The following is a 72,089-nucleotide window of genomic DNA, read 5'->3' as shown; positions in this document are numbered from 1 at the left end:
TTCATTAAGCAGCAGAAAAAGGTGCCACATGGACCTCAGGGTAACTTTATTTCTCCTCCAGCAAAATTGATCTAGCTGTCACGATGGAGTGAAACTAATCAAATCCCTAGGCTCTGATGTGAGAAAAGATGGAGGGAAAGAGGTAAAAAGAGCAAGGCCTAAGTAACATACATAATTCTTGGATTAAAGTCTACTGTATCCAGAAAGGAGAAGGAAGTACCAAGAATTACTGTCTGCTTCTCTGCCCATCCATGTTACAACTTTTTAAACACTCCCTTAGATAAAGACATTGAAGACGTGATATTCTGTTTCCATCCAATTTCTTTCCCCAATTCTAGGGGTCTTCAACATGCATATTAATATTTTCTGAACTACTCTAACTTCCTAAGTTTTCAATATTTGCTACCTCCATGACTTACTTTGCCATTACCAATCAAATACAAATAGAGAGGGTCATAGGCTTCATCTTGCCATCATTTAAACATATTCTGTTTGGATGTTAAGATTTCAACACTATGCACCAGACAATATGAAAAGCACTGAGGATCCAAGAGCAAAAAACAAAACAAAACAAACAAAAAAACTCTGCCCTAAAGGAAGTTACATTCTATTGGGAGAGGTAGAATATATAAATCAACATATGAAAGATAAATAAATAGTGGAAAATTTACCTTAGAGATAGAATATTAGCAGATAGATGGGTGGGGCTCCAAAAAGATATGATCAGACTATTAAAAGTATCCAGAGATTCTAAGACTTAAGATCCAAAAAGAAATAATTGCAGGCATGAGCAACTCTGAATTTATTTTAGATATTATAATATTTTATCTTCCATCTCTCCATACTAAATTTTTCCAACTTAATTAGGAGTTAAATCCCATCACCTTTCAGTACCATCCCTGGACATTACCCTTGCTCTACCTACACTCTCATCCCTCCCCAATCATGACCCCTTTGTGAACCAGTTCAACTCATCACTTATCCTCTGCTCTTTAATCCTTTACTCACTTGTTTTATTGACATTTTCTGTTAATCCCCAAACCAGTATTAACTTCCACCATTCCTTTGCTGCTACCGCACATGTTGCAGAATAGAACTGGAGGAAATCACAAATCATTCTGACTATATATGTTATTGTTTTGTACTAGTTAATCTCAGAACATCTAGGTGATGCAGTCAGGAAGACTCATCTTCCTAAATTCAGATAGTTATTAGCTGTGTGACCCTCAGTTTATTTAATCCTATATACCTTCCTTTACTCATCTGTAAAATGAGCTGGAGGAGGAAATGACTAACTACTCCAGTATCTTTGCAAAACAAACAAACAAACAAAAGGGAGGGGGCATGAAAATAAAATAGAACTGAACAAGTTAGTCTCACCTAGACCCTTACTTCAGTAAGGAATTCCTACTGCCATGTTAAAATTTGTTGTCTCTCCTAGAAATAACATCTGCTGCTCTTAATATTTTCATGTCTCCTCAAGCCTCTAATACCAATGCCTCTTTTCATTCACACACTTATGGGAACCTGATCTCATACTGTATCCAGAACAAACAGACCAAAAGGCCATTTATCAAATGTACCTTCTTCTCTACTGTAAGCTCACATCCATTTGTCATCACCCCCCACCCCTCCACTGCCACATCATTTGCTTTAGTATTTACTCATAAGGTGACCCATCTGTTTGCCAAGACCAATTGGTTTACATGTGTTTTTGCTTCCTATATTCTAAGATCTTCTCCAGTATATTGTTTTCACCATCATCTTCACTCTCTCTTATTTTTAATCTCTCACTATCTACAATCTCCTTTCTTGATGCCTATAAATAAACCCATGTCTAACCAATGATGCCCCCCCTCCAAAAAAATCTCATTGGATCCTATCACACCTTCTCACTTCTAAGGTAAACTACTTATTTTTTAAAGCCTTCTACCAATAATACCTGTAGCCTCCTTTTCCTTCTTCTAAGCCCTCTACAATTTGGCTCCTAGCCTCATCATTCAACTTCAATTCTTCTGTCCAAAGTTACCAGTGATCTCTCATCTGCCAAAACTAATGCGATTTCCTCTCTCTTTATCCTTGCAGACCTTGTTGCAGCTCTTGAGGCTGCTAATCTCATCTCCCTCCCAGATACCTTCTCCACTTGAGTTTTCTATGATTCATTTCTCTCTTGATTTTCCTCCTACATGTCTGACTGGTCTCTGTTAGTCTAGTTTGTAGAATTTTCATCTAAATTATGCTCAGGCACTGTGAATGTCCTTCAAAGAGCTGTCTCAGGACCACTTTTTTTTCTATCTCTATACTTTTTTGCTTGCAGATTTCATCAGACCCCATGACTTCAACAATTATCTCCATGAGATAATTTTCAAATGACCTCCAATCACATCACCAGTGCTGTTGAGCATTTCAAATTGGTTGTTACATAGGCATCTCAAAATCAAAATGTCCAAAATAGAACTCATAAACTTTTGTTCTCATCTCTCCTCCTTTCTGATTTTCCTCATTAATTTTGAGACCTTCACTACTTCCCCAGTCATCCAGGCTCCCAACTTCCCTTTCATCATAAATTCTTCACTCTTTTTCACCTTAATGTATCCAACCTCCATTGTCATTTCTATGTTCACATCTCTCCCATATATCTCCTTCTCTGCATGCACACAGACACTAACTTCATATTGTTGTTGCTGTTCAGTTGATTTAGACATGTCCATCTTTTCATGACCCCTTGGGCCATGCCATCAGTGAGGTATTCTTCCCAAAGGTACTGGAGTGGTTTTCCATTTCCTTCTTCAGTGGATTAAGGAAAACAGAGTTTAACTGACTTGCCCAAGGTCACATAAGTAGTAAGTGTTTGAAACTGGGTTTGAATTCAGGTGTTATTAACTCTAAGCCCAGCACTCTATCCAAGACCAATCTAGCTTCCCCAACTTAAAATAAGATCTTATTACTTATCACCTAAATTTTGGTAATAGTCTTCTAATTTGTCTTCCTTCTTCAATTCTCTCTCCACTCTGATTGATTCTTGGGTCATTTGTTGGCCTTTGCTTTCGAAGAGGACCAATAAGGACATCCCTATGCTAGAGTCAAGTTTCAATGTGTCCAACCGTAGCTGATTAAACTAATACAGAATGTTCTACCACAGGTTATACACAAATAGTCCATGTGAACATGTGGGGTGGATTTTTAAAATTTGTGCATCTTGCATTTCTCTTGAGCTGTTTCAATTATGTTTTGCTCATAGAACACAGCACCTTTTCTAATGTGAGCACACCATTCTCAGTGGTTCTCTGCCAGTGTCTCCCATGTCAGTTTCTAAAATGGTTTTCCTGAAGTGTACATCTTATTATGTTACCCCTTGTTCCATAAATTCCAGTGGCTCTGTATTATCTCAAAGATTAAATATATTTTTTTGTTTGACATAATATTGTTTATAGGTATTTTTTCCCTCCTTTTCTCTTCCTATAATCTACTCAACTTCATGTACTCTATGATAAAACAATACTGACCTACTTGACTATATTAGTCCCTTTACCTCCTGTATTTGTGATTTACACAGATTTGCTCCTCTGAGTTGACTGTCCCACCCAATCTATGACACTAAGTATTTTTTTTTGTTTTCCTAAGACTCCTCTGAATTCAGTTATATCTAGGAAGGCTTTAATGGTACTTCTCCTCTTCCACATTCACAAACTACTAGGGCTATCCCAATGAAGATTATGTTCCCTCTATTTTATATATTATTGAACATTCTGATCGATATATGTTATCTCCTCATATATTTTTTTTTTCTTTATTTATTTTTAGTTTACCACACACGGTTCTACATAGTTTTGAGTTCCAGTTTTTCTCCCCTCCCTCCCCCCTCCCTCCCCAAGATGGCATGAAGTCTCATATAACTGTCATGTATAACTTCGCATTGAATTAATTTATGTTCTAGTCAAGTCGTGGAGAAGAATTTTGACCAATGGAATGAATCATGAGAAAGAAGAAACAGAACCAAAAAACAAAACAAAAAAAAAAAAAACCCCAAAAACAAAAACAAAAGAGAAGCAGAAAAGGCGAGCATGTAGTGTGCCTCAGTCTGTATTCAAACTTCGCAGTTCTTTCTCTGAATGAAGATAGCATTCTCCATCGTGAGTCCCCTGGAGTTGTCCTTGCCCCTTTAGGTTGCTGAGAGAAGCGCAGTATGTCAGGGTTGATCCTCACGGAATCCACATATCTGTGGCTGTGCACAACGTTCTCCTGGCTCTGCTCCGCTCGCACAGCATTATGTCGTGTAGGTTTTTCCAGGTTGTTATGAAGTCTGCATCATCCCCATTTCTTATGGCACAATAGTATTCCATCACCTTCATATACCACAGCTTGTTCAGCCATTCCCCAATTGATGGGCATCCCTTTGCTTTCCAATTCTTGACTACCACAAAGAGAGCTGCTATAAATATTCTTGTACATATGGGTCCTTTTCCCGCTTGCGTGATTTCTTTGGGATACAACCCTAGAAGTGGTATTACTGGGTCAAAGGGTATGAACATTTCTATAGCCCTTTGGGCATAGTTCCACACCGCCCTCGAAAATGGCTGGATCAGCTCACAACTCCACCAGCAATGCAACAATGTTCCAATTTCCCCACATCCTTTCCAGCATTTATCATTCTCCTGATTTGTTATTTTAGCCAATCTGACAGGAGAGATGTGGTATCTAAGAGTTGTTTTGATTTGCATTTCTCTAATCAGCAGCGATCCAGAGCATTTTTCCATATGCCTGTAGATAGCTTTAATTTCTTCCTCTGAAAACTGCCTGTTCATATCCTTTGACCATTTCTCAATTGGGGAATGGCTTGTATTCCTATATATTTGGCTTAGCTCCCTGTATATTTTAGAGATGAGGCCTTTATCAGAGATACTAGTTGCAAAGATTTTCTCCCAATTTTCTGCTTCCCTCCTAATTCTTGTTGCATTGGCTTTTTTTGTACAAAAACATTTCAATTTGACATAATCAAAATTATCCATTTTGCATTTTGTAATGCTCTCTATCTCTTGTTGGGTCATGAATTCTTTACTTTTCCACAAATCTGATAAGTAAACCATTCCTTGCTTTCCCAAATTACTTAGAGTATCAACTTTTACTCCTAAATCATGAACCCATTTTGACTTTATTTTGGTATATGGTGTAAGATATTGGTCTATGCTCAGTTTTTGCCCTACCATTTTCCAATTTTCCCAACAGTTTTTGTGAAATAGTGAATTATTAGCCCAGAAACTGGCTTCTTTGGGTTTATCAAAGAGTAGATTGCTAAACTTGTTGATTTCACCTACTTGTGTACCTATCCTATTCCACTGATCCACACCCCTGTTTCTTAACCAGTACCAGGCAGTTTTGATGACTGCTGCTGTGTAGTACAGTTTAATATCTGGTGTGGCTAAACCGCCATCTCTAGCATGTCTTTTCATTGATATCCTAGATACTCTAGACCGCTTGTTTTTCCAAATGAATTTTGTTATTATTTTGTCCAGCTCAGTAAAAAAATTTTTTGGTAGTTCGATTGGTATGGCACTGAATAGATAGATTAATTTAGGTAGAATTGTCATTTTCATTATATTAGCTCGGCCTAACCATGAGCAACTGATATTTCTCCATTTATTTAGATCTGATTTTATTCGCGTGAAAAGTGTTTCATAGTTATGTTCATATAGGCCCTGGGTTTGTCTTGGCAAATAGACTCCCAAATATTTTATAGTGCCTTCAGTAACTTTGAATGGAATTTCTCTTTCTATCTCTTGCTGTTGGGCTTTGTCAGTAATGTATAGGAATGCTGAGGATTTATGTGGGTTTATTTTATATCCTGCAACTTTGCTAAAGTTGTTTATTATTTCAAGTAGTTTTTTACTTGATTCTCTAGGATTCTCTAGATAAATCATCATATCATCTGCAAACAGTGATAATTTAGTTTCTTCTTTTCCTATTCTAATTCCTTCAATTTCTTTTTCTTCTCTTATTGCTACAGCTAATGTTTCTAGAACCAAATTGAATAATAGGGGTGATAATGGACATCCTTGTTTCACCCCTGATCTTATTGGGAATGCATCTAGTTTATCCCCATTACAAATAATGCTTGTTGATGGTTTTAGGTAGATGCTATTTACAATTTTGAGGAAGGTTCCCCTTATTCCTATGCTTTCTAGTGTTTTTAATAGGAATGGGTGTTGTACTTTGTCAAAGGCTTTTTCTGCTTCTATTGAGATGATCATATGGTTTTTGCTAGTTTTGTTGTTGATATGGTCAATTATGCTAATAGTTTTCCTAATATTGAACCAGCCTTGCATACCTGGAACAAATCCTACCTGGTCATGGTGTATTATTCTCGTAATGAGTTGCTGCAATCTTTTTGCTAATATTTTATTTAAAATTTTTGCATCAATATTCATTAGAGAAATTGGTCTATAATTTTCTTTCTCTGCTTTAACTCTACCTGGTTTGGGTATTAGTACCATATTTGTGTCATAAAAAGAATTTGGTAGGACTCCTTCTTCAGCTATTTTCCCAAATAGTCTACAAAGTATTGGAATTAGTTGTTCTTTAAATGTTTGATAGAATTCATATGTAAAACCATCTGGCCCTGGAGATTTCTTCCTAGGGAGTTCGTTGATGGTCTGCTCAATTTCTTTTTCTGATATGGGGCTATTAAGAAATTTCACTTCCTTCTCTGTTAGTCTGGGCAATTTATGTTTTTGTAGATATTCATCCATATCTCTAAGGTTGTCAAATTTATGGGCATACAGTTGGGCAAAATAATTCCTAATTATTGTTTTGATTTCCTCTTCATTAGAGGTGACCTCACCCTTTTCATTTTTTATACTGGTAATTTGATTTTCTTCTTTCTTTTTTTTAATCAAATTGGCCAAAGGTTTGTCAATTTTATTGGTTTTTTCATAAAACCAGCTCTTTGTTTTATTTATTAATTCAATAGTTTTCTTGGTTTCAATTTTATTAATCTCTCCTTTGATTTTCAGTATTTCTAATTTGGTATTTAATTGGGGGTTTTCAATTTGCTCTTTTTCTAGCTTTTTCAGCTGTATGCCCAGATCATTGATCTCCTCTTTCACTATTTTATTCATGTAGGCATTTAGAGATATAAAACTTCCCCTAAGAACTGCTTTTGCTGCATCCCATAAGTTTTGGTATGTTGTTTCATTATTGTCATTCTCTTGAATGAAATTATTAATTGTTTCTCTGATTTGATCTTTGGCCCACTCACTCTTTAGAATTAAATTATTTAGTTTCCAATTAGTTTTTAGCTTATTTTTCAAAGGTACTTTATTAAAAATGATTCTTATTGCATCATGATCTGAAAAGGATGCATTGACTACTTCTGCTTTTCTGCACTGGATTGTGAGGTTTTTATGCCCTAGTACATGGTCAATTTTTGAGTATGTGCCATGTACTTTTGAGAAGAAAGTATATTCCTTTTTATCCCCGTTCAGTTTTCTCCAGAGGTCTATCATATGTGCCTTTTCTAAAATTCTGTTTACCTCCTTAACTTTTTTCTTATTTATTTTGAGGTTAGATTTATCAAGTTCAGAAAGGGGGAGGTTGAGGTCTCCCAATATTATAGTTTTGCTGTCTATTTCTTCCTGTAACTCCCTTAACCTCTCCTCTAAGAATTTGTATGCCTTACCACTTGGTGCATATATGTTAAGCAATGATATTGCTTCATTGTTTATGGTGCCTTTTAGCAGGATATAATGTCCTTCCTTATCTCTTTTAATTAGATCTATCTTTACTTTTGCTTTGTCTGAGATTAGGATTGCTACACCTGCTTTTTTTACTTTAGCTGAGGCACAATATATTTTACTCCAGCCTTTTACCTTAACCCTATGTGTATCCCCCTGTTTCAGATGCGTTTCTTGTAAACAGCATATTGTAGGATTATGGTTTTTAATCCATTCTGCTGTCTGCTTCTGTTTTGTGAGAATGTTCATCCCCTGCATGTTCAGGGTTATGATTTCTATCTGTGTCTTTTTCTCCATCCTAATTCCCCCTGTTTATGCTTTTATTTCTCCCTTTCCCCTTCTCCTCCCCAACAAAGTTTTGCTTTTGACCGCCGCTTTCCTCAGTTAACCCTCCCTCTTTATTCCCCTCCCTTATCTTACCGTTACCCACTTGCTACTTCTCCTCTTCCTTCTGCCCTCCCCCCTCCCTTTTTCCCCCCTTTCCCTCCCACTTCCCATAGGACAAGTTAGATTTCTAAACTTATCAGAGTATGTTATTCCCTTCTTGAACTAGATCAGATGACAGTAAAGCTCAAATACTGCTCTTCTCCCTCCCTTCTTTCCCTCTACTATAATATGTTTTTTTGCCACTTCCTTTGGTGTAATTTACCCTTTTCTACAACCTCCTTACCACTTCCCTCATAGCCCTCCCTTTATATCTCTTATTTATATTTTATATCTTTACATCAGTTAATTTATACAGGCATTCACAACCTATGTATATCCCTTTCATTTGTCACAATAGTTGTACCATTCACAAGAATGACTTAATATGTATGTATATATATATATATATATATATATATATATATATATATATATATATACATAAAAAAACATACATAAGATGATATAATCCCACATAAAGATGTAAACAACCTAAGCTTATTGGTTAATGAAGTTTGTGGGGTTTTTCCCCCTGGTTACCTTTTTATGTCTCTCTTGAGGTTTGTGTTTGGAGATCAAATTTTCCATTGAGTTCTGGCCTTTTCATCAGGAAGGTCTGGAATTCCCTTATTTCATTGAATGTCCATTGCCTTGCCTGGAAAATTATGCTTAGTTTTGCTGGGTAGTTGATCCTTGGTTGTAGTCCCAGCTCCTTTGCCCTTCGGAATATCATATTCCAATTTCTCCTGTCTTTTAATGTGGAAGCTGAGAGATCCTGCGTGATCCTGACTGTAGTTCCACGATATTTGAATTGCTTCCTTTTGGCTGCTTGCAGTATTTTCTCCTTGAGTTTATAGCTCTGAAATTTGGCTATAATATTTCTTGGTGTTTTCAGTTTGGGATCTCTTTCAGGGGGTGATCGGTGAATTCTTTCAATGACTATTTTGCCCTCTGGTTCTAGGACCTCTGGGCAGCTGTCTTTGATAATTTCTTCGAAGATACTGTCAAGGCTCCTTTTTTCATCGTGGATTTCCGGTAGACCAATAACTCTCAAATTGTCTCTCCTGGATCTATTTTCCAGGTCAGTTGTTTTGCCAATCAGATATTTCACATTTTTTTCTTTTTTTTCATTCTTTACCTTTTGTTTTATTACTTCTTGATGCCTCATAGATTCATTAGCTTCCACTTGCTCAAGTCTAATTTTAAATGAGTTAGTGTTTACATTTTGCTTTTGAGCCTCCATTTTCAATTGGTTGATTTCACCTCTCAGGGTGTCCTTTTCTCTCTCTAGATTCTGAATCTCCGTAGCCATTTCGCCAATCTTATTCTTTAGGGACTTGATTTCGTCAGTGGATTTTTTCTCCCTTTTTTCCATATTTTCTTTTAGCTCCCTAATTTGGTTTTTAAAATCCTCTTTTAGCTCTTCCAGCAGTGCTTTTTGGGCTGGAGACCAGATCATATTAGCTTTTGAGGTATCTCATGTATCTACCGTGTCATTGCTATCTTCTTCTATGTCGATATTTTGATCCTGCCTGTCTCCATAAAAAGAATCTATTGTCCTCGGTTTTTTTGTGTTCTTCTTCATGTTGGTTTGCCTTTTGCTGGCTTTACAATGAATTTCTATCTGTCAGTCTCAGGGCTTTCTGTCCCAGCTTTCTTATTCTGGGGGTTGTGAGTCTAGAATTATAACCTTCAGTTTCCTGAGGTGTGGGGGAGGGGTCTGGCTCCCTGGCGTCTCACTCCCTGTGGGTGCTCTCCAGCACTTGCTTTTCAGCAATGGTCTCAGCTGTTTGTTGTTTGAGCTGATGACTGGTGCTTCCCTTGGGGGAGCAAGGTTAAGTCTGTGCTCCTGGCTTGGCCCCCTGCCGACTCTTCCCCTCTGGGTCTAATGAGCTTCTAGTATTTGTCCTGTGAAGCCCCGCTACTCTCTCCTCTGTTTCAGTTCTCTTTTTTTTTTCCCCCGAGGAAATCTCTGGGTGACGGGGGGAGGGGTTAGAGCCGTTTACCTGGCCATTGAGTCTTCCGGAAGTTCAAGAGGCCGAGTTCCTGGGTTTGCAAGCGTCAGGACTGGGTGTTTTCGCGGCTGGTGGCGGTGCGCTGCCTCTTGTCGCTCCCAGAGGCTGCCGTCCTGTGTTGGGAGGCCTGGGGATCTCTGCCGGTTTCGGGCACCCAGCTTTCTCCCAGCCCGTCTCCCATGTGGATTTCCCGGCTGGCCGCTTCCGCCTTGGTCTGGAGCAGCTCTCCACCGAGCACTCTCTGAGCCTGCAGGTTCGTTCCTCCGGCCTTTCAGACTCTCCGGGCTCGGAAATTTGCCCCACGCAGACTGCTCGCGGTTTCTGACTCTCTCAAATCTGCTCAAATTCACTTTTTTATGGGAATCTGACAGACCTTGTGAGAGAGCTCTGGTAAGAGGCTGCCTTCATGCGGCCATCTTGGCTCCGCCCCCCTCCTCATATAGTTTAATCTCCTTAAAGATAGGCACTGGTTTTGCTTTTCTTCGTAGCCCCCAGATTTAACATAATGCTTCTCATTATTAACTACTTTATACATCTTTCTTCATTAATTGTTTGATTATCTAATGCATGGATGAGGCAAAGCTATAAGGGACAGTTAATAATTAACAGAAAAAAAATTAATGTAAATTAATAGAATTTTGCTTCAAATCTAGTACTATAGAATTAAATATGAAAATAAAGGTTTATACTTCAGTTCAAAAATTTATTTTCTGAGTATGTGATGGTGGAGGTCAGCATTAATAAGTATTCCATTGGAAGTGACAAAGAAAAAAGAACTGGGAGTTTTAGTGAACTCAAAACTCATAGATCAGTAGTGTCACAAAGAAAACAGTAGAAAATAATACTATCTTGGCCTGAATTAAAGGAGACATAGAACCCAGAAAGAGAGAGCCCATAGACAAAATATAGCTTATCATGTTCAAACTTCACCAGTTCATATTGTTTGATTCTAGGCCCCTTATTTTAGGTAGGTAATTGACATGTGTAAATAATGTGAAATGTAGGTAACATGATAATGCATCACAGGAGGGTCACAAGGATGAGTTATGCCATATGAGAATGAAGGGAAGGAATGAAGAACATGAAACTAAAGAGAAGATGTAGGTATGTTGGGTTTGCTACGTTTCTTCATCTACTCCATGTTGAAAACAGGATTAGACTTGTCCTGCTGGGATGTACTGGGAAGAACTATGAACAAGATATTGAGTTTTTACTGTGGAAGGAATGTTGACACTGTACTCAAAGTGCATATGTTCAAATTCTGCCACTGACATTCACTATCTCAGTGATTTTGGGCAAATTAATCTGAGGGCTTTATTTTCCTCATCTGCAAAAGGAAAAAGCAATTGAGGCGTGGCCTCTGAGGTCTCTTGGAGTAGTTGGAGAGACCATAAACAAGGCTGCTCTACAGTGCAGTGTGCCCCATGAGTTCATTGATTAACAACCAAAAGGGACATTTGTGTTTATTTGGCCCAGTCTCTCCACGTGACTGTAGATGGAACTGAGGCCCAGGAACACTGTGACATACTTGAGGGTAAAGAGTTAAGAAGGGGAAGAGGTTGGAATAAATTCCAATTCTCCCTCACTTCAAAATCACTTCTTTTTATAGTATATCTTAGCGGGCTACCATTTACTGGAGGCCTTCACAGAAAGGCTAGAAGGATGTTTATTTGGTGTAATATTGGGACAATTCATTTTCATTGATGGGTGACACTAAATAACCTCTGCTGTCTCTGATTTCTGAGATTTTGCTATTTTACATTTAATAATAAAGTTGAAGATAGTAATAAGGGACATTGTCTTACCAAGAATGGCCTTACATTCTAGAGGAGATCAAGAAGATGTCAAGTCACAGAGGTCATCTGGTCCAATTCACAAATTTTAAAGAGAAGGAAACTGATTCCCACTGGTATTAAATAATTGCACAAGGTCACACATGTGCTAAGTATCAGAGCTATAATTTGAATCCATGACCTTTACCTCTATATTTATTAGGCCCTTCTGTAGATGAGAAAACTGAGCATCAGAGGAAGAAGTGACTGGGTCACTACATCAAGATGGCAAAGTTCAAAGGCACCCCCTAGGTAACAGGCATCAAAGGTGGGAATTGAACTCTGGTCCCCTGACTCTACAGTTAGTGAGCTCTCTTTCCACCAAACCACACTTCAAGCTTTCCTGATCCTTGAATGGCAGAATATAGCATCACACACTAGAATTTGAAAACACAGACAATTAATTGTACTAATAAAATTATGGTAAATGAAAGTCTTCACTTAATCATAACTAGTTCGCCAAAGTTCTGTATAAATACTAGATCAGACAGATTCTAGCGGACTACTTAGGACCATTTCTTTCATCTTGCTGCTGAATTATATCCATGAAGCTCCTTTCTTCATTATTTGAGAAATAACAATTATGTTTGGGCTTTGGGGAAAAATACCAAGTTATGCTCCTAATGTGAACTACATTATTGTGTTCCTCTTTATTTTCCTCGGTTTTGCTTTTTATTACACAAAATTCTCATCCGAGACTGAATTTTTTAGGGGAAAAAGAAATAACTCATAATTCACTAAATATGCAGAAAAACTGTCAGCTACAAGAACTATATCATGCCTATTTTTGCCCAAAAGGTGAAACGCTTAGTATTGAAAAATAAATACTGTAATGGTGTATTATCTCACCAGGCAAACAAATATTCTGAATGTGTATGGAAGCAATACAAAGAACCAGACCAATGAATAAACATTTTAAAATGAAAATGGAAAACAACTATGAGGCCCACAGTTTCTCATCTGGAAGAGAACAATGTAAACGGTGTCCTCTTGCAATGCATGTAGTAGATCTCATACTCAGGCTTCATGGGAACCTAATCCTTCAAACTGTGTGATTCATTTTCAACTGAAATCAGTGTATTCCATTCACATTCTGAAAGTCTGACAGCTGATGCCAAGCTTTGTGGTGCAAATCTCTGGAAACATCCTCAATTCAAAAGCAACATGCTAGAATTTAGATGCTAAATATGCTGACAGTTGGGCCACCCCAGTTTGAAACCTTCTCCTCTCTCTAACTTGTTTGGATAAGTCACTTCTCTCTAGCTGAAAATATCATCATTTATTTGGTGAGAGAATTGAGCAAAGAGAAGACATCTTTAAGGTTCTCTCAGTTTCAGCTCTTCTATAAGTCTATGATTCTCTTTCTCTAAATGCCTTTCTAAGAGGCAGTGCTTGGCCTGGAGTCATTGAACTCTGTGACCCTGAACAATTTGTATAGCCACTGCCTGCCTCAGTTTCTGCTATTGTAAAATGGTGATAATAAAAGAAACTACCTCAGAAGGTTGTTGTGAGAATCAAATGAGATAATCATAAAAGTGGTTAGCATAATGCCTGGCAAATGGGAGGTGCCACATAAGCATTTATTCTCTCCCCTTCTTCTTTCCCTGTCTTGGTTCTTCTCTTCTTTTCCTGTCTATACTTGAGGTCCATATCACAGGGTATTAGAATAGAACTCTACCCCAAAATGAATCCCCACTTCAGTTTCTGGTTGACATTTCTATCCAATATATTTGCTTGCCTTACCAACTCATGACTAGGTGTTTATCTGACTTCAGTCAACAAATAATACTCATATATAATGCAATAACCTGGTGGTGGATGTGCCTGCCTCATCTCTCCTCACTCTAATACATCCTCCTTTCAGCTGCTAAAGTGATTTTCATAAACTATAGATCCACTCATGTCAACATCCTATTCAATAGACTCTAGTGGCTCTTTATAACCTCCGGGATCCAATACAAGCTTCTCTGGCGGATAATAAAAGCTCTGTATACCACTGCCCCTCCTAGCTCATAGTCTTCTTACACCTTACCCTGAACCCCAATATATTCTTTAATTCAGTGAAATTGGCCTTTTTGTTGTATCTAGAACAAGACACTCATCTCTTACCTTTGGGCAAAATGCCTGGTTTTCTGATTGTTTCCTATGCCTCGAACAATCTCCCTCCTTAAATCTTCTTATTGATTTTCCAGGATTCTTTTAGATCCCAACTAAATCTCATGTTTTAACAGAAAATTTTCTGTATCCCTGTCAATTCTAGTGCCTTACCTCTCTTAATTATTTCCTGTTTGTCTTGTATGTAGTCATTTGAACATATGTGTTTGCTTGCTATCTCTGCCATCAGATTGTGAGTTCCTTTAAGATGGGGGTTGTTTTGACTCCTTTTGTACCTTTAGAACTTAACATAGTGCCTGGCATTTAGTAGGCTATTAATAAATTTTTCTTGACTGACAAAATGAATGAATATATTCATATAATTTTATAATGTCAAAGACAAAGGGGACTTTGGATATCACCATATTTTGCATGTAGATAGATAAATAGATAAAAATGTAAAGAAAGATATTTATACATACCCATTTATAAACATCTACTATATGATGTTTATATATAATTATAACATGTATTATATATTTTTATGTTTGTGGATATACTATGTCATAGATATATATTGACTTACATGGGTCTATGGCATGCATCTACACATGAACATGTAATTATCCATGTTCATATGTGTGCTATGATGATATCTAAGGTCCCTTCTTTTGGGGCCAGATGCTTTAGTCCCATTCTTTGGAGCCCTCCATGGGTTAAATGTGTTCACAGGAACCATGTACCACCCTATTGCCCTCTCTCTGATATTCATATTTTAAATATTTAGATAGTCTTGTATTTCATCTTGCTACAACACAGAGAAACATGCTTAGAATGCTGGAATTAAAGAAGATGGACTTTTGCTTTCATGAGAAGTGGGTTCATTAAAGGATCTTTGTGATTTTTCCAAAGCAACCCAATCTTCCCTCCTCTGCCAATTCACCTCTTCATCCAACTCATTGTTTATCTTTAATGTCTATACCAGAAATACATATTTTCGACAAGATAGTTAAGTTAGCAATTCAAATGCATGTGATTATCTCAGCAACAGGTAGTCTGTATCCATCTGATTTTCCCTATGTAAATACTTAGACTAGTCTCTGCAGGTGATATGGAACTCTTCCAATATATGTTGTAGTATTTTCACAACTGATTCAATCAGCACAATGTCTTCCACAAATCAGATCATCTAAAGTACCTCACCATTTACAGAGAATTTCGTTATAATCTAGAATCCGTGCTAGTACTTATCCATCACAGTGCCAAACACCTTTGGTTAGCATACATCATCAAGTTGTATGCCTTAACTGATGTTTATAATTAGAAGAATCTTGAATTACTTTAATGTATATGAGATATTTTATTGTACAATTATCCATATGTTAATGTTTTGTTCTGTCCATTTTTAGCTAAAAAGCAATAATCAAAATAATCATCACAATAATCACTTTTCGTATCTTCTGACTTAACTAAGTAATGATAAAAATGTAGTTGAGCACTGACTTGACCCTGCTCCTTCCTGACTGATAACATCATCAAGGGTACCCTTGATTCATGAATAGATGATGTTTCTTAAAGATTCTGTGTAGCTGGGAGAGTAGGAATATAAATTGGTGCTTATGATATCTCGTTTGTCAGCTTTCATTATTTATAAAATGTGACTTTTCCCCTATGACTTTATTATTTTCTTTTTTGAAGATAGCTTATATATGATTCTGTCACATTATTTCCATTATGTTACATTCAGTTCATATTGCCTTTACAAATGCTCATTCCTAGCTGCTCTTCCCTTTAGTGTTGTCTTTAGTGTTATTTGTACTTTATAACGCCTGGAGCTTTAGCTATGAAACTAACATTTACATTTAGTAATTTATTTTTGTTGATGTAAAAACTTTTGTTATGATTTTTTCAAATGTTTTTTTTGTTGTCTTTTTCTCCCTTTTAGACAAGATTTCTTTCTATTAGATAACTCTTTTTTTCATGAGATTACAGTGTTCATATTATTACTTTATAAGGTTTTATAAACAAGATCATTTTATAACATAACATTGCCTTTGGCAGCCATCTTTTTCTGTTTGGTAAAGGAATCAGATGTTTGCTCTCTAAAGTATATTCTGCACTCTTTCAACTAATGTTTCAATTCATTGATATTTATGGATAAAATTATGATAGTCTGTTTCAATGTCTTTTCTATTGTCCATATCCCAAGTTGATTGTCTTTGGCTCCCTTGGAAAGTTCAAAATTATATTATTTCCATTGTAAGCAATTGTTCTTATTTTTTCTTTAAAAACAATTCTGACCTTAGCTCTGTGGAGCTGTTCTGGTCAACAAACAGTTGACTCAGGAATAAGTCCCATTTGAATAACAATCTGGTTAAAACCATTTGTAAGGCAACTATTATATACTTAGCACTATGCTACATGCTAGAAATACAATTAACAAGAATAAAACTGCACCTCTTCTCAAGAAGTTTACTCCTCAAGGAGTACTTTGTGAGAAAAGGTATAGTTTCATTCTTTATGATGCCTTTTTTATGTTTTAACATATAATCAGTCTATTGTGTTTTTATGATTTATTTAACAAATCAATGCTATTTTTCAAAGAAAGTAAAACCCATGAACACCCTCCTTTATCAGTAAGGCAAGATTCATGAGCTCAAAGATGATCATGAACATGCCTGTATAGTTCAGAATCACAAAGTATAAGAGATTCTCTAGGCAGAAGGCAGAGGAAGTATACCATTTATTTAGACACCAGAGGATCAGATCCCAGAACCAGTAATTCCAATTCGATATAGCATTAACTGTATTCCAATACCAGTAAAACCACCTCTATGTAACAACAAGGAAATTGTAGCACAGTATTACAGCAATGAACCAAGTCATCCTGTGACCTTCCTCCCTGCTGGAGCCTTCCTGTAAACACTCACAAATCCTAACTGTCTGCTTACCTGCATTTTCTTCCCCTTCAGTTCTCTGGTCTCTGCAGCTCCCTGGTTTCCACTCTTAGCTCTGCACTCTCTCTTCAGCTCTGGTGACTTGGAGTTCTCCTCCATGGGCTGAATTCTGAATTCTGATCTTACAATGGCTATCTTCTGGGTATATCTATTCTTTTTAAGGTCCAAGGGCTTCACACCCAATCAGCGAAAGGGTGTAGGCCTGGGGCTTAGTGTCTAGTAAGTAAAGGGTAGGCCTGCCTACAAACAAAGCTCTAATCAAGCTTCCCTTAACTGGCCCCACCTGAGGCCTATGGAATGGTCAGGGAAAGATCTTTAATCACTGACTAGCATCACACTTCTTTAAGATGTACACTACTTAGAAGAGCTAAATATAATCTTTTTACATAGTGAGAAGCTATGGTATAGTGGAAATAATTTGGGATTTAGTCAGTTGATCTGTATTCAAATCCTTGATCTTCTACTTGCTCAAGTTTGATCTGGGAAAACTACTTAAATTGCCTCAGTCTCACTTTCTTCATTTGTAGAATTAGGAAAATGGATAAGATAATTTTTAAATGACCTTCCAGATCTGATTCTAGAATATAATGATGCTATTTTAATTTAACAAATATCAAATCAAGAAAGCTTTGAACTTTTCATTTTATTTGCTATCAGGTGAGAGAAGTTGAGGTTCATGAGAGGCCCTGAAACACCACCGTATATTATCATCTTTCATAGCACCTATATCCCAGAGTATTTTGAAGATCAAATGAGATAATATATTTATAATACTTTGAAAATCATGAAGTTCTATATAAATGGCAGTTGCTGTCATTACGTAAGAGTGACTGCAATGAACAACCCAACTTCAAACCTTGAAAATCGAAATCAACTGGTTACAGCATCCACCATCAGTACTACAGAGCCTCTCACCAGTGCTTATTCATTTCTTGTTTTCTGCTGAATGGCCTTCACATTTGTTCACATTTTTAAAGTCATTTTAAACGTATTTCGCATAATGAGAGTAAATTATACAAAACATTTCAGCACTTAGGATCTGATATCACTATCTTTATGGAGATAAGTAAAAGCTTAATGATTTGTTTCAATGAAACAGGCACACTTTCTGTGCAAGTTACAAATCCTTTAAAAAGTAAAATCTCAAATAAATATTTAGCAAAAAAGAAAAAGGAGGGAGGAGCCAAGATGGCGGCTGGTAAGCACAGACTAGAGTGAGCTCCCTACCCGAGTCCCTCCAAAAACCTATAAAAATGGCTCTGAACCAATTCTAGAAAGGCAGAACCCACAGAACAGCAGAGGGAAGCAGGGCTCCAGCCCAGGACAGCCTGGATGGTCTCTGGGTGAGGTCTATTCCACACGGAGCTGGGAGCTGGGAACGGAGTGGAGCAGAGCCCAGCCTGAGCGGCGTGGACAATCCAGACCAGAAGCCGGGCGGAGGGGGCCCTAGCGCCCTGAATATGTGAGCTGCGGCAATTACCAGACCCCTCGACCCACAAACACCAAAGACTGCGGAGAAAGTTAGTGGGAAAAGCTGCGGGAGTGGAAGGAGTTCGCGGTTCGGCTTCCAGCCCCGGGGGCAGCGGAGGTGGGGCAGCTACAGCTGTTGTTACTTCCGGCTCCAGGCCCACCTGGTGGGAGGAATTAAGTGGCGGATCAGAGCAGGAGTGCAACAGCCTGCTGAAAATCCAAGCCCAGTCTGGACTGGGGGTCCTTGGGGAAGGAGGAGTGCGGCTCTGACAGAGCTAGCACCTCCCCACCAAACGTAGAACATAGAACTCGTTAGTCTACAAGCAGTCATACCCCACTGAAAAACTCAAGCGTCAAGTTAGTTGGTTGGGAATATGGCCAGGCAGCAAAAACGTGCCCAGATTCAGTCTCAGACTTTGGATTCTTTCTTTGGTGACAAAGAAGACCAAAACATACAGCCTAAAGAAGACAACAAAGTCATAGAGCCTACAACCAAAGCCTCCAAGAAAAACATGAACTGGCCCCAGGCCATAGAAAAACTCAAAAAGGATTTGGGAAAGCAAGTTAGAGAAGTAGAGGAAAAATTGGGAAGAGAAATGAGAAGGATGCGAGAAAACCATGAAAAACAAGTCAATGACTTGCTAAAGGAGACCCAAAAAAATACTGAAAAATACACTGAAGAAAACAACACCTTAAAAAACAGACTAACTCAAATGGCAAAAGAGCTCCAAAAAGCCAATGAGGAGAAGAATGCCTTGAAAGGCAGAATTAGCCAAATGGAAAAGGAGGTCCAAAAGACCACTGAAGAAAATACTACTTTAAAAATTAGATTGGAGCAAGTAGAAGCGAGTGACTTTATGAGAAATAAGGATATTATAAAACAGAACCAGAGGAATGAAAAAATGGAAGACAATGTGAAATATCTCCTTGGAAAAACCACTGACCTGGAAAATAGATCCAGGAGAGATAATTTAAAAATTATTGGACTACCTGAAAGCCATGATCAAAAAAAGAGCCTAGATACCATCTTTCAAGAAATTATCAAGGAGAACTGCCCTGATATTGTAGAGCCACAGGGCAAAATAGAAATTGAAAGAATCCGTCAATCGCCTCCTCAAATAGATCCCAAAAAGAAATCTCCTAGGAATATTGTTGCCAAATTCCAGAGCTCCCAGATCAAGGAGAAAATACTGCAAGCAGCCAGAAAGAAACAATTTGAGTATTGTGGAAACCCAATCAGAATAACCCAAGATCTGGCAGCTTCTACATTAAGAGATCGAAGGGCTTGGAATGCGATATTCCGGAGGTCAATGGAGCTAGGATTAAAACCTAGAATCACCTACCCAGCAAAACTGAGTATCATGTTCCAAGGCAAAATATGGATTTTCAGTAAAATAGAGGACTTTCAAGCTTTCTCAGTGAAAAGACCAGAACTGAATAGAAAATTTGACTTTCAAACACAAGAATCAAGAGAAGCATGAAAAGGTAATCAAGAAACGGAAATTGCAAGGGACTTACTAAAGTTGAACTGTTCTGTTTACATTCCTACGTGGAAAGATGATGAGTATGATTCATGAGACCTCAGTATTAGGGTAGTTGAAGGGAATATGCATATATATATATATATATATGTACATATATATATATATATATATGTTTATGTATATATATAAGTGAATGTGTATGTATGTATATATCTATGTGTATATGTATGTATGTGTATATATATATGTGCTTATGTATGTGTATATATATATATATATATGTAAAAGAGAGAGAGCAGACACAGGGTGAGTTGAAGATGAAGGGAAGATATCTAAAAGAAATAAAATGAAATTAAGGGATGAGAGAGTAACATACTGAGAGAGGGAGATAGGGAGAGATAGAATGGGGTGGATTATCTCGCATAAAGGTGGCAAGAGGAAGCAGTTCTATGGGAGGAGGGGAGAGGGCAGGTGAGGGGGGAATGAGTGAACCTTGCTCTCATCAGATTTGGCCTGAGGGGGAATACCATACATACTCAGTTGGGTATCTTACCCCACAGGAAAGAAGAGGGAGGAAGATAAAAAATAAAAATAAAAGGCAGGGGGATGATGGAGGGGAGGGCAGATGGGGGTGGAGGTAATGAAAACAAACACTTGGGAAAGGGGACAGTGTCAAGGGAGAAAATTCAATAAAGGGGGATGGGTTGGGAAGGAGCAAAATGTAGTTAGCTTTTCACAACATGAATATTGTGGAAGGGTTATACATAATAATACATGTGTGGCCTAGGTTGAATTGCTCAACTTCTTAGGGAGGGTGGGTGGGAAGGGAAGAGGGAAGAGAATTTGGAACTCAAAGTTTTAAAATCAGATGTTCAAAAACAAAAAAAGTTTTTGTATGCAACTAAAAAATAAGATACACAGGCAATGGGGCATAGAAATTTATCTTGCCCTACAAGAAAGGAAGGGATAAGGGGATGAGAGGGGAAGGGGGTGATAGAGGGGAGGGCTGACTGGGGAACAGGGCAACCAGAATATAAGCCATCTTCGAGTGGGGGGGAGGGTAGAAATGGGGAGAAAATTTGTAATTCAAAATGTTGTGATAATCAATGCTGAAAACCAAATATGTTAAATAAATAAATTGCATTTAAAAAAAAAAAAGAAAGAAAAAGGAGAGGAATATGCAGAGGACTCTAGTAAGCATGAATTGAAAGGATTGACAATGCTTAGCCTGGAAAATGGAAGACATGGAATTGGGATTATGATAGTAAATTTCAAGTATTTGAAAAACCGCCTGGTAGAAAATGGAATACTTTTCACTCTAATTGATCCCATAAAGTAGGATGCCGAGCAATGGGTACAGATTGCAGAGCCAATTTTGAGTTTGAGTTAAAAAAAAGAAAAAAAGGCAACTACCTAACAATCCAAGCTCTACCAAAGTGTAACGGGTTGCTTTTGGACAATTTCCTCTCAGTACAGGTCTTCTAACAGAGACTGTATGGTTGCTTATCAGGTATATGTTTACATTGGAAAAATGAACAAATGGATAAATGAATAAAAGAATGAAAACTTATTATACACTTACTATGTACCAAATATGTGAGAAATGCTGGGAATACAAAGAGAAAGAAATATAGGTAGTGCTCATCCTTAGGAAGCTCACACTCTAATTAAAGGAGATACTGCATAAAAGAAAATTCATGTATAAGGTTGATAGAATGGCCTATAAGTGTCCACGGTGAGGTACACAGAAAGGCATTAGATTACAAATGTAGGGAAGAAAATACTTCTAAGGCAGGGAGAAACACAGACAGTAGTGTTAAAGTAGACTGAAGGCTTTTAGAATAAGAAAAAAAACTAGGTTCTAATCATGTGTCTTACATTCATTACCTGTGTGAACCACTCACATCAATAAACCTTGTTTAATATCTATCTCCTTATCTATAAAATAAGGGGATTGGAATAGATGACCTCTGAGATCATCTACAACTCTGAGATTTTGTGTTGTCTCCTTGGAAATTTTGAGTCCAATGATAGGGATATTTTTAAAGATCCCTATAACTCACCTGTCCTCTAAATCTAGCCAGATTTTCAGTGCTTGTTATAACAGTGGTTATTTTAGTACTATTTTTGGAGTGCATCTAAGCTTTCATTTATATGGTGAATTTCAGGATAAGGAAACATCCACTACTGATGCAAATCATCTTCTCTGTAATGTGTAATGTTAGTGTCATGCCTGGAATACATTTAAAAGACAGAGGAAGTATGAATAAACAGTGTGATGAGTTAATAGCCCTATTTGAAGTCAGGGCCTTGAATTAGTTGAAACACATTAAGTAAACTGATTGTCATTCATAGGGTTATAACAATTAGAGAAAGAACAGAGCCTTATTTGATCACTGAACTCACCTCTATCCAGGACAAGGCAGAGGAGAAGGTCTTCCTCTTCAGGGAAATGCTGAATATTGTCATTTGGGACATGAATCATTAAAAGCTCTTCTAGCCCTATAACATGTGTGAGTAGCTATGACTTTTGAAATATTGCATGTAATATCAAGCACTGTTATGAGAAGGACATTACAGAGATTGAGAAGGCAGAGCAGTGGAAAGCTAAGATGATTCAAGTATTTAGAGTGTGAGTTATGTGACAATAGTAGCTCTGCCTGGCCTATGCATCTTAGAGAAAGGGAACTCATGAAAGAAGGACAAGATGTGACATGGAAAGGATCAGGCTGTTCCTTTCCCCCAGCCCCCAATAGAGATTAAATTAAATGGACGTGGAAATCACCGGCAGATATTGCAAGCAGCTCTGGACTTATAGGTAACAAACTCCCCTATATGACATCGTACTTATGCCACTGTGTGAACAAGTGCCATGACTTCAAAAGCAGCATGTCATCTTTCGAATCAATTTTAAAAGAGGATTAACCAACCATTTTAGTGATGCTGATCATATGAATGATTGACGTCGATCTACCCTACCTCCTCTAACATGGGAATAATGCATTATATGATCTTTAGGTTCTTTCATAATTCTAAAATTCTAACCTGAGTGAAAGCAGAGTATCTGAGAGTGCTTATTTAGCTTTTCATCTGAAGTCAACACTTATTATTTGTCAGTGTGTGATAAAGGCTAAGAAAAAGAAATGAAGAAAAAATGGATCTTGCCCTAAGAAGTCAATATTCTAACAAGGGATATAACATTCAAATAACTATAGTGCATGTACATACAAGATAAATATATCATAGGAAATTTCACAGGCAAGGCACTTTCAGTAAGGGGGAATAAGAAAAGTCTACAGCAGAGGGATAGATTTTGCCTGGTACACAAAAGAAGCCAGGGGACCCAGGAGACAAAGATGAGAACAGAGAGCTTCCCAAGCATAAGGGACAGTCAGTAAAAAGAAAAAAAGATGGAGTGTTATATGCAAGGAACATCAAGGAGGACAATGTCACTGTTATCTTGTGTATGTGGAGGGGAGTAAGTTATAAAAGACAAGAAAAATAGAAAGAGGTGAGTTGGAGAATAGTTTTAAAAACCAAAAGAGAATTTTATATTTGAGATACTGGAGGTAGATAGGAAACATTGCAGTCAATTGAGTGTGTGTGTGTGTGTGTGTGTGTGTGTGTGTGTGTGTGTGTGAAAGAGAGAGAGAGAGAGACAGAGACAGAGACAGAGACAGAGACAGAGACAGAGAGAGAAAGACTTAGGTTAAAGTATCACCTCTGATATACACTGGCTGTGTGACCAGTGGAAAGTCATTTAATTTCTCATGCCCACAAATAACAAGTAATGTGACTGTCATAGAGAAACTCAGTGCTGACTTGCATCAGAAGATGGACTCTCCTCCCTTGGGTGTTCTCTGTAATAATAAAATCACATGTCCAGTAATGTCCTATCACATGCCTTATGCTCATTTTTTTAAAAACCCTGGTTATTGGGAAGCAAAGTGAAATTTCTTTTGTAGAAGTTCTGTCCTATCATGTCAGACGCATAGTATTGAACACTGTCCTCAGAGCCCTCCCCAACCATAGCAAAGAATGGGAAGATAAGGGAAAGGATGGGAAGACAATGCAAAAAAAAATGTCCTTTATGTCTTTCTTAAATGCTTTTAGTTTTTTTTTTTCCAACATATCCCTGACTTTTATTTGACTTGGCAGAGTTATAGTGAGCTTGATAAACCACTAAATATTTAGTAGACAGAATGAGATTTAAAAACCAGCCATGAAGTCTTCTATTCAATTCTGGATGCCCCATTTCAAGAAGGCTGTTGATAAGCTGGATGGAGACCATAGGAGAACCAATAGTGGAGTAAAGTTACCTTACATCATATCATTTAAATCTGAAGAAATCTAGGATGTCTGAGATGTCAGTTTGAGATAGTATCAATAGTAGCTCATATATTTTCAAAACCAGCCTTAAACTAGCTATGTGACCCTGAGAAGTGGAGCATGATAATAGTACCTACTTCCCATGGTCGTTATGAGGTTAAAACAGATGATACAATAATAATGATATTAATAACAATAACATTTATATAGTGCATGTGATGTGCCAGGCACTGTCCTAAGTGCTTTAAAATTATTATCTAATTTGTTCCTCATAATAGCTCTGGGAGATAGGTCCTATCATTATGTCCATTTTATGGGTGAGGAAATGAATGTAAACAGAGGTTAAAAGACTAGCCCAATGTCACACAGTGATTATGTGTCTGAGGCTGGATTTGAACTCAGGTCTTCCTAATCTTGGGTCCTGCAGTCTATCTGTTGTATCCCCAGATGCCTAGTGTAATAACATGTATAAAGTTCTTTGCAAACCTTAAAGTCATATAAAAATGCTAGCTGCCATGTTAATCATTATTTGGTTTCTTTTCACAGATATAAGGAATGAAATAATCCTGAATCTCAGAGATGATGATGATGATTTTTGTATTTACAATTATAGAACATTTCTATCACAAAAACTCTGTGAGGTAGTTGAGGCAAGTAAGATTTTCTTCTATTTCACAAATGATCAAAGTGAGAATCAAATATGTGAAGGAGGCTTGGTCCGGGTCTCACAGCTAGTTAGTGATCTTAGGTCTTCTTCTGACAATGTAAGTACCTTGATGATAAAGAACATTTCATTCTTTGTTTTGGTGTTCTGATCTCTTAAAACAGTGCCTGGCACATGGTAGATTTTCAACAAATGTTTGTTGATTTGTTGATTTTGTGCTCTCTTTGAAACAAGTTCAAAACTACTTTTTTTAACCAAGCCATTGCTGAGGAAAGGTCTGTTTTCTAGAAGCAAATGCAGTTTTGTTGCCAACCTCACACTTGTGTTAGAAGGTATGCAGCACTAGTGTTAATCACCCCGACAAAATTCCAAGCTAGAAGAAACACATAAGCCAATGCTGAGGTGTTCTTATCCATCTTCATGCTCATGCCTTCCCACATCAATCATCCTTAGAGAAAACCAAAATAGATGCACTGGAACCAGAGAGAAAGGCTTTCCCTAGAAGTGTTCCAAGTGAGCCTCCTGAAAATTCATATCCAGATGACAAAGGGGAGAACATGCCCCTAACTCTTCCTGAAAACCTTTGGAAGTTCACCTAGCATTTTTTGTTATGTAAATATCCTCCCACTCTAAAGTAGGGAAACAGCTTGAGTTTATCAGAATATTCCAGCTCCTCTCTAGGTGATAAGGATCTGTGCAAGCCTTCCATATGCTTCTTCTCATTCACACTTGCTCTGAACACTCTAACTTCCCAGCCCATCTCTCAGCATCCTTGTGATCCAAGATGATTGTGGATGCCACTCATCTGCATCCATGTGTCTGTTTCAGTTTCACCAGTCACTTTTACACTCATCCTTGTTCCAGGAAGATGTTATGTTTTAGCAGATATTCCTGAGCTGCCAGCTGGGGAGGACAAAGTAGAAGGAAAAAAAATGGCAACCATCCCAGGCTGAGAAGAGCTTGAGGAAATAGATTTAAGTTTCAAATGAAATAAGTCCCTGGATTTTTCTTGGGGATGGAGGTAGTGAGGTTGATGTGCCATCAAATATTTCATAAACAGAATGTTTAAGATTTAAGGACCAGTCGTGAAGTTTTGCATTCCATTCTAGCCCATTTTAGGAAATGTTACTGATAAATTGGAGGAAGCCTACAGGAGAAAAATGTGGTAGTTGAAGGCCTTGGATACATATCATATAAATTTGAAGAAATAGAGTACTTTTAGAATGGAGAAAACAAGGCTTAGTAGGGACATGTTTGCTATCATCAAATATTTGAAGGACTGCCCTACGTAAGTGATTAGGATTGTTCAGCTTGTGATTGTGAAGAAACAAATTCCTGCCATAGAATAGAGGATCTTAATATTTTTGTATATCATAGAACTCTTGGCCTGAGAGTACCTTCCAATAATAACATTAATAATTAAGTGCATGCATAACATAACACAAATACATAAGATTCAAAAGAGAATAAAATATACTAATATAGCATTATATGTGCATCTCTGCGCACCTATGTGTGTACATACATATGCATACACATACATACATGCATGCATATACACACATGTATATGCAAATGTGTATATGTGCACACATATGTACATGTATACGTACATGTATACGTACATATATACTTTAATATATATTCTCAGACTTCAATTTGAAACCCTTTGAACAAAACATATTGGTTGAAAGAAATGAGGAAATTGTCATCTTGAGGGAGGAGATTGGGAAGGTAGGGAGAAAATCATTGCCATCATCATTTATTTTAAGGGCTACTATGTCAAGGAGAGATGGTATATGTGGTAAGGGTGACATATTCTTTCTTTGACCCCAGAAGACAGAACAAGAGAAATGGGTAGAAATGGTAGAAAATATATTTGTCTATATTAACATGTCAAAGGAACAAAAAAACTAGATAAATGATTCCTAATATTTAAGGGTCTCAAAAAGTGGAACGAACTCCTTCATGGAATAATAACTAAGAAAATGTGATAGATGGGAACAGGTACTGACTGGAGTCGGAGACCTGTATTCACATCCAAGTTATTTCCCTTAATATCTGTGTATACAAGGGCAAATCAATCAAGCTTTCTGACCCTCAGTTTCCTCGTCTTTAAAACAGAAGATTACATTAAATTGTCTCTAAAATCCTTTCAGGTTCTAGTCCTGTGACTTTATTTTCTAGGTTCAAATCCTCTCAGCAGTATTTATCCTATTTTTTTACCTTGAACAAATGAGTTAATCTGCTTGGTTTACCCCTCTGTAAAATGAGTAAGTTAGCCTAGATGGCTTCTAAAGTCTTTTTCAGCTCAAAATCATTGATCCTTGATTTGTTATTGTTTCCTTAGAAAATGTAAATTTCTTAAAAATTAGAGATTTTTCAGCAGAATTCAATCTTTATCACCCAGTGTATTACCTGACATACAGAATTTAATAAGTTCATGTTCAGGGGTGGGGAACCTGCAGCCTCAAGGCCACATGTGGCCCTCTAGGTCCTCAAGTATAACCCTTTGACAGCATCCAAACTTCAAAGAACAAATACCTTAATAAAAGGATTTGTTCTGTAAAACTTGGATTCATTCAAAAGGTCACACCCGAGGACCTTGAAGACCACATATGGCCTCAAGTCCACAGGTTCCTCAACCCTAGAAGAAATGACATTGTGGATCTATAATTTTTCTCTTAGTATATGTTTTGGAGTAGAGACTGGATGACCTTTTAAGAAGGATGCTATAGAGTGTATTCTTACCCAGGTACAGGATGGATGGAATGGCTTTAAAAACAACTTCTAATTCTGAGATTCTGTGACCTTAAAGCTTATTTCCTTGTACCTTTTATTTTTTGTTTCTTAACTGTTCCCTAGAAGAATTCTAGACCTAGATAAAAACAAACTATTTGACAAAGACTGATGGGAAAACTGGAAAATAGTATGGCAGAAACTGGGCATAGACCAGCATCTTAATAAAGTCCAAATGGGTGCATGATGTAGATATAAAGGCTGATACTATGAGCAAATTGGGAGAGCAAGGAAGAGTTTGCCCACCAGATTTATGGAGAATGAAGGGATTTATGACCAAACAAGAGATAGAGAATATTAGGAAATGCAAAATGGATAATTTTGATTACATGAAATTGAAAAGTTTCTGTACAAACAAAGCAGATGCAACGAAGATTAGGAGGGAAATAGAAAACTGGGAAAGGATTTTTAACAACCAATGTTTCTGATAAAGGCCTCATTTCTAATATACAGAGAGACCTGACTCAAATTTATAAGAATACAAGTCATTCCCCAATTGATAAATGATCAAAGGATATGAGCAGGCACTTTTCAGAGGATGAAATTAAAGATATCTATTGCCATATGAAAAAATGCTCTAAATCTCTATTGATTAGAAAAATGCAAATTAAAACAACTCTGAGGTACCACATCATACCTGTCAGATTGGATAACATGACAAAACAAGAAAATTACAAATGCAGGACAAGATGTGGGGAAATTGGAACACTAATGCATTGGAGTTGTGAATTGATCCAACCATTCTGTAGAGCAATTTAAACTGTGGCCAAAGGGTTATAAAAATGTGCATACCCTTTGACCCTGCAATACAATTTCTAAGGCTACATCTGAAAGAGATCATACAAATTGGAAAAGAGTGCACATGTGCAAAATTATTTATAGCAGCTCTTTTTGTGCTGTATAAGAACTGGAAATTGAGGGGATGCCTATCAATTGGGGAATCGCTGACCAAGCTATGGTATATGAATGTAATGCAATATGATTTTGCTATAAGAAATGATGACCAGGCAAACTTGAGAAAAACCTGGAAAGACTTATATGAATTGATGTTCAGTGAGGGGAGCAGAACCAGGAGAATATTGTACACAATTACAACCACATTGTGTGATGACTAACTTTGACAGACTTGGCTCTTCTCAGCAATGCAAGGTTCTAAGACAACTGCAAAAAGCTCATGATGGAAAATGCTATCAACATCCAGGGAAAGAATTATGGAGTCTGAAAGCAAATCAAAGCACACTATTTGCTCTCTCTCTCTCTCTCTCTCTCTCTGTTTCTTCTTTCTTGTGGTTAATTCCATTGGTTACAATTATTTGCAACATGATTAATATGAAAATATGTTTAATGTGAATATATATGTAGAGGCTATATCAGATTGAATGCAATCTTGAAGAGGGGGGAGGAAAGGAGGGAGAAAATTTGGAGCTCAAAAGCTTGTGGAAGTGAATGTTGTAAACTAAAAATAAATTAAGTAATTAAGAGAAAAAGAATCCCAGACCTGGAAGGAAGACTACTAGGTTTTTTTGACCCCCAATCCAGAGATTTGTTGGTCCACCAAACTCCATGTCCAAGTATGTTTCCAATAGGGGAATATCAGGCATCAATCTAGTCCCTATCTACATAGTAAAATAAATGTCCACTGTTGTTTGGTGTAGAAAAAAGTTAGAGACAAAGAATGTTGGAACAAAACTCTACAAAAGGAAATAAAATGATATGTCCAAATATGCAGGCAAATGGAATAAAAAAGCCAGATAATCCTTGTGACAAAAGATGGACACTAGGATAAGGATCCAAATTGAAAGTCTGCAAAACTTGATTCTCCTCTTCGGGTTGCAGCTCACCTTCAGTGTACTGAAGGACTGGAGACATGATTTAGTGAATCTGCTGTTTGAGTCCAGGTTATTAATAATCAAGATCATGGAAAAAGAAACAAAGAAAGAAAGAGAGAAAGAAAGAAAGAAAGAAAGAAAGAAAGAAAGAAAGAAAGGAAGGAAGAAAGGGAGGGAGGGAGGAAAGAAGGAAGAAGGAAGGAAAGGAAGAGAGAAAGGAAGGAAGAGAGAGAAAGAGAGAGAGAGAGAGAGAGAGAGAGACATAGACATACAGAGATAGAGACACACAGACAGAGAAAATGTGTATTCATATCCACTTTTTTCAACTAACTATGGGGCCTTTGAAGAAGAAAATTTGGACCGTGAGTTAGGCCTTCTGCCTCCCCTGAAATCATTGATTTAGAGCTGCAAGGACCTTGGAAGCCAACGACTACCTCCACTTTATTTTATAGATAAATGAATTGAAGGCCATGGAGTTTGTGACTTCATAAAGGTAGTACTTCCAACTCTTGGTAGGTATGGACAAAGAAGTTGGAGATGAGAAGTACAGAAATAACTACATCTACAGGAGGACATTCACAAATGTGTGTGTGTGTGTGTGTGTGTGTGTGTGTGTGTGTGTGTGTAATCTGTCCAAGTACACAGAAAAATTCCAGTAGCAAAAAACTCCAGTAGTGGGATTTGCATTGACATTCTCTGACTCTGGAGTCTTTCCACTATACTATACCATCTTACCACAATATACTGACAAGCAAGTGGGTAACAGTGGAGAAATTCCATTGAATTAAGAGTCAAAGAAAAAGCTTTTGACAAAATACAATATTACTATAAAAACACTAGGGAACATAGGAATAAATGGAGCCTTCCTTAAAATGATAAGTAGCATCTACCTAAAACCTTTAGCAAGCATTATACACAATGAGAATGAGCTAGATGCATTTCCAATAAGATCAGGAGTGAAACAAGGCTGTCCATTATCACCACTGTTATTCAATAGAGTACTAGAAATGTTGGCTTTAGCAATAAGAGAAAAAAAATTAAGGAACTAGAATATGCAAAGAAGAAACTAAGTTATCACTCTTTGTAGATGATATACTTAGAGAATCCTAGAGAATCAAATAAAAAAAAACTACTTGACATAATAAACAATTTTAGCAAAGTTGCATGATACAAAATAAACCCACAAAAAATCATCAGCATTTCTATATATTACTCCCAAAGCCCAACAGCAATAGACAGAAAGAGAAACTCCATTTAAAGTTAATGCAGACATTATGAAATATTTGGAAGTCTACCTGCCAAAACAAACCCAGGATCTATATGGACATAATTACAAAACACTTTTCACACAAATAAAGTCAGATCAAGGTAATTGGAAAAACATCAGTTGCTTGTGGGTAGGCCTACCTAATATAATAGAAGTGACAATTCTACCTTTTTAAAATTTATATTTAGTTTTCAACATTCATTTCCATATACTTCTGAGTAACTTGTGTCTCTGATAAAAGCCTAATTTCTAAAGTATATAGAGAACTGAGTCAAATTCACAAGAATACAAGTCATTCCCAAATTGATAAATGGTCAAAGGACATGAACAGGCAGTTTTCAAAGGAAGAAATTAAAGATTTCTATAGTCATATGAGAAAATGTTCTAAATCACTATTGATTAGAGAGGTGCAGATCAAAACATTCTGAGGTACAATATTAGACTTATCAGATTGACTAACATGACAAAACAGGGGAATGACAAATGTTGGAGAAGATGTGGGAAAGTCAGAACATTAATTAATTGTTGATGGATCTGTGAGCTGATCCAACCATTCTGGAGAGCAATTTGGAACTGGGCCCAAAGGACTATAAAAATATGCTTACCCTTTGACCCAGCAATACCCTTTCTAGGGCTATATACCAAAGAGATCATAAAAATGGGAAAAGAATCCACATGTCCAAAAATATTTATAGCAGTTCTCTTCATGGCGGCCAAGAACTGAAAATTGAAGGATGCCCATCAATGAACAAGTTGTGGTATATGAATGTAATGGAATACCATTGTGCTATAAGAAATGATGAACAGGCTGACTTCAGAAAAAACCTGTAAAGACCTATATGAACTGGTGTTGAGTGAAGTATGCAGAACCAGGAGAACATTGTACGCAATAACAGCCACAATGTGGGAGGACTCATTTTGACAGACTTAGCCCATCTCAGCAATGCAAGGACCTAAAACATTTCCAAAGGACTCATGATAGAAAATGCCATCCACATCCAACTATGGAGTTGGAATGCAGAGCAAAGCAGACAATTTTCTTTGTTTTTTTTTCTTTCTCATGCTTTCTCCCATTCATTATGATTCTTATATGCAACATGGTTAATTTGAAAATGTGTTAAATAGGAATGTATGTGTAGATCCCCTGTCAGATTGCATGCTGTCTTGGGGAGGGATGGGGGAGGGAGGGAGAGAAAATTTAAAACTTATGGAAGTGAATGTTGAAAACTAAAAAATAAATTAATTAATTGGGGAAAAAGGAATTAAGAGTCAAAAGATTTGGGTTCAAATTTTTGCTCTGCCCTTGGGTAAGTCACAACCTTTCTGAGCCTTAAGCTCCTCACCTGTAAAGTGGAGTTAATTGTATTTATAACATTTATGTCACAGTAATTTTATGAACAGTACTTTGAAATTGTAAAGTGCATGAGGAGTGGGAGTGGATTGAGTGGAATGCTGGAGGAGGTGTCAGGACTACTAATTATGATTCTTACTAGTCATGTGATCCAAGCCAAGGCAAAACAATGCAACTCTGCTAGCCTCCGTTTCCCTACCTATAAAAGGCCCAAGATATTCCCTATAATGTCTAGCTCTCACGGCCTTTTTGAAGTTTATTAGATAATGTATGTAAGTAGTTCTATCAATGGGAGATATTCATGATATTTCTGGACTTATGGTTTTATTACGTGGAATTCCTGCCTCATAAAATAAGGTTTCTAGTTTGGAACTGCTTCAAGACCCTTATGAAACCATATCTTCATAGTCTGTTCCAGCTTAACTGTATCTCCTTCCACTAGTTTTTGTGAGACTGCATCTGAATTTCTCCTTTCCACCCTTCTTATTCTTACCCAACCCATATTTTTCCATGCATATGCCTCACTCTCCTATGACATTAAAATCTTATAAGGGTAGGTGCTGCCCTTTATAATCATTTGTGTCCCCACCAAGTACTCTGAATAGGAAGTGTACCTATGATTTATTTTGTTTTTTATGGGGAACCCCTGTGTTTTCTATCACTGTAGGGTAGCACTTTCTTGGCAATTTATAATCAGGGACTTGCCTACAGCAATGAGAGTTTAGGTTCACTTATATACCATAGGTGTAATTTATACTTTTCATGCCATATATGTGTGTACATTGTGCATTTATATATACATGCTGATGTGTGTATACACACATATATATCTTTATCTATCTCTGTCTCTATCTACACACACATTTGTGTTTATGTACATTTGTTGTTGTTGTTCATGGTTCAGTCAAGTCAAACTTCAGGTGACCCCATGAACTTTGCCCACAAGGATTTCTTGGCAAAGATACTGGGGTAGTTTGCCATTTTCTCCTCCAGTCTGTGCCATTTCACAGGTGGAGAACTGAGGACAATAGGGGTAAGTGACTTGACCTTCCCCCCCCACCCCCACCCAGCACCCTCAGCTTCTTCTTCTCTCCTACATAGAGGGCATGAGGGAAGAGCAAAGTGTAAGTGACTCCTTACACAGTTAATGTTTGAAGCTAGTTTTGAACTCAAACTTCCTGCCTCCACACCCAATATTCTATCCACTGTGTAATCTAGCTGATAGTTATTGTTTTAACCACTTTGCAAAGGAGGAATCAGCCTCAAATGTTAAATGATTACTTGCCCAGATCCCACAGCTAATATTAGAGCATTCAAACCCAGGTCCAAATCTTATACTCAGTGATCCACAATAATATGGTAACCCAATGAGAAATTCTGTTGTTGCTTAAATGGGACAGTTAATATTTTAATTCCTAATCACCACTTAAAGCATTTTGCTTTCATTGCAACAAAAAAAAAATTAAAACAGATTCCTGGATTGTATTATGATAATACAAATTCAGCACGTAGGTATGCCCCCACTCCACTCCACCCTTCCAGGGCAAGAAGCACAAGAAACTAACTACAGCCTATGTCACTTTCTACGCATTGTCCTTAGAACATTACTCCCATTCATCCTGTTCTACAGGGAAGGTAAAACAGGTTAAAATAATAACACTAGTACTAATAATACTACGGTAATAATGGAGTCAGGAGTACCTGGGTTCAAAGCCAGCCTCACACACTTGTCATTAACTAGCTGTGTTACATTGGGCAAGTCATTTAACCCCAATTGCCTTGCCTCCCCCCTCCAAAAAATAAACATAATAATTATAACAGCTGGCATTTATAGAGTGGATTAAGATTTGCAAAGTGCTATTCATATATGAACTCATTTGATCCTGGGGTGCAGTCACTATCTTAATCCTGTTTTATAGATGGAGAAACTGAGGGACAGTTGGGGTAAGAGACTTGCGTAGAGTCACACACAAGTAGGTGTCTGAGAAGGAATTTAAACTTGGCTCTTTCTGACTACAATTCCTTTCATCTATTCATTGTCCACCATTAGGCAAAAGTAAATAATGAACATTAATTAGCTCTTTCCACTCTGCAGATCAGACAATTTTGAATATTAACTCCTCAAAAAATTGTTTTGCTGAACAAAGAGAAAATATGTTCTCTGAGGGGAGTAAGGATTTATTAAGCATCTGCTATGTGCTACGCATTTTTAAAATATTCTCTCATGTGATGTTCATAATAACCCTAGGATGTAGGAGTTGTTATTTCCCCTATATTACCAATGAAGAATTTCAGGGAAACAGAGGTTAAGTGACTTGCCCAGTGTCACACAGCTAATAAGTATCTGAGGTCGGGTTTGAACTCGTGTCTTCCCGATTTCATGTTCACCATTCTATTCATGTTATTATCTTGCTGCCTCCCGAGATAATACCTTACTTTTCATTTTCCTGTTCCTTTTCCTTTCCCTTTTCCTTTTTTCTTTTTCCTTTTCCTTTCCCTTTCCCTCACCTCTCCCCTCCCGTCCCCCTCCCCTCCCCTCCCTTCTTCTCCTCTCCTCTCCTCTCCTCTCCTCTCCTCTCCTTTCTACTCCTTTCCTTTCCTTTCCTTTCCTTTCCTTTCCTTTCCTTTCCTTGCCTTCCCTTCCCTTCCCTTCTCTTTTCCTTCCCTTCCATTCCCTTACTTTCCCTTCCCTTCCCTTCTCTTCCTTCTCTTTCTTTCCTGTCCATCCTAAGCAGCTAGATGGGTCAGAGGGAATCCTGTACCTGGAGTTAAGAAAATCCAAGTTCAAATCTGACCACAGATATTAGCTGTATGACCACAGGAAAAAAATCACTTAACTTTTACCTCCTTCAGTTTTCTTGTCTGTAAGATGAGGATAACATCAGCACTTACTTCCCAGAGTTGTTGTGAGGATCCAATGAGATATTGGTAAAGCATTTAGCATGATGCCTAGTAGGAATGTATTAAGTAGTTATTATTATTTATCTATGTTTCTTTATCCTGTCCTGGTCCTACTCTGTCCCCAGTCTAGACTGTACGTCTTGTGAAAGCAGGGGCTTCTTTCATTTTTGTTTTTTTCAGTCAAGAGCAGTTGTCAAAGTGCCTAAGATGGAGTAGTACATAATAAATATTTACAGACTGACTGATTCAGTTCTCCCTCTTGTTCTTCCATTGCATTGAACAACTAATTAGGCTCCTTCTGCCTAAAGTTAAAATTGGAAGTGAAAGCGGGATGACAGTCATAGATTCTCTTTTGATTCCAGGTACAAGCAAATTCCCAAACAGAAGAATCTCCATCAATCCAGCCACTGTGCATGATCATTTTCTCATAGTTTCAACACAAGATGGTGAAAACATCAGTTCCAAGATTCAGTTGGAAGTGCTTTGGAGCACTGGATGTTTGGCAGCCCCTCTTAATGCCAATCAACCTCAGGAATTGGGACACCATGGGTAATGGTTGGAATACAAATATTCCCAAATAAGAAAGTGCTGGAATCAGATAAGTAGGTCTCAGTGGGAGTCATGAAACAAAGGGCAAAGGGACTTGTTTTTGGATTCTTGTTTTTTTTTTCTTTTCTCTTGGAGGTTCAGATAAAAAAAAACTGAATAGTCCCTGACTTCAAGAAGGTTAGGCTGTATCAGGAAAAATTAGTGTGCAGTGGTGGTGGTGATGGTAGCCCTTTTCAGAGCTGCTCATCTTCCTTTGGTGTCCACCTGGCACATGACTCTCACCTGTGGTTTCCAGAAGCTGTAGCATGCATAGCAGTCAACCCTTAATAAACCCTTTCAGCAGAATGGCTAAACCAGGTTGAGGGTAACTGATGGGCCTCAAACTCATTTGTGAATTAGGGGATGTGAAGACTTCCTCCAACAGAATGAGAAAATGAGAACATTTTTTTCCAGTAACCATGAAGGTGTTTGAATGCACACATACATAATATGTGTGTGTGTGTGTGTGTGTGTGTGTACAGACAAGAAGCATACACAAGTCTATATGGCAGAGGCAATATCTGAACTTAGATCTGCTCTCTCTAGCACATGTTCCTTCCCTGGTATTGTGCTCCTCAATGAATTTTTTTCTTTCTTTGTTTGACTTCCAGGACTTTGTTTTCCCACGAGATCTCCTGGGAGCTGCTTTCCCTGTAATCTGTTTTGGAGCTTATGATGACCAGAACTCCTGGTGGGAACAGATTGTTGAAAATAAATAGCAGAAAAGACAAGGTCATTGGAAATGAACATGCAGTGTCCAGGAGCCCCTGTCAGGCAGGCTAATGATCTACTTAAGAGGTTCGAGGCTCTCAGGGTGGTTATTTCTTGCACAATTGCAGCCTTAAAATATCTGAGGAAAGAATCACAAACTATGTGTTTGGAAATGAATAACAAGTCTGCTTTGGTATAACTGGGTCAGGATCCAAGTGAACAATAAGAAAATGATACACGTAGAACACTCATCCCTGGAGCAGGTTGGTTAAACTGTACAAAGCTCGGTAAGCTAACAGGTCGGAGAGAAAAAAGTAAAAAAAAAATTCAGATTCTTTCATTTCATTAACTGGAACCTTCAACCTTACTAATAACAAGACTCTTGAGGAAACATCTGGAGGGAAATTAAATTTATAGTTACTAAGGTATCCTCTGGAACCAGGGCTATACAATTTAAACTGGGATGGGGAGTGTAGGGAGGGACATGGAAATAGAGACATTAAAAAAGAAAAAAAAAGACAGAATCAGAGTTAAAGATACAAAGACACAATAAGAGTTACAGAGAAGCAGAGACAGAGATAGAGAGATTGATGATCATGGACACAGTAACAGTGTGTAATAGATTTCTTTTGTAAGAATTGTTTCATTCATCCCCAGCTAGACGCTGACATTTTTCTTTGAGGGCTTTATTAATGCCAAATTTAGAATTTCAATTAAAAATTCAAAAGAAAGTGATTAGATCAGGGCTGAAGGAATAAAGGTAATTTCTACCTGCATTTATTTAAGAAATAATGAGTAATAATACTAAGAATTAAGACTATAGTTCTACTAGTTAGTTGACTTAACTTTTTTTTCCTATGATACATCCTATAAACTTCTCTAGAAAGTATATTCTCCCCTATGGCTAAGAAAGATAAACCTAAATGGGAGGTTAGGTAAAATGGGTAACATTAACCATGATTTCAGAAATAAGAAGAATGTCTTGATTTGGAGAAGACAGCAAAGTTACTAGCCACAATTAGGAATCAAAGAGAAAAGTGGAAAATAAAAAGATATTAGAAAGCAAAGACAATATCCAGCAGAAAGTAGGAACATTCTAAGGGGAAGGACACAAAAAATCTTTGAGAAGTTAACACAAAAGATGTCCCTGAAAATGTAAAGTTTTATGGTTCTCTGATAGATTTTCTGAGAATAGAAATGTCTCATTATTCTTGGGAATAGGAGACTTCCATGGTGTTTGGGTTCTCCCTTAATTGAAACCATTAATTTTCAAGGGAAATTTAATTTTGTTTGGCTGTCAATATGTTTTCTTTTCACCAAATGGAAAATTCTGATCCACACTTAATTATGTTCAGGCTTCTAGAACCTGTGGGAAAAGCTAAAAAAAGGAGTCAACCACTGATCTATATCTTTTTTTCTACACTTAGCAAAATGATGTTTGGCATGGACTTTCCATTTTGGAATTGGCTCTCTTTCTTTTCTATTCTTTTCTTTTCTCTTTCTTTCTTTCTTTCTTTCTTTCTTTCTTTCTTTCTTTCTTTCTTTCTTTCTTTCTTTCTTTCTATCTTTCTTTCCTTCTTCCTCCCTTCCTTCCTTCCTACCTTCCCTCTTCCTTCCAACATTCTCTCTCTCTCTCTCTCTCTCTCTCTCTCTCTCTCTCTCTCTCTCTCTCTCTCCTCCTAAAAACCACAAAATCCACATGAAATGAGTCTATTGTCATGAGAGCTATATTTCAAATAAAGTATAAGGCACTGCTTTTTGTGATAGTTCACAAATAAAAATCAAACAAAGGTGGCCCTAGGGGGTGGTGGGTGAAATATATTTTAAAATAAAAGCTAAATAGAGAACAAAAATATGGAACTAACAACCCACCCTCTGAATCCCTGGAAGAATTAAAGAAAAATGATTAGGCACCACCCCAACCCTGCTTCCATTTTCATATCATTTTTTTTCTTCCTCCATACAGAGTTGGAAGTATCTTATAGATGTTGATTATCCAGATTGTCAGTATTGGCGCAATGGGTGTCATCACATCAATCTCATCAAAATGTCACAACTTTCACTACCTATTCAGACATAGCATCTTTCTCCCAGGAGCATTCTGTCTTAGATAAACCTTGATTTAAATTAAAAATTTGTCTATCTTTATCTATGTATCTCCAATATAACTATCCTTCATTTTTCCCAGACTATAATATAATACATTTGAGACTAAAAGATTTTGGACTTCCAGTAAACTTCAGGGTTATCTACTTAACCTCTTCATTTTATAGGTGAGGAAACTGAGTCTAAAAAGCAAAAAACTGGTTTATGTCACACAGTAAAGGGTAAGAGATCACGGATTTGAACCCAAGTGTTGAAAACTATTAGATCCAGAACTAATTCTATTGAATCAAGTTTCCTCTCTAATGATTTAATTGGCCCTCTCTTTCCCCTTTTTCATAGTTAAGAGCTGTAGGTTTGTTATATAATGCCATATACTAAAATTGAATTCATGAAATCTCAGTTAGTATCTACTCATGTGTCTTTGGGCAAATCACTTAACATCTCCCAGCCTCAGTGACCTTGTCCATAAAATGGAATAGACTAAGTGGCCTCTCATATTCCTTTCAGTTCTATGTTTATGACACTATAATGCTAGGATTTCTGTAGCACAGCAGGAGTACTTCTCCACTGTGTCTGAGATCTGCTATCTCTCAGTCTTGGAAAAGAAGGATGCCGAGACTTCAGATGTTAATGTGGACTAATAAATCTTATATGATTACTGAGCATTACCACCTTCATCAGGTGCTGCAGCAAAGCTGGGAGCCCTGAGCTTCATCATAACCACAGAAAAGTATAGCACCAAGCCACTGACAACAAAGTGGGACCAGATGCTGACACTGACACAGGAAAAAAAAAGGTACATGGTGGAAGATAAATGGGAAAGGATGGATATCAGAACAGGAAAATGTGGTTGTGGTTGGTTGTTGAATGTTGTAGGCTTACATCTTTCATAGCTTCTTCTGTCTGAGAATCCATTCCAACCTGTTCCAAAGTGGATTGTGCAGCCAAATATAATAGACATTTATTTGGAATTTACTTTTTTTTTTACCCTTTTAAGCTGTTTCTGGGGCATTTCTGGTAACATTCAGCATTTAGATTTATGGCACTAATATGCATGAGTTTCATTTATTTGTATACCTTAGGTGAGTTTTGAAGATGTGTCCGTGCATGTGTGATCTAAACTAAAAGGAACCCCACAGTTGTTCCTTCGTTTGTTCATTTGTTCATTCATTCCTTCCTTCCTTCTTTCCTTCTTTCCTTCCTACTTTCCTTCCTTCCTTCCTTCATTCCTTTCTTCTTTCCTTCCTTCCTTCATTCTTTCCTTCCTTCCTTCTTTCATTCCTTCCTTCCTTCCTTTCATACAAACTATGTATGACCATCCCTTCTGGACTGGAATGGATTGGGATACACTTTGGAAGTGGTCATATATCTCAATGCTATCATATCCACAAGAAATAATGTTCATGGAAAATGTGTTTATAAAATAAAATAAATCATACACAGGCATCCCATGCCTTGGATCTGAATGCATTGTGATACTCTTTGGATAACCTAATTAATTTAATCCAGATAAAGTTATACCCATGTGTAGTTGGATTAAAAAAATCACCCAAACTGCATATGACAATAATTATTTGGGTAATCATATGTATTGAGATATATGACCACTTCCAGAATGTATATGTACTGAAATTTCAACATTTGTTATAGAAAATTCTTTTTCATTCTTATCAGCATATTGGAATTATTTTGTTTTTGATTGGTTATTGTTAACTTAATGATAGAATAATGAATAGATTTTTAAGAAGTGACAGTCACTACCCTGTGGTGAAGAAAACAAAAGAGAAAAATAGTTTTCAAGGGAATGCACAGATTTATAAAATGCAAATATCTCACTATATACTTTTCTTTTAACTGATGAGAGGAAATATCATACAGACTTATGAAGTTCTAATTATGCTAAAAGCTAATAATGACATTTATTTTTTTTCCTCAGAGGAAATGCCACATACTGAAAATGCATATGTAGTAATATTACTGACTTATTTTTCCAGGCAACTAGCAATGGTGGAAAGAACATTAAACTTGGACTCAATACACGTGATTAGTGACTATGATATGTGTGCATAGTGAAGTCAATTGGACTAAGCCTCACTTAACTCATGTGAAAAATAAGGGAAATAATATTTGACTCATTTTTATCAAGAATGTACTTCACTATTACTTAGTCTGTCCTTAATCCCATACAAATGGAGATTTCCAGTACTTTGCTGAAGAAACGATTAAGAGGTCATTTCTTTTTGAATACTTTCATGCTTTTGTTGTAATTAGCCAACTTTCCCACTCCCTTGGCTTCAGAGAAATCCTCAGGTCCTCATATTACATATTTCCTGTAGTGATTTCTTAGATTCTTGCTTGCAGAAGACCATCCCTACATTTCTATCTTAACCCCATCCCAATATCATCTTTTAGATCAGAATTCATTGGGATACAGTTTAGGTATGCTCTCTTTCTCTCTCTCTCAACTCCAGTCTAAATTTTGAAACTTCTGCAGGTAATTATCATGTAACAGGGGGCATATAGTTTGTTCAAGGAGGATTAGTACATCTGCTGTGAAGGCTGCTCATCCACCGTTTGTGTGTGCTCAACACTCAACTCTCATCTATGGCTCCAAGAAGCTGTAGCATGTACAGTGGCCACACCCCTGTAAGCCATCTCAGCAGGACAGGCTAAACCAGGTTAAATGTAATAGATAGCCCTCATATGTATCAATGATCATGTGAACATTTTCTCTAGTAGAATGGAGAGATGAAAGCATTATTTTTTCCCCAATGGCAGTTGCTGTAGAGGGCTTAGAGCCTGGTCAGACATCAGAGATGTTAAGATCCTCTACTGCATACTGCACCATCACCACTAATCCTGATTTTTATCTTGTTACAGGACTTTGATCATTCTGGAAGACAGAACTTTGTGCAACTTTGCCTCACCTAAATGCATTTCATCCACAAATCAAGACCTCACTGTATCAATGGTTAAATGGTTAAAAATGAAGGAGAAACAACAATCATATAACACTGAGCATCAGTGCTTTCTATATTTTGTTCCTCACCCCCTTAATTAACTGACAATTCTTTCAGAGCAGGGACCATGTGTTATCTCAGCTGTTGCTTGTTCTCTTTAGCTTTCTAGAGCAGGACTCATAGTGAATGGTTGCAAACAGATAAACCTACAAGACTGGATGTAGAGAAAAACTGCCTAACAATGAAAGCTGCCCCAAAGTGTAATGGGCTGCCTCAGTACATAGTGGACTTTCTTTCACTGGTTATCTTTAAGCATTATTTTTTAAGTAGGCAGGCCCTTCAGTAGGCATGAAGATTACTTGTCAGAGATGCTGTAGAGAGGATACTTTCTCAGATGTAGCTTGGACTGGATAACTTCTAAGGAAGTGTTTTAGCTCTGAGACCCTTTGTTAGACATCAGGCTTAGAACACTGAATTGTACCCAATAAATATTTGTAATATTTATCATAATTCATCGCATTGATAGGACTATTCTAAGTTTTCTATATCATTGTCAGATAACAGGGGCTTAATTGTTGATTAATTAATTGATCAATAAAAATAAAAAGACTTCTAATTCAATGCCAAAAATAGAAAAGAAAAAAATCTGCATAATCCACTAAAGAAAAGGGTTAGTAGACTAAGAGAGATAGTATAGATTGACTTGGGATAGTCTGATTTTAGCCTCACTCCCCTTTCTCTTAAAGTATCTATGTATCTGTCTATCCATCACTCCATCCACTCATCAATCCATCCATCCATTCACCTATCTATCTATATTTTCCCCACAAATTTCTATTGGAATATCTTATTTTGGCATAGAGGTGACCCTGGATTTTCAGAGACTCTGCAAGCTTGGCACCTTCTTTTATAGGTTGCATCACATTGCAAGGATTTCAAGCAATGTCTCAGGAACATATTATACTGACTTCTGAGCAGCAGTCAAGGTCAGTCTAGACAAAATTATCAGCATTAGGCTGTTCATTCAGTGAACCCCAAATCCATGAAAACTGATAAAATAAAGAAAAATATATAAAATTCCCTCTCATCCCTATTTGGCCTTCTTGCCCTTCTGCAATCCTGTGGCCAAAGCTGCAGAAAATAGCAGAGAAGGGCTAAAAATGCTCAGTTCCTGAAATATTTTTGTAAGCTTTTTCCCCCCTTTGGTGATCTGAAACAAAAATATTCGTGCATTGTCCCATAAGTGGACATAGTGCTGAAGGAACTACAATAGAACAATTTTGGAAGTGGAAATTGAAGACAAAAAGGAGATGCAGATAAACGAGAAGGATGCTGCCTAGATTCCAATTAGAGAGATAAGAAAGGAATTAAGAGAGTAGATGTTCCCAGTAGTCAAAGTCAATGGGAAACAACATTTTTTGGAACATTCTGTGATCTTCAGCTGCCATGCACATAGTAAGCCACCAAGAAAATAATTGGAATGCATTTGTCCCCATCTGTTGTCAAGTATGTAAAAGTAAAGACACTCTTCAAAGAAAATGATAAGACCCTCCACATTTAATATCTTTGTACTTTCAAGGTTTCAACACAAAAGGAGCATGAGGTACTATGCCAAATACACAAGCAAAATGCATGCGCATACACACACACATGCAAACACACACACACACAAGAAGAACTAAAAAATATTAAAGCCTTAAAATGTGAAATTTTCCAAGTTCTGGGGATTTAAATAGAAAAAAAAAATAAAACAGCCCGTGATGTCATTGAACTCACATTCTACCATGGGAGACAATATATAAGGAAAGTTTCAGTGGCAAGTCAGATGAAAGGGCTCCAGCCTTTAAGATATAAACTCAAAGAACATAACAATTCTACTTCTCTAATTGTATTTCCACTAATAAAATAATAGTGATTTCTTATGTTAGTGTTTCTTAAGCCTGACACTTGATAGTCACAAGGTATTTGATGGTAAGAATTTTCTTTTTTGACTCTTCATTATTTGTAGTATCTGCAGAAGCAGTTAATTTTTATTGTGGTTCAGTGGTTTCAGTTGTGTCTGACTCTCCATGACCCCATCTGGAGTTTTCTTGGAAGATACTGGAGTGGTTTGCCATTTTCTCCTCCCTCTCCTTTTACCAATGAGGAAACTAAGGTAGAGTTAAGTGGCTTGCTCATGGTTACACAGCTAGTATCTGAGGTCTGATTTGAACTCATGAAGATGAGTTTTCCTTATTCTAAGCCCAGTGCTATATCCATTGTGCCACTGAATCTTCATAGCAATTACTTTCCAGGGTTACGGCTGTTGTCATTGGATTATGCATTGCTATTACCAAGGCTTTTTAGTTCTGTGTCCAGGGCTGTCTCCATCATGGTTTGAGGGAAATGATGGTCAAGGTGTTAGTGGTGATTTGACTTTTGTGATGCATGCTGCCTCCTCTCTCTCCCTCAGAGTACTCTGCTATATGGTTATGGAGGTATATGAATGTGCATTTCCACATAACTATGTAACATGTTGAAAGTTATGGTTTAGAAATACAGAATGAGAGGTGGATAGCCTGATCTAATCATTCCCCAACTAGTCTGTTATATATCTCCTTCCCTCTTAGCTCAAGTCCTTGAGAAAGCTATCTTTACTTGATGCCTCAACTTGTGTCACTCAATCCTAAACTCTCTCCAATCTGCCTTCCAGTTTCATGATTAAACTGAAACTGTTCTCTGCAAAGTTAGCAATGAGGTCTTAATTGCCATGTCTAAGTTTGACTTTTCTCTTTTCTCTATCCTCATCTTTTTTTTGCAATCTTGTGATTGCTACTCCTGCTTTTTTTCCCCTCAGCTCTATAGTCTTGGGCACTTTTAATCAATATCTCCTTCTGGATACTTTCTCTTCTCTAGGTTTTCATGGCATTGATCACTCCTGGCTCTCTTCCTACCTGCCTGACCACTCTTCAGTCTTCATTGTTCGATTTTTCTTCAGGTCAGTCTCACTATCTTTAGATATTTCCAAAAACCCTATCCTGGGCCTTGTTCTCTTTTGCTTTACACTATCTCACCTGACGAACCCAGTTAGACACTACGTACATGATGGTTCATGTGTATAAACACACATGTATTCATATTTACATATACATATACACATAATGCACAAATCCATTCACATGCCTGTTTGCATGGCTGTGAATGTATGCATGAGTACAGATATATTTGACATCTAGTAGAATATGGTATCCTCAAATGTCTTTAGGACATCTTAACTTGAATGTCAAATAACCATCTCAAACTCAACCTGTAAAAAACAGGATCCATTATCATCTACAATTCTTCTTTTCTATTTCCTTTCTTTCTTCTTTCTTTCCTTCCTCTCCCTCCCTTCCTACCCCCTGTCTGTCTCCCTCCTCCCCATCTCCTATCATGGGCAATATCCCAGACACAACAGCTTGTAAGCTCAGCATCATCCACAATCTCTCACATTTAACTTACATATCTAATTCTTGGTATTTGTACCTTTACAGCACTCAACAAATATTTTTTATATGAAACCATTGCTATATGTCCCTTTTTTATGCACTTATGCAATCAACCTGTTGCCTAGACTCTTGCAATAGTTTTACAATTGGCTCCTTGCCTTGACTCTCTATCTACCCCTAAGAGGCTAGATGGATTTTCCTAAAATTCAGGTTTGATATGTCATCACCTTCCTACCCAATGAACTCCCATGACTTCTTATTACCTTCAGGAGCAAACCTAAAGTTCTGTTTTGAGAATTTCAACCCCATCACAATCTGGATCCTTCCTATCTTTCTAGTAGCTCTTCACTTACAGATGTGCTATTGCCCTGTAACAATGATCTACTTGTTGTTTTTCACCCTGGATACTCCCTCTACTCACTGGCTATTGCCCTTCCTGGCAAGATGTCCTTCCTCACTTCTATTTCCTGGCTTCCCAGGATTCATTTAACACTCATCTCAAAGCCTAACTTGCTCAGAAGGCCTTCCCTTTCTCTTCATTGCTGGAATCTTCCCTGCAATTACCCTGCCATTTGCACTGTATATATCTTCTAGATACACAGTTGTGTTCATGCCCTATTCTCTATTAGAATGTGAGCACTACTTTTGCATCTCAGATACCTGGTGCAATTTCTCTCACATAACAATAATTTAATAAATCTTTATTGACTGATTATAGAAGCCATCGATTCAAAGTTGTATAGTCATCATGGGCATTAGAAATATCTAATTCATTCATTTTACAAATGTGGATACTGAAGCCTACAAGTGTTAAAAATCAGATGAAAGTCATTTAGAAAGTAGGTGGTAGATCTAGGATGCAAACAGCAGTCCTTTCAATTTAAATCACATTCCATTTGCATCATAAGATATTGTTAATATCAGTCACCTTCCTATATAACACAAACATTTTCTTTAAGGAAGAATTGGAAAAAAAACTGGAAACATAAAAGGGGTTCATTGACTGAGAAATGCCTGAACAAATTGTGTTATATGAATGCACTAGAATATTAAGGTGCCTTAAGAAATGACAGGTATGATGAATTAAGTTAACACTTGAGTAGGTATAGCAAATGATGAAGAGAGAAGAAAGCAGAATCAGAAGATCACTATACATAATACCTAACATAACATAAATAATACAATTTAAAACAATCAAACACTGATGAATTTAAATGGGAAGAAAAGAATTGTCCCTAAATAAGTGATATTTGAATGAATAAAGGATTCCCAAAGGAAGAAATATGAAGGACCTCAATTCCTCAGGTATCAGCAATGGATGCAGTGTTGTTACAGAGGCTTCAGGTGACTAGGGATCCTGGCCTACACCCTTTCTTACCAAGACCTCTTTGTTTCTGGAAACGTGATTAGTCATGTGGTACTACAACATTTAGCTCATTGTAAGCCCAGGAGTAATAGAAGGCCCCTGAGCTTCATTTGTTTCCTTCCTTTGAAGTGTAACTGAGTTTATATTTAAAGAAAAGTTATTAGTATAATCACAATTGCTCAGGTTCTCTAGCTAGGCAAATTCCTAACATTTATGCAGAGATTTGTCTTTCTGCTTTAATTTAAATGTATATTGAGCTCTACCTAACTCCTAGACCATTTGTGGTGGAAGCAAAATTCAAGTTACTGAAGCTATTAATGATAACTTGGAGCCAGATTAGAAAAAAAATAATACCACATTGGAGAGTGCATAATGGAGGTAACGTAAGATCATTTTGGAAATGGAGGGCATAAGAAGATTTTGAAAGGCTATTTAATGGGTGGCAAACAGAGGGTTTTGCATTTTAGTCCAGGGGCAAAAAGACGTTGCTGCAGATTTTGAGGAGCATGGGATAGTCAGCTTGTGCCTTATTATAATTTTTACCCCAGAGGCAAGCAGGATAGATTAAAAATGGAGGCAGTATAAACTAATATAATGGTGCAATTGAAAGTTGATTTGAGTGCAAAATACAGTGGTAACATTTTAAAGGAAGGAAAAAGGCAGTGAAAAAAGAAGAGATAAAAAATGAAGACAAAGAAGGGGAGAGAGGAGAGAACAGGAAGAGAAAAGAAAGGGAGAAGACAGGAGGGGAAAGGAGAGGAGGACAGAAGAGGCAAAGGGAGGAAATGTGGAGGTGGTCAGGGAAGGGGAAGATATGAAGGGAGAGGAAAGAGTGGAGAGACAGAAAGAGGAGTTGAGGGGAAAAGGAGAGGGGAGTGGAAGAGAAAGAAAGAGGTAAGTCCAGTGTATGTTGAGGGGAAAATGGAAGTGCAATGACTTAGTAAAATAATTGAAATGTGAAATATGTTTAAATAAGTCCAAGAAGAGCAACAGAGACTGAGTCCATGTTTCTGAAAGAAAAAAAATCCACTTCATGTTTCCATTTCTTCCACAAGTTTCAGTATTTCATAGCTGTTGGTATATATGTGTAAGTTGTTTTTTTTTGTTCCTTCTCCTCTCCCCCACTTTTCAGCAGTTGCACTCTTTAAGATCCTCACTTCATTATCAATTCTACTGAGCTAGTTTTAAATTTCTTGTGTTCCTGTAGCCTGAGCCAGAACTTGTGTTTGGACCTACTTGTGGTGATGACAGATCATTTTTTATATGATCCTTTACTACACTTAATCAGGAGTTATTCTATATACACTATTATTTTTCTCTCATTTTATTTTTTCTCAATTACATGTAAAATAAGTCTTTTTTAATGTTGATTTCAAAAATTCTTTTTTCCCCCTTCCCTCTCTTGTCCCCTCCTTGAGAAGGCAGGCGATTTGATACAGATTGTGCAAAAGCACATATTTCCATGTTAGGCATGTTGCAAGAGGAAACAGTGATCAAAAAAAATGTTGTTAACGACTTCAACTAGTTTTTTGAGTTGATTTTCTATGCTTCTCTAAGTATACTAGAACATCATCTATAAACAAAATGATAAATGTTGGAGAAGATGTAGGAAAATGAGAACACTAATGCATTGTTGGTGAAGTTGTGCGCTGATCCAACCATTCTGGAGAGCAATATAGAATTATGCCCAAAGGGCCATAAAACCATGCATACCCTTTGATCCAGCAGTATCACTACTAAGTCTGTCTCCCAAAAAAGATCATAAAAAAGTGAAAGGACCAACATGTACAAAAATATTCATAGCAGCTCTTTTTGTGGTAGCAAAGAATTTGAAATTTAGGGGCTTGGAAATGGCTGAACGAGTTGTAGTATATGACTATAATGGAATACTGTCATGTTATGAGAAAAGATGAGCAAGTAGATTTCAGAGAAAAAGCTGGAAAGACTTACATAAACTGATGCTGTGTGAAGTGAGCAGAAACAGAACATGGTACATAGTAACAGCAACACTGTACAATGATCAACTGTGATAGACCTAGCTCTTCTCAGCAATACAATGATCCAAGACAATTCCAAGAGTCTCACGATGGAAAATGCTGACCGCATCCAGAAAAAGAACTGTGGAGTCTGAATACAGATTGAAGCATACTTTTTTTTTTAATTCCATCTTATTTTTATTTTCCACAGTTATGTGCAAATACAATTTTTACATTGGCTTTTAAAACTTTAAGATCCGAAATATCTCACTTCCTTCCTCCTCACTTCCCCCTCTACCTGCATTGAGAAGACAAGCAGTTTGACATAGGCTATATACATATGTATGCAGTTGTGAAAAACATATCCACAATGATGTTTCCACAATCCGGCTAGCAGCTTCTGTGGGGGTGTAAGATCCACCCACAGCCAGCACCCAGAAAGCTGCTGGCATGCTGGGAAAGCACAGGTTCTTTTGATCTGCTTCAATAAGGAAAGAAAGGTTAAAAGGGTTGACAAGTTTACTTTAATCCAGCATACAGACAGCATTCACTTAGTTCAGGGGAAAAATCCAGCACCCTGAACTTCAGAAAAAAATACAAACAAATTACAAATATCAACAGACAGACCAAATACAGATTCATAGTTACCAACACCTAGGTTCAGCCCGGGAGCTCAGAACAAGGGCTGGCCCAGAGTCACACACCACCACTGCTGCAGCAAAGAGCTCCCAAGAACAAACAGCCAACCCCTGGTTTTTATATCTTTTTCAGTGTCGGGGGGTGACCTAGAATCATCACAGAGAGGTGGACTTAAACCCATGTGGTCTAAAAGCCTCTGCTCTCCCAGACCTGTAAACTAGGCCCTCCCTGGAGTTAGCCCCACCTTGGGCCCCACCTTAGTTGCCAATCCACACCCACTAAGGTTTTACACCTAATAGGGGTTTGGGTCTAGGGCTTAGCACCTAGTAAGACTCAGTCAAAGACACTGAATTAATCAAAGGAAACAAAGGCCGAACTCTTCAAGGGCACTTGTTGAACTAAGTGCTAAGGAGCCAATTTTGATTACCAACACAAATGATCATGTTCTGAAAGAAAATACAGGCAAAAAAAACCTAAGAAAAATAAAATAAAATAAGTATGTGAAGCATATTATCTTCAAATATTTTTGTTTCTTGTTTTACTTTCTCATAGTTTTTCCCTTTTGTTTTGATTCTTCTTTCTTTTAACATGACATTACATATATAACTTATACCAGATTACTTGCTCTCTTGGGGAGGAAGGAAGGAAGTGAAGGGAAAGAGGGAGAAAAATTTGGAGTTAAAAATCTTAAAAGATGAATGTTGAAAACTGCCTTTGATTGTAATTGGAAAAACACAAAATAATAATAAGTAAACAAAACAGAATTTGGATTCTCTGCCATTTTTTATATATTAAGTATTGATCTTATTTCATCTAGTATGGTACCTTTTAGCAAAATGTGGTTTCCCTGTGTACCTGTTTTAATTAGGTTTATATTTACTTTTGCTTTGTCTGAGATCAGGATTGCTATCCCGACTTTTTTTTTTCCCCCTCAGCTGAAGCATAATAGATTCTGCTCCAGATTCTTATTTTTACTCTGTGTATATCTCTCTGTTTCAAGCATCTTTCTTGTAAATAACCTATTGCCAAATTCCTGATTTTAATCCATTCCATTTATTTTATGATTGAGTTCATTCCACTCACATTCACACTTATTACTAACTGTATGCTTTCTTCTATCCTCTCTCTCTCTCTCTCTCTCTCTCTCTCTCTCTCTCTCTCTCTCTCTCTCTCTCTCTCTCTCTCTCTCTCCCTCCCTCTCTCTCTCTCTCTCTGTCTCTCTCTCTCTCTTTCTTCTCTCACTTTCTCTGTCTCTCCTCCACCCCTGATTTGGTTCCCCCACAAAAGTCTGTTTTGCTTCCAACCACTACCTTCCTTAATCCAATTTCTTTTGTGTTGCTCCCCTCCCTATACTTTGTAATCCTCTTCCCTTCCTTCTTCTCTGTAGAGTAAGACAGATATCTATACTCAACAGAGTGTTTATGCTATTCCCTCTTTGAGGCAATTCTGTTGAGAGTAAGGTTCCAGCATTGCCCACACCACCTTTGCCTCTACTTTAAAAGCTCTTCCTTTCGTGTTTCTTTTATGTGAGATACTTCTTATTCTACATCTCACTCCCCCCTTCTCCCATTGCATCCCTCTTTATCATCCTTTAATTTTATTTTTTTAATTATCCCATCATTGTCAACTCATACTCATGCCTTTTGTCTATTTAAACTCCTAAGTGTCCCAATGGTGATAAACTTCTTAAGAATGTAAACAATTTAAACTTCTGAACTGCCTTATTATTTCTCTTTCATGTTTGCCTTTTTATGTTTCTTTGAGACTTGTATTTGAAAGTAAAAGTTTCTTTTCAGCTCTGCTCTTTTCACCAGAATGCTTGAAAGTCCTCTTTTTCATTGAATATCCATTTTTCCCTCTGAAGGATTATACACACTCTTCCTGAGTAGGTTATTCCTGGTTGTAATCTTAGCTCCTTTGCCTTTTATAATATCATATTCTAAACCCTATGATACTTTCATGTAGAAGCAGCTAAATATTGTGTAAGCCTGAGGGTACTCAATGATATTTTAATTGTTTCTTTCTGGCTGTTTCTGATGTTTTTTCCTTCTCCTGGGAGCTCAGGAATTTGGCTATAATATTTCTGGAAATTTTCATTTTGTCATCTCTTTCAGGAGATAATCAGTAGACTCCATTTATATTTTCCCTTCTGGTTCTAGGATTTCAAAGGAGTTTTCAGGGGAAGCAGAGCCCAGATGGAGGCTTGGGAACAGGGACTTGCTTAAGCTCTTCCCCAAATCCCTCCCAACATCCATTAAAAGTGACTCTAAACAAATTCTAGAGCTACATAACCCATGAAATAACAGACAGAAACAAGTCTCCAGCTGAAGACAGCCTGGATGGTCACTGGGAAGGGTCTATCATACCATTCTGGGAGTGGAGCACAGCCGAATGTGGGCCATGCCAGGACAGACCAGGCCAAGAGCAGACTGGGTGGAGCAGGCCCCAGGGACCTGAATCACTGAACTGTGGCAGTTACCAGATTTCTCAACAGACAAATGCCAAAGACCACAGAGCAGGTTAGTGGGAAAACTGTTGGATCTGGGTGAGGGAAGTATGGAGTCTGGCCCTAGCCTCAGGGTGGTGGTGGCTGCAGCAGCAGCAGCGGCAGCAGCAACGGCGGCAGTGGCAGCAGTGGCTGTGGCTGCTTCTGGCACCAGGCACACACAGTGGGAGGAATCAAGCATCTGATCAGAGTGGGAGTGCAGAGATTGTTTTGCTGGTACTGAAGAAAGGTTCTCTTGCTTTGCCCTGCTTGGATATGGGTTACGATCCTGGTTGGTGGTTCTTTGGGGAGGAGGAGAGCTGGAGTGGTAGAGCTTTGTGGTGGCTGTGGAGAGGCAGTCATCTCGGTGGTTACACAGGACAAAAGAGTGCCTGCAGTCACAGATCAAAGAGGAGAATCACACTACCTCAGAACAGAAGTAGCTCTGAAAACAGCAGTGCAAAACCCCCGAAGCTTGGAACAAAGCATTCTTCACTCTGAAAGCAGTCATACCCTGACAAAAAGCTCAAAAGGCAAGTAATTGGCTGGGAAAATGAGCAAGCAGCATAAAATGACTCATACTATAGAATCTTTCTTTGGAGACAAAGAAGATCAAAACATAGAGCCAGAAAAAATCAGCAAAGTCAAAGACGCTACATAAAAAAGCCTCCAAGAAAAATGTGAATTGGTGTCAGGCCATGGAAGAGCTCAGAAAGGATTTGGAAAATCAAGCAAGAGAAGTAGAGGAAAAATTGGGAACAGACATTAGAGTAAAGCAAGAAAATCATGAAAAAGAAATCGATGACTTGCTAAAGGACACCCCAAAAATACTGAAGAAAACAACACCTTAAAAATAGACTAACACAAATGGTAAAAGAGCTCCAAAAAGCCAATGAGGAGAAGAATGCCTTAAAAGGCAGAATTAGTCAAATGGAAAAGGAGGTCCAAAAAACCACTGAAGAAAATAATGCCTTAAAAGTTAGAATGGAGCAAGTGGAAGCTAGTGACTTTATGAGAAATCAAGAAATTATAAAACAGAACCAAAAGAATAAAGAAATGGAAGACAATGTGAAATATCTCATTGGAAAAACTACTGACCTGGAAAATTGATCCAGGAGAGATAATTTACAAATTATTGGACTACCTGAAAGCCATGATCAAAAAAGTACCTAGACATCATCTTTCAAGAAATTATCAAGGAAAACTGCCCTGATATTTTAGAACCAGAGGTAAAATAGAAATTGAAAGAATTCACCAATCACATCTTGAAAAAGATCCTAAAAAGAAAACTTCTTGGAATATTGTAGCCAAATTCCAGAGTTCCCAGGTCAAGGAGAAGATATTGCAAGCAGATAGAAAAAAGAAAAAAAACAATTCAAGTATTGTGGTAACACAAACAAGATAACATAAGATCTAGCAGATTCTACATTAAGGGACTGAAAGGCTTGGGATATGAGACTCTGGAGGTCAAAGGAGCTAGGATTAAAACCAAGAATCACCTGCCCAGCAAAACTGAGTATAATACTCCAGGGCAAAATATGGATTTTAAATAAAATAGAGTACTTTTAAGCATTCTTGATGAAAAGACCAGAGCTGAATAGAAAATCTGACTTTCAAATACAAGAATCAAGAGAAGTATGAAAAGGTAAACAAGAAAGTGAAATCATAAGGGACTTACTAAAATGGAATCATTTTGTTTACATTCCTACATGCAAAGCTGATATTTGTGACTCATGAGACCTTTCTCAGTATTAGCATAGTTGAAGGGAATATACATATATATAGACAGAGGGCACAGGGTGAGTTGAATATGAAGGTCTGATATCTAAACAAAATAAAATAAAATTAAGGAGTGAGAGAGGAATATATTAGGAGAAGGAGAAAGGCAGAGATAGAATGGGGTGAATTATCTCAAATAAAAGTGGCAAAAAAAACACAATTATATTGGAAGGGAAGAGGGGATATATGAAAGCAAATGAGTGAATCTTGCTCTCAGAAGATTTGCCTTAAGAAGGGAATGACATACACACTCAATTGGGTATCTTATTATATAGGAAAATAGATGGGAAGGGGATAAGATGGTGGGTATGACAGAAGGGAGGTCAGATTGGGGGAGGAGGTAGTCAAAAGCAAACACTTTTGACAAGGGACAGGGTCAAGGGAGAAAACTGAATAAAGTAGGATAGGATAAGATGAAGGGAAATATAGTTAGTCTTTCACAACGTGACTATTATGGAAGTGGTTTCCATAACAATACATGTGTGGCCTATATTGAATTGCTTGCCTTCTCAAGAGGGGTGGTTGGGGAGGCAAGAAGGGAGAGAATTTGGAACTCAATGTTCTAAAAACAAATGTTTAAAAAAAAGTTATTTTTATGTGCAACTGGGAAATATGATATACAGGCAATGTGATATAGAAATCTATCTTGCCCTACAAGAAAGTAAGGAGAAAGGGGATGGGGGGAGGGAGTGGGGTGATAGAAGTGAAGGTAGACTGGGGAAAGGGGCAATCAGAATTTATGCTATCTTACAGTGGGGGGTAGGGTAGAAATGGGGAGAAAATTTGTAACTCAAAATCGTGTGGAAATCAATGTTGAAAACTAAAAATGTTAAACAAACAAACAAATAAATAAATAAAAGAGCTTTTGATAAAATATATTGCAATCAAAATGCTAAAAAGTGCATTGCATTTGGTAAGTGCTTAATAAATGTCAATTAATTCAAAAATAAAAACCTTGCAAAAAAGGAGTTTTCATTTATGCTTACTTAAAATATGACGTCTAGTTTCTTTTTCTGATGATGGCTTACAGGTAATCCAGTAATTCTTGAATTAACTCTCTTGGATCTATTTCCAGGTCAGTTGCTTTTTCCAATAAATTGTTTCTCATTTCCTTTCATTCTTTAAAATTTCTTTTAATTTTGTTTTATTGTTTCTTGATGTCCCAAAGAGCTGTTAGTTTCCATTTGCCTATTTTTAATTTTTAAAGAATTATTTTCTTCAGCAAGCTTTTGTACCTCATTTTCCATTTGGTTGATTCTATTTTTTAGCAGTTTTCTTTAGTGGATTGTCGTGCCTCTTTTTCTATTTGGCCAATGATACTTTTTAAAGAGTTCTCTTCAGATCTTCAGGGTTTGGTTTGTCTATTTTGGTTTGGCTTTGTTATTTGTTTTGGGGTGTGTGTGTGTGTGTGTGTGTGTGTGTGTGTGTGTGTATGTGTATGTGTTATTTTATCATTTCACAAATTCATTTTTTTAAATGGTGTTATTTTCCTAAGTATTTTGTGCATCTGTTACCAAGCTGTTGATTCTGTTTTCATCACTTTCTTTCATCACTCTCAGTTTTTACCAATTTTTTTTCCTCTACCACTTTTATTAGAATTTGAAAATCCTTTTTGAATTCTCCCAGAAATTCTTGTTTGGCTTGTATCCAATTCACTCTTTCCCCCCTGAGGTTTTGCTTGTAGCTGTTTTGACATCCTTATCTTCTGAGTTTATGTCTTGTCATCATTGTCATTGGAAATTTTCATGGCCAGTTTCTTTTTTTCTCATTTGCTCATTTTTTTTCATAGCCTATTTCTTGACTTTTAACTTGATCTTACTGTTGGGCTGTTCTTCTGTCCCAAGCTTAAAGTATTTTGTGCTACTCTTTTCAGCACTAGTTCTGCAGATCTGTAAGTTTTCAGTGCTTATAAGATGGTAAGATCAAAGGAGAGGTGTGGTTACAGGCTTTCCTGGCCTGTGCTCTGGGATTTACCCAGAAAGAAACCTTGATACTCTGTAACCACATATACTAACATTCCCTTTGGTCCTGGAACTATGTCCAGTTCCCCTTATCTCCTGCAGCCACAGATGCTAGTGTTCCAGGGTCCCTACTCCCTTGCGACTGACTACAAACACTATTCTCTGTCCTGAGGCCGTGACTAGGGTCCCTGCTCCTCTCTAGTCACAAGTGCTATCATGCTTTTTGGTTTTGGTACTGAGATTCAGACCACTGCTCTCCTTCAGCCACAAGCACTAATTGCTCTGCTTTTTTTGGGACTGTGACCTAAAAAACTGTATGGGCAATGCAATAGGGTCTTGAACCCAGTGCCAGCAAAGGGTTCCCTACCTCCAAGTCCTACCACTGGCATCACTGCAGCTTAGCCTAGTCTGTATTCTGGGACCAACAATCACCCAGGTGTGAAAGACCTTTCCTGCCAATCCCCCAAACTTGACTAGAAAATTAGAAAAGCTCAGCTTTTTGTTGGTTCCAACACTCCAGAAGTTGATTTAAAATATTATGTTAAAGTTGTATAGATGAGGAAATTGGGAGAGTTCAGATGAATTCTTGCCCATACTCTGCTATTTTGACTCTGCTCCCTCCATGTACACCTTTCAAAAAATTCTAATTTCCCTTCAAAGTCTGCTGGAATCTCCTCATTTTACCTTTCCTAGGGTCTCTCCTAATAATCCCTCTCTACTAGTCAGAATAATGAAACCCAGGATAGCTCTAACCTGAATAGAGATAAGCCATTGAACCACTGTTTTGTGTCTTGTTAAATTCTTCTCTAAATCTAGCTATCTTTTCCAGGATCTGGAAGAAATCCTTAAAGGCAATAAATAAAAACAAGAATTCAGCTGCCTATCTCCTTCCCGCAATGTCCTTTTGGAGCATTAATTAAGCCTCACAACTCCCAGAGGAAGTGGGTGAATCGTAGGAACCCCATTTTGAAAACATCAAACTATGTGGCGTGTATGTGTGGATATCATGACCCTGAAGACAACAGAGATTTATGATAACAGTGATAATGATGAAGATAATAAGAATAATAGAAGAAATCAAAATCAGGTGGGAACAGAGGGATATCGTTCTCTCTTCCTCAATAGAAAGATAGATAAATGGATAGATAGATAGATAGATAGATAGATAGATAGATGATAGATAGATGATAGATAGATAGATAGATTCAACCTCTTATGTTGACTGTTCCTGCAATTTTCCTAAAGATATTTAAAATGTATCTAATTAAGAGCTTACACACCCCAAAAATTTTATTAATTTTTTAAAAAAGTCACTTTTGTCTTTCAAATGGTTCTTATGGGATGGTGACTTATCCTTTAGATATTTTTATCTTAGGTCTTCATAGAAAAGTAAAAAGGAGGGGTGAAGCAAAGATGGCAGAGTAAAAGCAGGAACTTGCTTGAGCTCTCTCTCAAACCCCTCCAAATACCTATAAAAATGACTCTAAAAAAATTTATAGAACAGCAGAATCCACAAAATCACAGAGTGAAACAAATTTCCATCCCAAGACAACCTTGAAGGCTGACAGGAAATGTTTGTTGCAACAGTCTGAAAGAAGAGCAGAGCACAGTCCAGCATGGGCTGTGCTGGCATAGAGGGGGCCCAAGCAAACCTGGAGCAGGCCTTAAGGCACTGAATCACTGGCAGCTCTGGTATTTTCCAGACTTCTAAACCCACAAAAGCCATGGTTGTTGTCCTTTCTTATTGAAGAGGACCAAAATGACATCACTATGGTAGAGTCAATTTTCAATGTTTCTGACAGTGGCTGATCAGATCAATATGAGCTCGGAATGCTCTACCACAGGTCAGGCACAAATAGTCCATGTGAACATTTGGGGTGGATTCTTTAAACTTGCACATCTGGCATTTCCTTTGAACTTTTTCAATTCTGCTTGGACAAATGCCAAAGACAACTAAAAAAGTCAGTAGGAAAGGGCTGTCAGACTTGGGTGAGAGCAGAGTGTGGTCTATTCCCAGCCACAGGGTGGCACTAGTGGCAGTGGTGGCTGTGGCAGCAGTGGTGGTGGCTACTTCTGGAACTCTCAAACCATAGACGGTGAGGGGAATCAAGCTGCTGATCAGAGGGGGACTGCAGAGATCTCTTTATTGTTACTGAGGCAGGATTCTCTTGCTTTGCCTGTGCTTTGATCTGGGTCAGAGGCCTGTGTGATGGTCCTGGCGTCAGGAGCAGCAGTACTGTGGCAGAGCTTGCGGGGTGATGGAGAGAGAATCCTCCAAACAGTTCCAAGGCAGAAAAGACTGCTTGTGCTCACTCACAGACCACAGAACAGAAAAGAAGAGGAATAAAAATCTCTCTTTTGATTTCTTCTCTTTGGAAGAACTGAAAATTTACAGGTCCCTAGAAGTATCTCTCTGAAAATAGTTACACAAAACCTCTGAAGCTTGAGACAGAGTAGTACCTTAGCGAAAAGGTAAAAAAAGTAAAGTAATTGGCTGGGTGTATTGGGGATCCTTGGAGAGTTTGGCCTTTGTTTCCTTTGATTAATTCAGTGTCTTTGATTGATTCTTATTAGGTGCTGAGGCTCAGGCCCAAACCCCTATCTAGGTGCTAAGCCTACGTGGGTGTGAATTGGTAACTAAGCTGGGGCTCTAGGTGGGGCCAATGAAGGGTGGTGCTAACACCAGAGGTAATCATAGGAGCCTAAGTTCTGGTCCCTCAGATGATGTTTGATGACATCTGAAACTATATAAAAAGGGAGAACAGAGCTATTTGCTTAAGGCTCTCACTCCTGGGGGCATAGGACTCTCTGGGCAGCTGCTGTAAGGGACTTCAGGCTGAACTCAGATGTTGATGGTTTTCTTTGTAACTATGAATTGTATTTGATCTGTTTGTAATTTGTTTGTATTTGCTCTAAAATTCATAGTGCTGGCTTTTTCCCCTGAACTAAGTGAATGGTGTTTGTATGCTGGGTTAAAGTAAGTTTGTTAACCCTTAAACATTGCTTTCCTTAGTGAAGCAGATCAAAAGAACCTGGGTTTGCAGTGTTCTGTGAGCTGGTTGTTGGTTTTACACACCCCTACAGCAGCTGCTAGCCAGATTGTTGAAACAAATGGCATAAGTCGGCAGGATCTGCATTTTATTTTATTTTTTTTAAGATTTAATTTTATTCCTTTTTATCATTATTTATTTATTTAACATTTTTAGTTTTCAGCATTAATTTTCACAAGAGTTTGAATTACAAATTTTCTCCCCATTTCTACCCTTCCCCCACTCCAAGATGGAATATACTCTGATTGCCCCTTTCCCCAATCAACCCTCCCTTCTGACACCCCACTCCTCCCCACCTTCTTTTCCCTTACTTTCTTGTAGGGCAAGATAGATTTTTAAGCCCCGTTGCCTGTATACCTTATTTCCTAGTTGCATGCAAAACTTTTTTTTGAACATCTACTTTTAAAACTTTGAGTTCTAAATTCTCTGCCCTCTTCCCTCCCCACCCACCCTCCCTAAGAAGGCAAGCAATTCAACATAGGCCACATGTGTATCATTATGCAAAACTCTTCCACAATACTCATGTTGTGAAAGACTAACTATATTTTGTTCCTTCCTATCCTATCCCCCTTTATCCAGTTTTCTCCCTTGATCCTGTCCCTTTTCAAAAGTGTTTGCTTTTGATTACCTCCTCCCCCATCTGTCCTCCCTTTTATCATCCCCCTTTTTTATCTCCTACCTCCTTCTTTCCTGTGGGGTAAGATACCCAATTGAGTGTGTATGTTATTGCCTCCTCAGGTCAAATCTGACAAGAGCAAGATTCACTCATTCCTCTTCACCTGCCCCCTCTTCCCTCCAAACAGAACTGCTTTTTGTTGCCACTTTTATGTGAGATAATTTACTCCATTCTATCTGTCTCTTTGTCCCTCTCTCAATATATTCCTCTCTCACAGGATCTGCATTTTAAAAGGAAAGTATGGTGTTTTGGGGTACTGGGGTGGCTGAATGTTTCCCAGTTTTTGGATTTCTCTTTGTACTTGGGGTGGCTATGGTTCTGAGGAGTCCCAGGAGCAACAAAGGCCTGAAGGAAAACAGGCTAGTTGTTTCCCAGGACCCCGGAGCAGGAACATAATCCCTCCTTCTGAGGGATTAAGTTCATAAGCCTGGCCCTGAAGGACTGTGCTGAAAGGGTGAATGTTTTGAGACTATATTGTAATTAGAGTTTTGAAACAGTAGCAGAGAACAGCCTTTCTACAGATTTGAGAGAAAAATCAGAGAATAGCCTTCATGCAGATTTGGCAGGAGGGGCTGGTGAGGAGAAAGAAGAAGCAGACAGCAGCTGCTGAAATATTGACCCAGACAGAGCAGAAGACTGCCTGCATGAGAACTTTGGACAGGTGAGGGTGGTGATCTGCCTTCCAGCTGACTTTGGTTAGATGAGCGCATAGGTGGAGAACTGTCTTCGTCGAGATCTGGATTCCGGCAGAAGCCAGGAGAGACCAGCCAGAGTTAGATGACCAGGAACCCAGGGGCTTGGAACTCATCTCTTGTGCAAGATGGAAGCTTTGTGGCAAGGACATAAGTGTGCCTTTTTGTGGCCTCCTCCTGGGCCTGTTTGGGACCCAGAAGAGAAGGGTGGATTTGTCTATGGTGGGGTGGGGAAAGTGTCTTGGACCCCCAGGGACCCCACCCTGTTGGCTTTATTGCCCAGTCGCCCCTCAGGACTTGGAAGTGGCAACTGGAGCAGCATGGGAGAACAGACTCACAACAGAACTTTATTTGGACGTTTTCTTTTAATTGGGACTTTGGGTGCCAAGTGGAAGCCTTCAAAGGCAGTTTGGGAAGAAGGAGACATCCCCAAGAGAACTCTATTTGTTTGTTGCTTTGCTTTAGGAATTTACTAACTAAAGCATGCCCTTGCCTGAGGGTACTGGGAAAAAGCCTGCAATGGCAGTGTGATACTGAAAAAGTACTATTATTTGGACACTCTGTATTAGCTAAAGAGATTAACTTGCTTTGACCTAAGGGTGGACATTTGAATTGTAAACAAGTATTTTGGGAATGATTGATTGAAGAGATTAACTTGCTGGGACCTAGGGGTGGCTCATGTTTGTATTGTAAACAAGTATTTGGGAATGACACTGGAGGATATGTTTTGCTTTGTTGTGAATGATATGTTTTAGTTTCCGCTTGATTGGATCACAATGTATGATGGTTCTATTTGTTCCAGGATCCATGACCATTTAATTTAGATTTTTGTTAGGCCATGGAACTGTTTAAACAACCCAGCTAGCAGTTTCGGTGGGGGCGTAAGATCCCTCCCCCACAGCTGGGACCCAGGAGGCTGCCGGGACCCAGGAAGCTGCCGGGAAAGCACAGGTTCTTTTTATCTGCTTAAACAAGGAAAGCACGGTGAAGGGGTTGACCAGCTTACTTTAATCCAGCATTCACTTAGCATACAGACAACATTCATTTAGTTCTGGGGAAAACACCAGCATTCAGTTAGTTCAGGGGAGCATACAGACAAGCATCAAGAGACAGACCAAATACAGATTCATTGACTTACTTCAGGGGAAAAAACCAGCACCCTGAGGTTCAAAACATTCATTTAGTTCGGGGGAAAAACAAACCAGCACCCTGAACCTCAAAACCAAAATATAAACAAATTACAAATATCAACAGACAGACCCAATACAATTCATAGTTACCAACATCTGGGCTCGGCCCGAGAGCAAGGGCTGGCCCAGAGTCACGCTTGCTTGCCGCTGCTTCCCACACCAACCGGAAGAAGGAAAGAGAGAGCTTCAAGCTGTCCTCTCCCTTCTTATAGAGTTTTTGACATCATCAAGCGCCACCTGAATGACCAGGGCCAATTGGTTCTTGACTTGGCCCCTCCCCCTAGCGTAGACCAGGTTCTGGAGCTAACACCTCCCCTCAGGCAGCCCCATGACTCATCACACAGGAAGTTTTGATTCCTGGTGTGGTGGCTGGACTTCCTGCCCCGGAAGAGCAAGCCACAGTGTCCAGATGCTCAATGAGGTAAGCTGAGTCACTCAAAGAAAACAAAGGTGATTCTGGTTACAGGAACCTGGAAAGGGGTGGAGTGTATTGGTGATCCTTGAAGAGTTTGGCCTTTGTTTTCTTTGATTAATTCAGTGTCTTTCGATTGAGTCTTACTAGGTGCTAAGGCCCAGGCCTAAACCTTTATCTATTAGGTGCTAAGCCTATGTGGGTGTGAATTGGTAACTAAGCTGGGGCTCTAGGTGGGGCCAATGCTAAGGGAGGTGCTAACACCAGAGCCAATCATAGGAGCCTAATTTCTGGTCCCTCAGATGTTGTTTGATGACATCTCAAACTATATAAAAAGGGAGAACAGAGCTATTTGCTTAAGGCTCTCACTCCTAGTGGTGTGGGCCTCTGGGCAGCCACTGTAAGGGCCTTCAGGCTGAACTCAGATATCGATGGTTTTCATAGTAACTGTGAATTGTATTTGGTCCGTTTGTAATTTGTTTGTATTTGCTCTGAAGTTCAGGGTGCTGGCTTTTTCCCCTGAACTGAGTGAATGGTGTTTGCATGCTAGATTAAAGTAAGATTGATAACCCCTTAACATTGTTTTCCTTAGTAAAGCAGATCAGAAGAACCTGGGCTTGCAGTGTTCTGTGAGCTGGTTGTTGCTGGTTTTACCCTCCCCCACAATAGCTGCTAGTCGGATTGTTGAAACACTGAGAAAAGGAGGAAACAACATAAAAAAATGAGACTATAGAATCTTACTTTGGTGACAAAGAAGATCAAAATGTACAACCAGAAGAAGGCAACAGAGTCAAAGCTTCTACATGCAAAGCCTCCAAGAAAAATATGAATTGGTCACAGGCCATGGAAGAGCTCAAAAAGGATTTTGCAAATCAAGAGAAGTAAAGGAAAAATTAGGAAAAGAAATGAAAATGATACAAGAAAATCATGAAAATGGATAACAGCTTACTAAAGGAGACTCAAAAAATGCTGAAGAAAATGACAGCTTAAAATAGACTATGGCAAAAGAGTTCTAAAAGACCATTGAGGAGAAGAAAGCCTAAAAAAGCAGAATTGGACAAATGGAAAAGGAAGTCCAAAAGCTCAGCTCACTGAGGAAAATAATTCCTTAAAAATTAGAATGGAGCAAAAAGAAGCTAATGACTCTATGAGAAATCAAGATATTATAAAACAGAACCAAAAGATGAAAAAAATTAGGCAACATGAAACATTTCATTGGAACAACAACTGACCTAGAAAATAGTTCCAGGAGAGATAATTTAAAAAAAATTATTGGACTACTTGAAAGCAATGATAAAAGAAAGAACCTAGACATCCTCTTTCAAGAAAATATTATGGGAAACTACTATGATATTCTAAAAACTAGACGTGAAAATAGAAATGGAAGAATCCACCAATCACCTCCTAAAAGGGATCCCAAAAGGAAAACTCCTAGGAATACTGTAGCTAAATTCCAGAGTTCCTGAGTCAAGGAGAAAGTATTGCAACCAGTCAGAAAGAAACAATTTGAGTATTGTGGAAACACAATCAGGATAATGCAAGATTTAACATCTTCTACATTAAGGGGTTGAAGGGCTTGGAATATGATATTCTGGAGGTCAAAGGAGCTAGGATTAAAACTAAGAATCACCTACCCAGCAAAGCTAAATATAATACTTCAAGGGAATAAATGGATAGTCAATAAAAACAGAGGACTTCCAAACATTCTTAATGGAAAGAACAGAGCTCAGTAGAAAACTTGACTTTTGAGAGAATCATCAAAAGGTAAACAGGAAAGAGAGATCATAAGGGACTTATTAAAGTTGAAATGTTTACATTCCTACATGGAAAGATAATAACTGTAACTCACGAGACCTTTCTCAGTATTAGGGCAGTTCATTGGAATACATACACACCCATAGATTGATACATACACACACACACATACATACTTACAGAGAGAGAACAAGGTGAATTATATATGAAGGGATGATATCTAAAAAAATAAAATTGTTGGGTGAAAGGGGAATTCACCGGAAGAAGGAGAAGAAATGGAGAGGTTAAATGGGGTAAATTATATTGCATAAAAGAGGCATGATAAAACTTTTGCAATGGAAGGCAAGAGGGGAAGAGTGGGGAGGTGAAAGGGAATGAGTAAACCTTATTCTCATCAAATTTGGCTTAAAGATAGAACAACATACACAGTCAATTGGGTATGAAAATTTATCTTATAGGAAAGTAGGGGGTAAGGGGATAAAAGATTAAAGGAATGATAGAAGGGAAGGCAAATGGGAGAAGGGGCTAATCAGAACTCAACACTTTTAAGGAGGGATAGGGTCAAAGAAGAGAATAGAATAACTGGGGAGTGGGATAAGATGGAGGGAAATATAGTTTGTCTTTCATAACTTGACTGTTATGGAAGTGTTTTTCATGATTACACATGTATAACCTATACTGAATTGCTTGCCTTCTCAATGAGGGTCAGTGGGGAGGGAGGAAAGGAGAGAAAACAGAACTCAAAATTTTAATAACAAATGTTAAAAATTGTTTTTACATGCAACTTGGAAATAAGATATACAGACAATGGAGAAAATAAATGTATCTTGGACTACAAGAAAAATAGAATGTAAGCGGATAAGAGAAGGGGAGGTGGTGAAGGAAGGGAAAGCAGTTTGGGAGAAGGTGAAATTGGAATGCATCATGTCTTGCGGGTGGAGGGGAGAGATGGGGAGAAAATTTGGAACTTAAAATCTTGTGGAAGTGAATTTTGAAAACTAAAAATAAATTAATAAATGCATTAAAATAAAATAACAAAAAGGTCAAAAAGGATAAAATAATGACCATAATGATGACTTTATAAAAGGTAAAATAATAATAGTAATAATAATAAATAATAAAAATGAGTGTTAATATTGACAAAGACAAAATACAAAAAAAAGAGCATCTTCTACATGAGGGAAAACCTGATGCCTTCAACTCCAAATGTCTTTGTTACTATTTTACATATACTTTATATTTAGCTATATTAGAGGTGGTTAGGTAACGTAATGGGTCAAGCACTGGACCCAGGATCAGGTGGACTTGACCTCAAATCCCATTTCAGACACTTGTTAACTCTGTGGTTCCAGGCAAGTCACTTCATTTCTGACTGCCTTAGTATCTTCATCTGTAAAGTGGGCATAATAATATCACCTACCTCCCAGGATTGTTGTGAGGATCAAATGAGATTATATTTATAAGGTGCTTGGTATAGTGCCTAACACTTATTTGGTGCTTAATAAATGCTAGCTCTCTTCCCCTACCCCCTGTTATATTCTGTTCCTCTCTGCTATTTCGTTTCTGGCTTAGTTGAAATTCTTGACTTTCTTTTTTTCTCAGGGAAGGGACTTAACACTAAGATCATTTCTAGTGGTAAACTGGTAATCTTAGTTTAGTATTTCTCCTCACTCCTGATTGCTTACAATGGACTTTCTCCATCCAATCTTATATACATATAATGTAGCCTTTACTTTCCTTCAAGAACCAACTTGGACAACACTACTCTCTCAAAGTCTTGTCCAGTTTCTTCCCTGGGCTTCTCCAGTTGATATCTTTCTCCTCATATTCCCGAAAGCTATTTTCTTGGGTTTCTACTTTGTCACATTTCTTTGTAACCTGGTGTCATGTCTGCATCACTTACCTACCAATATTTCCCCCTACTTTTGTATTCCTGGATCTTTGAGAACAAGGTCTGTGTTATATCTGTCTTTTAGAATAGTGATTTGTAAGTAGAAACTGATTAATAAATGTTGGATGAGTTAAATTGAATCACTTATGGATTATCCTAGAGTGAAATAATTAAGGATAATCTATATAACTGTATCAGGTAGACATGCACAAATTCAGGAGCTTCCATGAAAGTTTCTTTCATGGGACTTTTCATTATATTCTCTTTAATATATACCTTTTTAGATTATATTGATTTTCAAAAACTTAAAGAAATTCTCTTTTCAGCATATATTTCTCAAGTAAACCATATTTTTTTAATGTTAAATTATAATAGAGAGGGGCAGGAGTGGGACTGAGAAAGAGCAAAGCCTCCAAGAAGGGGAAAACACTTCAGCAAAGCTAACAAACCCATTAAATACATTGATCCTGATAAATAAGCAATATTCTACAATCATAATTCTCCACTTCTGCAAAGAAGGAAGATACATTTTGTAATCTCTTCCCTTGGGGCAAAATTGGTTATTATAATTAGGAATAATTCACTTTTAATCCACATTTTTATGTTCGTCGTATGTAGCATTTTCCTGGTTCTGTTTCCTTAACACTATCAAACGATGGTAGAAAGAAGCTATAAGAGACCTTCGAGATGATCAAATCTAACCTCCTCATTTTACTAATGATGAAACTGAAGCCTAAAATGGTTAGTCTCTTTGGGCAGGTTCACAGAGCTAGTAAGTGTTTAAGGTAGAATTCAAACCCAAATCTTCCCAAGATCAAGTATAGTACTGTATTGATTTTGTCTTTAGTGTACATTGCAGTCTTCTTGTTTCTCACATCCATTGTTCCTTGAAGCACAGAATATCCAATGATATCCATATATCACAATTTTTAAATCATCCCTTAATTAATGAACATCTATTTTGTTTCCAGTTTTTTGATATTCTAAGCTTTATTTTGTTTTTTTTTTATTTTTAGTTTACAACACTCAGTTCCACAAGTTTTGAGTTCCAAATTTTCTCCCCTTCCCTCTCCTCCTCCCTCCCCCCCCCCAAGATGGGATGTAATCCAATATAGGTTCTACATATACCTTCACATTGAACTTATTTCCACAATACTCAAGTTGTAAAGAAGAATTATAACCAATGGAATGAACCATGAGGAAGAAGAAACAAAAGCAAAAAAAAAAAAAAAAGAAGAGAGAGCAAATAGCTTGCTGCAATCTGCATTCAGACTCTATAAACCTTTGTCTGGATGTGGATAGCTTTTTCCTTCATGAGTCTTTTGAAGCTGCCTTAGAACCTTGTATTGCTAAGAAGAGCCCAAGTCTATCAAAGTTAGACATCACAGATATCATGTGTCTGTAATATTGTTTGATGTTCTCCTGGTTCTGCTCCTGTCAGCACAAGATCACATAAGTCTTTCCAAGTTATTATGAAGTCCATCTGCTTCTGATTTCTTATAGCACAATAGTATTAAATTACATTCATATACCACAACTTGCTTAGCCATTCCCCAAATGATGGGCATCCCCTTGATTTCCAAATTCTTTGCCACCACAAAAAGAGCGGCTATAAATATTTTTGGACATATGGGTCTACTTCCCACTTGTGTGATTTCTTTGGGATACAGTCCTAGAAGTGGTATTGCCGCTGGGACAATGGGTATGTAAATTTTTATGGCCTTTTGTGCGTAGTTCCCAATTGCTCTCCAGAATAACTGGATCAGTTCACAACTCCACCAGCAATGTAACAATGTTCCAATTTTCCCACATCCTCTCCAGCATTTATCATTCTCCTGTTTTGTCATGTTAGTCAATCTGACAGGAAAGATGTGGTACCTGAGAGTTATTTTGATTTGCATTTCCCTAATAAATAGTGATTTAGAGCATTTTTCATATACACATAGATATCTTTAATTTTTTCCTCTGAAAACTGCCTGTTCTTATCCATTCACCATTTATCAATTGGGAAATGACTTGCATTCTTAGAAATTTGACTCAGTTTCCTGTATATTTGAGAGATGAGGCTTTTATCAGACACTGGTTGTAAAAATTCTTTCCCAATTTTCTGCTTCCCTCCTAATCTTTGTTGTATTGGCTTTCATTGTACAAAACTTTTAATTTTAACTTAATCGAAATTATCCATTTTGCGTTTCATAATGCTCTCTATCTCTTGTTTGGTCATAAATTCTTCCTTTCTCTATAAATATGACAGTTGCACTATTCCTTGTTCTCCCAAATTGCTTATAGTCTATCCACCTCCTTTTTGTGGGAGAGTTCATTCAATTCATTACACTCATGCTTACTATCTGTGTCTTTTTGTTCCATCCTATTGCCCTCCCCCTTGTTAATGCTTTTATTTCTCCTTTCTTCCTTCCCCTCCTCAAAATAGTTTGGCTTTTCACCACTGCCTCCTTCAATATTCCCTACCTGTCTCCCACCTTTATGTTACCCTTTTCCCTTACTACTTCTGCCATCCCTTCTAACCACCACCCCCCTTTTCTTTTCCCTTTTCCCTCCTACTGCCTGTGGGACAAATTTGATTTCTGTACTTAATAGAGTATGTTATTCCCTCCTTGAACCAAATCCAAAGAGAAGAAAGTCCAAACATTACTCTTTTCCCTCTCTTCTTTTCTTCTACTATAATATATTTTCGTGCCTCTTCATGTGATTTTATTTTGCTCTTGTCTAATTCCTCCTTACCTCTTTTCCCATTTCAATCCCTTTACATCCCTTAATTAAGTTTTTTTAAATAATCACAAGTTAATTTATACCCACACCCTCTGTCTATATATAACCCTTTTAGATGTCATACTAATTATACCATTCTCAATCTTAACAAATATCATCCTCCCATCCAGGCATGTAAACAATTTGGCCATGTTGAATAACAACTTTTTTTTTCTTTTTTCCCTGTTTACCTTTTTATACCTTTCTTGGGTCTTGTATTTGAAGATCACATTTTCCACTGAGCTCTGGACTTTTCATCAGGAGGGTCTGGAATTCCCTTATTTCATTGAATATCCATCTCCTTGCCTGAATCATTACACTCAATTTTGCTGGATCATTGTTACTTGGTTATGGTCCAAGTTCCTTTGCCTTTCAGAATATCATATTCCATTCCCTCCAGTCTTTTAATGTAGAAGCTGCGAGGTCCTGTGTGATCCTGACTGTACTTCAACAACATTTGAATTGTTTCTTTCAGGCTCCTTGCACTATTTTCTCCTTGACTTGATAATTCTGGAATTTGGCTACAATATTCTTTGGGGTTTTCAATACGGGTTCTCTTTCAGGGGGTGATGGCTGGATTCTTTCGATGACTATTTTAGACACTGGTTCTAGGACCTTGGGGCAGTTTTCCTTGATGATTTCTTGTAAGGTACTGCCTAGGCTCTTCTTTTCATCATGGATTTCTGGAAGACAAATAATTCTTAGATTTTCTTTTTCCTGTGGGATAGTTTATGTTTTCTTCTATTTTTTCATTCTTTCAATTTTGTTTGACTGATTCTTGATGCCTCATAGACTCACTAGCTTCTACTGGCCCAATTCTAATTTTTAACAAATTGTTTTCTTTAGATAGCTTCTGCATCACTCTTTACATTTGGCCAAGGAGCCATTTTCTCCTGTTAGGTTTGGCATTTTTACCTGTCTAATTTGGCTTTTAAAGTCCTCCTTAAGCTCTTCCAAGAATGTTTTTTGGGCTTGAGACCAGATTATGTTCCCTTTTGAAGTTTCAGATGTGGGTATAGTGTAAATGCTGTCCTCTTCTGAATTCATATTTTTGTCTTCTGTCCCCATAATGTGATTCAATGGTGTTTTTTTTTTACCTTTATAGGTTGCTTCTTCATGTTGATTGCCTTTTTCCTGGCTTTTAAAGTGGATCTCTGCTTCTGGGGCCCAGGGGGCTCTGTCCTAAGTTTCTTGTGTTGGAGCTAGGAGCCTGGTTACTGCCTTTGTGTGTTGTGGTCTCTGGTTTATCAGCTAGGAGCTATATACTGCTGTAGATCACCTGGTACTGAGCTGGAGCTGACAGGTGTGTGCCAAGGATTGAGGCTCAGTGAAGTCTTTCTGGGATTACACTGAAGCTCACAGCATGAAGTGTGGTGGAGGGGTGGTCTGGTTTCTGGAAGTCTCCTCTTCCCCTAGGGCTCTGCTTTATAGCATAGGTGGCCTTAACTGGTGTCTGCCAATTCCCCTGGTTTACATAGGTACACCTGGGGTCTTGGTGTTGGTACTTGCTGACTTCACTCCCCTGGGGCTCAGGAACTCCCACTGGTCTGCTAAGGTGGGACTTGCTGGGGTGCCTGTACTGGTCTCCTTCCATCACTGCAACAGGGGCCTGTCTCCCTAGCTTCCCAAGGAATCCCTATCTCTGGGTCCTCTATTCCAGGGTTTTTCCTAGGGTAGTATTCTCTGGCTTATTCAAGGGAGGGATGAGAATTTCTAGAGTTTATTTAGGCATCATGACTCACAGTGAGTTTCAAACCTTTAGACTGTGGGCTAATAGCCCTAGGAGTAGCTGCTGCTGCTGCTGCTGCCGCCCTCTGCATTTCTGTCTCACCTAGCTCTGCAGACTCCCATCTTGTACTGAGAGGACTGGAGATCACCACTGTAGCTGGCAGGCTGTGCCTGCTCCTGTTCTTGGTATGGGGCTCCACTATGGCTGGTGTAGTTCCGCAGCCCCAGCACTTTCCCAGTCTCTCATCAATTTTCCGGACTCTCCTGGGCTGGAAATCTGCCACACTCTGTCTCCTAGTGGATTCTAGCTCTCTCAAATTTATTGAGATTCAATTTTTAAGAGGTATCTGAAAGAATTTGTGAGAAAATTCAGCTTTGTGACTGCTTTCAACCTGCTATCTTAGCTCTGCATCTACCCAAAGTTTTCTACTGTGAATATTTTGGCATACATGGTACTTTTTTTTTGTCTTTGACCTCCTTTTGGTTTAAACATAGTAATTGAGTTAAAGTTTGTAGACATATTAATCACAATCTTTGTATAATTACACAATTGCCTTCCAGAATGGTTGGCCCAATTCATGTTTTCTTTTTTTTAATCATTATTTATTTCTTTAATATTTTTAGTTTTCAGCATTAATTTTCAAAAGTTTGAATTACAAATTTTCTCCCCATTTCCACCCTACCCTCCACTCCAAGATGGCATATATTCTGATTGCCCTGTTCCCCAGTCAGCCCTCCCTTCTGTCACCCTACTCCCCTCATCCCCTTTTCCCTTACTTTCTTGTAGGGCAAGATAGATGTTTATGCCCCATTGCCTGTATATTGTATTTGCTAGTTGCATGGAAAAACATTTTTTTGAACATCTTCTTTTAAAACTTTGAGTTCCAAATTCTCTCCCCTCTTCCCTCCCCACCCACCCTCCCTAAGAAGGCAAGCAGTTCAACATAGGCCACATAAGTATCATTATGCAAAACTCTTCCACAATACTCATGTTGTGAGAGACTAAGTGTATTTTTCTCCTTCCTATCCTATCCCCCTTTAACCAATTGTCTCCCTTGACCCTGTCCCTTTTCAAAAGTGTTTGCTTTTGATTACCTCCTCCCCCTATCTGCCCTCCCATCTATTGTCCCCCCCCCCTTTTTTATCTCCTACCTCCTTTTTTCCTGTGGGGTAAGACACCCAAATGAGTGTGTATGTTATTCCCTCCTCAGATCAAATCTGATGAGAGCAAGATTCACTCATTCCCCCTTACCTGCCCCCTCTTCCTTCCCAACAGAACTGCTTTTTCTTGCCACTTTTATGAGAGATAATTTACTCCATTCTGTCTCTCCCTTTCTCCCTCTCTCAATGTAGTCCTCTTTCATCCCTTAATTTGATTTTATTTTTTTAGATATCATCTCTTCATATTCAACTCACCTTGTGCCCTCTGCCTACATATATATGTATGTATATTCCCTTCAGCTACCCTAATACTGAGGTCTCATGAATTATACACGTCATCTTTCCATGAAGGAATGTTAAAAAAACAGTCCAACTTTAGTAAGTCCCTTATGATTTCTCTTTCTTGTTTACCTTTTCATGCTTCTCTTGATTCTTGTGTTTGAAAGTCAAATTTTCTATTCAGCTCGGGTCTTTTCACTGAGAAAGCTTGAAAGTCCTCTATTTTGTTCAAAATCCATATTTTGCCTTAAAGCATGATACTTAGTTTTTCTGGGTAGGTGATTCTTGGTTTTAATCCTAGCTCCATTGACCTCCAGAATATCATATTCCAAGCCCTTCTATCCTTTAATATAGAAACTGCTAGATCTTGTGTTATTCTGATTGTATTTCCATAATACTCAAATTGTTTCTTTCTGGCTGCTTGCAGTATTTTCTCCTTGATCTGGGAGCTCTGGAATTTGGTGACAATATTCCTAGGAGATTTCTTTTTGGGATCTATTTGAGGTGGTGATCCATGGATTCTTTCAATTTCTATTTTACCCTCTGGCTCTAGAATATCAGGGCAGTTCTCCTTGATAATTTCTTGAAAGATGATATTTAGACTCTTTTTTTGATCATGGCTTTCAGGTAGTTCAATAATTTTTAAATTATCTCTCCTGGATCTATTTTCCATTTCAGTGGTTTTTCCAATGAGATATTTCACATTATCTTCCACTTTTTCATTTCTTTGATTCTGTTTTATAATACTGATTTCTCATAAGGTTGCTAGCTTCCACTTGCCCCAATCTAATTTTTAAGGTAGTATTTTCTTCAGTGGTCTTTTGGACCTCCTTTTCTATTTGGCTAATTCTGCCTTTCAAGGCATTCTTCTCTTCATTGGCTTTTTGGATCTCTTTTGCCATTTCAGTCTATTTTTTAAGGTTTTGTTTTCTTTAGTATTTTTGGGGTCTCCTTTAGCCAGTCATTGACTTGTTTTTCATGGTTTTCCTGCATCACTCTCATTTCTCTTCCCAAATTTTCCTCTACTTCTCTAACTTGCTTTTCCAAATCTTTTTTGAGCTCTTCCATGGCCTGAGACCAGTTCATGTTTTTCTTGGAGGCTTTTAATACAGGCTCTTTGACTTTGTTGACTTCTTCTGGCTGTGTGTTTTGATCTTCTTTGTCACCAAAGAAAGATTCCAGAGTCTGAGTCTGAATCTGAGTCCATTTTTGCTGCCTGTCCATGTTCCCAGCCAACTACTTGATTCTTGAGTTTTTTGTTGGGGTATGACTACTTGTAGAGTAGAGAGTACTTTGTCCT

The sequence above is a fragment of the Trichosurus vulpecula genome, chromosome 3 (assembly GCF_011100635.1).
Source record: "Trichosurus vulpecula isolate mTriVul1 chromosome 3, mTriVul1.pri, whole genome shotgun sequence".
Classification (NCBI taxonomy): Eukaryota; Metazoa; Chordata; class Mammalia; order Diprotodontia; family Phalangeridae; genus Trichosurus; species Trichosurus vulpecula.
This window is presented reverse-complemented; position numbering follows the sequence as displayed.